The sequence below is a fragment of the Brassica napus genome, chromosome C1 (assembly GCF_020379485.1).
Source record: "Brassica napus cultivar Da-Ae chromosome C1, Da-Ae, whole genome shotgun sequence".
Lineage (NCBI taxonomy): Eukaryota > Viridiplantae > Streptophyta > Magnoliopsida > Brassicales > Brassicaceae > Brassica > Brassica napus.
Window position 1 is genome coordinate 26,611,013 of NC_063444.1, and position 72,089 is coordinate 26,683,101.

Sequence of the window (72,089 nt, forward strand, 5' to 3'; positions counted from 1 at the left end):
TTTTTTTTAAAAAACGTTAAACAGTCTAAATAGTAAAAGAATCCAAAAACAGTCTAAACACAAACAGTCCACAAAGATTTAAACCCTAAGAAAGCCCAAACCAATGATGGTTTACTTACTTGGCCAAGAATAAAGAAAAAAGGCAAGAAAATTTTAACTTTCGAAGAAGCTATAGGCTCGAACCTTGGAAATAAGGAGAGATCGAAGAAAAATAGATAGATGATAGATACAAATCTACGGAAAGATGAGAAAATGTACGACCTAAGTAGCATTTATATATACAAAGATCGAGACAGAAGAGAGGTAAATATTCATTCATGATTTCTTAGACTTTACACGCTCCAGATTCACATAGCTTTAGGGAACAGTTCTAGGTGGTCTTTAGTCTAGCGAACAAATTTTTCTGTCATGCTGTGTTGTTTTACTGCTCGTATCTGATTTACGAGACAAACGTTGTGAAACCAGTTCAATCTCTTAAAAACATTTTGTAAACTGAAATATGTTTGGCTTGATTCTCGAAAGCCATACGTAGGTAATTTATCAAAAGGTCCAATCCAAATTTTTTTTTTTTTTTAAACTCTTTTACATACTTTCTATCTTTTTTCGTTTTGTGTGTTTGTTGTGGTTATCATAAAAAATCTGGTTCTCTGAGAAGTTATATTTTCTTTTACAAATTTTAATTGTGCAAGTTTCAGCTTTCAATACATAACTTTTTGATATTTCTTAAGTACTCTTGGCTCGTCTCGTTATGTGATTATCATCTTGGGTGGAAAATGTATTAGCCTTACGCTCCCTTATTGATTATAATTTTTATTGGAAAACATGACTACAAGAATGGTTATATGGGTATCAGGCTACAGGTTTAATGTTGCATAGTTTCAAGGACGACATACAGATTGTGGTAATACTAAGAAGCCAAAGGGATAAATATAAACATGTTGCTGGGTATATGAGTTACGTAAGTACATCCATATCGGTTTATGGACTGTTAGGGTCTCTTCACTCCCAGTTGACTAGCTCTGTAGAGCTTATTAATAGGAATTTTTTTATGAAAGTATTGAGTTGGAATTGTAGAGGTGCGGGAAGTAATTGGACAATCAGTTACCTAAAGAAAATTTGGCATGAACACAAACCGGATTTTCTATTTTTGTCGGAAACAAAACAAGATTTGACTTTCATTCAAGGTTTTCAGGCCCATTTTGGCTATGGCAACTTAGTTACGGTGGACCCAATTGGTACAAGAGGAGGACTTGCTTTATTCTATAATAATGAATTCCAAGTAAATATTTTATATACTAGTAATAGGATGATTGATGTGGAAGCGATGGCTCTAGGGAAAAAAGTTTTTATGACTTTTGTATATGGAGAGCCGGTACAACAACTGAGAGATCACGTATGGGAACGTTTAACCAGGTACGGCCTGGCAAGATCAGAGCCGTGGTTTATAATAGGAGATTTGAATGAGATTACCGATAATCATGAAAAAGAAGGAGGCACACTAAGGAGCCCAGCATCTTTCTTATATTTTAATAATATGATTAGGGATACGAATTACTGGAATTCCCAGCCAGAGGAAATAGGATGTCCTCGCAAGGGAGAAGAAATAAAGGATTGGTTAAGTGTCGGTTGGACCGAGCATTGGCCAATGAAGATTGACATGCACTTTTTCCATGTTCTTTCACAGAATATTTAGGAATGGTGAGTTCTGACCATAGACCAGTGGTGGCTTACTTGGACAATAAAATACAGCGGCGACGAGGACAATTCCGTTTTGATAAAAGGTGGATTGGACAGGAGGGTTTATTGGATTCAATTGAGAGGGGTTGGGGAGAATCGGCAGCGGAGAATTCGGGGGTTTTCGTATCGAAAATTATTAATTGCCTACATGAGATTTCCACATGGCGTAAAAATAACCCACCATATGGGAAGGAAAAAATCAGTGAGCTGCAACAAGCGCTGGAAGAAGTTCAAAATGATAATAGTAGAACTCAAGAGGAAATCTTGGATGTTTCGAGGAAATTGCAGGAAGGGTATAAGGACGAGGAAAAGTATTGGCAACAGAAAAGTCGTAATATGTGGCATACTTCAGGAGATTTGAATACAAAGTTCTATCATGCACTGATAAAACAACGCCGGGCTCGCAATAGAATTGTTGGCCTATATGATACGAATGGTGAATGGATTATTGAGGAACAAGGTGTAGAGAATGTAGCAGTAGATTATTTTGGAGATTTGTTTCAGACAACCTCTCCTACAGAGTTTGATGGTTTTTTGGAAGAGATTATACCTACGATTACTCCTCAGATGAATCAGCGGTTAATCCGGCTTGCAACTGAGGAGGAAGTACGTCAAGTTTTGTTTATGATGCATCAGGAAAAAGCCCCAGGACCGGATGGGATGACGGCTCTTTTCTTTCAGCACTCTTGGCATATAATAAAAAAGGATCTACTGGAAATGGTTAATGATTTTTTGTCATCAGGGATCCTAGATACAATGTTAAATATGACGAATATTTGTTTAATCCCTAATGCGGAGAGACCTACGCGAATGACTGAACTCAGACCTATCAGTTTATGTAATGTAGGATATAAGATTATATCGAAGGTCTTATGTCAGAGGTTGAAGGTGTGCCTTCCTTCTCTTATCTCGGAAACACAATCGGCCTTTGTGCTGGGAAGGCTAATAATGCGTGTAAGGACAAATTTATGGCCATAAAAACTGATATGAGTAAAGCTTATGATAGAGTTGAATGGATTTTCATTCAACAACTTCTATCTAAAATGGGATTTGATCACCATTGGATACGACTGATGATGGAATGTATTTCCTCAGTACAATATATAGTGTTATTAAATGGGCAACCGAAAGAAAATATCATTCCACAGCGGGGGGCTTCGTCAGGGGGATCCTCTTTCTCCTTATCTATTTATTATGTGCACGGAAGCGCTGGTAGCGAATATTAAAAAGGCGGATAGGGAGAAACATCTGACGGGTATAAAAGTCGCTAGGGCTTGCCCTTCGATATCCCATTTACTCTTTGCAGATGATAGCATTTTCTTCTGTAAAGCAAAAAAGGAAGAATGCCATACTATTCTTCGAAATCTTAAGGAATATGAAGTGGTATCAGGTCAGCAGATAAATTTTGAAAAATCTTCAATTCAGTTTGGGCATAAGGTCGAGGAAGACTTAAGGCAGGATCTACGGGACATTTTGGGAATATAGAATCTAGGTGGAATGGGATCATACCTGGGAATACCTGAGAGTTTGGAAGGTTCAAAGATACAAGTCTTTGGTTTTGTTCAAGAGAGATTAAATAACAGGGTCAACGGATGGACTTTCAAGTTTTTCACTAAAGGGGGGTAAAGAGGTGATTATAAAATCAGTGGTAACAGCTCTGCCAAACCATGTAATGGGATGTTATCGTATTCCAAAAACGTGCTGAAAAAACTGACAAGCGCAGTGGCACGGTTTTGGTGGAGTCTAGGAAGTAATACTAGAGGGATGCATTGGAAATCTTGGGATAAAATCTGTGTGCCTAAGGATGAAGGAGGTTTGGGTTTTAAAGACCTTACAGATTTCAATACGGCAATGCTTGGGAAACAATTCTGGAGATTAATTGAGAAACCGAACACTTTATTTGCACGAGTGTCAAAGGAAGGTATTTTAGGAATGCTTCACCCCTGGAACCAATTAGATCTTACTCTTCATCTTATGGCTGGCGTAGTATTGTCTCAGCTAGATCTCTGGTTAGCAAATGACTAATCAAAAGGGTGGGATCAGGATCATCTATTTCAGTATGGAATGATCCTTGACTCCCATCCACCCACCCGAGACCAGCAAACAAAAATCAACACAACCTTTACCCGGATCTTACGGTGGATTCTCTTATTGATGAAACATCAAGAACAAGGAATTCACAGGTTATCAGGACATTGGTGGACCCGAACGATGTGCAGATAATTGAGAGTATACCTTTAAGCCGGTTTCGGACAGCGGATCAGGATGGATGGCATTTTACAAAGAATGGGAGATACACGGTTAAATCAGGCTATGAGGTGGAGCGAGTGTATCCAGATAAAGTTAGGACACTACCAGAGTATGGTCCATCAGTTTCGTTATTGAAAGCACACTGCTGGAAAGTGCGATGTCCACCTAAGTTAAAACATTTTCTTTGGACACTGGTCACAGGTTGCATAGCGGTAAAGAAAAATCTACGTTCACAAGGAATTCAAGGGGATACGATATGTGCACGATGTGGAGCACCTGAGGAATCCATAAATCATGGTTTTTTTGAATACTCTCCGGCAATTCAGGTCTGGGCACTTTCACGGATTCCATCTAACCCAGATATTTTTCCCCTTCATTCACTTTTTGCAAATATGGATCATTTATTTTGGAGAGTGTCTCCGGCAATGGAAGATCACCATTTTGCATGGATTCTATGGTATATATGGAAAGGAAGAAACAACAAGGTTTTTAGCAATTTGGATATTGACCCCCGCGATACTCTCAAGTTGGCGGAAGCAGAGTCGGTCCTATGGGCTGAGGCGGAAATTAATCATGCACAGAGATCTGATCAGGCCCGATCGGTAGTGAATGCGTCGGTCCCCACTACCCCAGGTAGATGGTGCTTTACGGATGGATCATGGAAAGAACATGATAAATATTCGGGACAAGGATGGTGTAGTACTTTGGAAGGATTTGATAGTTTGATGGGAGCAAGGAATACTAAAGTGTGTCAATCACCCCTTCATTCGGAGATAGAGGCGCTCATTTGGGCAATGGAATGTATGAGGAATTTAAGACAATATACTGTTACTTTTGCGACGGATTGTTCTCAGTTGGTGAAGATGGTTTCTGAATCTGAAGGATGGCCCGCATCTGTAAGTTATCTGAAAGATATCAAGATCCTGCAAAGAAGTTTCCACAGCTCAGAGCTCATCCATATACCAAGGACGTTAAATTCAAGGGCGGATAGTCCAGCACGCAGTGCAAGAAAGCAACCCTCGTTTGTAGTCCATATGGATGCGGAGCTACCAGTTTGGTTTACAGAATCTATATGAGTCTGTTTTTGTTGCTGATAAAAAAAAAAATACATAACAAATAAAAACAACAAAAAGTCTGTTGCAAACAAAAATTTAAAAATACTATGAAAAATTAAAATTTTAAAAATGTGATTAGAAAAAAAAATCTCAAAGACTTACGGAGAAAAAGAAAGAAGCAAAAGCTTCTAAAGGTTGAACCATTTGCACCCATGCACCCAACTATGGGCCTTGGGGCTGATTACGCCGTCTTCTCCTGTCTTCCATAGTTTGAAATATCCCAGTCTCTAACTATGCACGGAATCGCTCAGCTTCCTGATTTTCTCTCCACTGTATTTGTATGATTGGATACTGTAACTAGTTCCTTGATTTTTAGGTCCGAAAAAGGGAAAACTGAGTGGAGCTTTTGATTTCTGTTCATTGTCTGATCCATGTGTACTTCTTTTCTGATTTTGCCAAAAAAGAAAATCATCCGTAATGACTTTTTTCTTAAAATTTTGCATTTGTATCTTTGTCAGAGATTTTAACACAACAAATAAGGTTCTGCAATTGTAGATAACCGATATGTGACTATGTCTATGAACTATTTAACAATCTATCTATATCTATTAGAAAACATAAGGAATGTTATTGGTTAAGATTGGATCTATTTGGCAAATACTAACCCATTGACATTGTGATCTGCCTCCTTTATGTGTGTTTGGGATCATAGTATCCATTTGCTTCGTCTGAATTCGGTTGTTTCTTGTGGTTTGTGTAATTATCACTTGAATTTGGAGTAAGTATTCCTCGTGTCCTTTCCCTGAAACTTGCTCAAAATATTATTACTTTAGAAGTTTGTTAGGCAAATTTGGAGTAGCGATGTCTCTTTTCTAGATGTCCTTGTTCTGTATAATGGACCTTTCAAAACGCTATTCGTATGATCTCTTTACTTATACATATATATATTATAAAAGGGAAGGAATGATTGGATATATTTTGTACGTTATTAAACCACATCTTGTGAAAACATTGTGCTCTGCTTCCTTTGTAATTTTTGGAACCTGTTTTGTTTGTTTTTGTAGATGGTAACTTCTTGTAACTTGAGTATATGTCACTCATATTTTGGAGTAACTGTTCCATGTTAGTTTTCCCTGAAACTTTTTCTTGAGATTCAAATTTTCTTTGACTATACATAGTGGACAAGTTTGGTCTCTATATGATTCTCTGTTTCTTTATTTCCTGGTCCAAGCTAGCGTATGGCTTACAATCACTAACACTTGCAGGAGATGAAGGTTTCAAAAGCAGCTAGTTTAGATAAGATGAATGTTTTAAAAGAAGCGAACTCTGGTACTCAAAACACTCAATGTTCCACCGTGAAACAAGCTTGACCACTAGCAACTCGTCATGTACTGACTCTGCGAACGAAGAAGACTGTAGGCAACAAAACCCTTGTATTCATTCCGGACATCAAAGCCGACAAGAAGAAGTTTAAGGATGCAGTGGCACCAAGAGAGTCAACACTTTGATTAGACCCCCAGTGGCACCAAGAAGACACCAACTTTTTGGTTGTTTATTGCAAACAAGATTGTGTATAACAGAATTGGAATCATCTAAACAAGTTCATGTTTCCTCATTTTGTCATATACATACTACCAAGACACGACCTATTTGGTTTTAGACATCACATCTTGTCAGAATATTCTGATTCAGCTTACTGTTAATCAGTACAATTTAGTTTTTGTATAATATTCCATGAAATTTGCAGTCCAGTGACGATACTTAAGTACAACTGAAACTTAATAGATATATTCCTTAATCAAGCTTTTAGGATATTCAATTAATTCACTGCAACTGAAAATATATTATTCTTACAATAATCAACCAGAGTTCGAAGTAATAACACACAAATAATGAAATAAGACTAATTGACATGGACATCCATCTTTTTATCTTGTCACAGATCTTCTTCTTCCAACTCCTCCTCTTTAGGGTATTCTTCATCTATTTCAATTGCTCCTCCTTCGATGTCCTCATCAAATATTTCTTCTTCTTCTTCTTCTTCTTCTTCTTCTTCTTCTTCTTCCTCTTTGGTGTATTCGTTATTCCAAGTAAGAAACGGATGTTTCATCAAGCTATCAACATCCCACCTTTGGGAGGAGTCTTTCTGCAAACACTTTGACAGAAAATCTTTAGCTTCTTTAGACAAAGTCTCAGGGATATATGGAACCATATCGCTTACACCGATGAGAGTTATCCAATCTTCCCAAACAAGCTCTCCATGCTCACTCCAAACCCGTTCTCCTGTCAACATCTCAAGAACCGTACATCCAAAGGCCCAAACATCCGCACCATAGTCCAAAATATTGTCCCCTATAAGCTCTGGCGACATAAACCGTGTCGTACCTCTCCTATGACCCCATCCATCACCGTACTCACTCGACCCTTTCTCCATCGCTTTCCCAAAACCAGAGATCTTCGCTAAAAACCCATAAGGCCCTCTCAATCCTGTAACCTCTTCCGCGAGTAAGATGTTCTTTGGTTTTATGTCGCAGTGGATGATATTCTTTGCATGGGTATACCTGAGACCAATCAAGATGTCGAGAGCGAATCTCTTCGCATCTTCTTCTGGTAACCCGATACCTTTGTGGCGTTTGATTTTCTTAGCGAGGCATTGACCGGGACAGTACTCGAGAACCGTGTTGTATAACATCTTCTTACTCTTCTTGTCGAGTGTGATCTTTTTGCCGTAGTAGGATACAACGTATGGGTTATTTTCGAGACGGTTTAAGAATCTCTTCTCGTTCTCGAGTTGTGAAGCCTGTGAGAACGCGGACGTTTTGATTACCATCTCTTGAGGAAGAGACTCTTCTTCTCCCTTGGTGGTTCTCACGGCTAAGTGAACAGATCCGTACGAGCCTTTTCCTAAAAAGCGAGTCACCACCCACGAATCGCTTTCTGGAATATTATTGCTATTTAGGGTTAATTGATCCTTCAAAGGGCTCGTCTTGGTCGACGAATCAGCGTCGTCCTCTGTCACGCTCTCTGTTTTACGCTTCTTGTGAGCATGGTCCGAGTCGTAGTTGTCATCATCCCATTGACCTAATTGACTGCTGGTGTTACTGGAATAAGACATAGATCTCTTCATCTTTCTTTCTCACTCTCTTCAGATAGAATTTCTCGTGTTTTCGTTACTCTGAACAACGATGAGGCTCTCAGTATTTATAAGCCGCTTACTTGGGTTTCAAGTTTCTCTATTTCCTTTTTTCAATTAGGTTCGGGAAAAAGTCGAATCTTAGGTTTGGTGATAATCCAGCCGTTACAAGGTTCAGGTGATTGTTTCCATTTTTCACTGGAACATAGATTTGCCACGTTTAATATCTGATTTCTAAATTTTCTTTTTTCGATATGAATAGTGACTGTGAATATCTAATCTATTAATTTAAAATCATATTTTTTATTTACTGTTGTCATTTAAATTTTAAATGGCCTAACGCAAAATATGTAATCATAATTGTACATCTATTAATATTTTTTCTATTAATTTAATATTTTATTCATTCATATCTAACAACGAATTTTATTTTGAAAAGAATATATATTGTAATCCTCATATATAGGAATATAGATAGATCATTAATATTTTGCACCCTGCTCATTTTGGTCTAACCTATTATATACAACCAAATATTAATAATTTAATCCTATTATATCAACCAAAATCTATGTTCGATTAGAATTGGTCAACACACCCATCTAGATATACGTGCTGTGTTATGATTATTATTTTCTACATTACCTAGGTACAATATTCCTCTAATATACACTAAAGTCTTAAACGTGAGTCTCGAGGTATATATTTTTAATGTTTCGATGAACCACCATGGAAGATGTATTCATGCTTCTGTGAAATTTTTTTTTTGGTCGAATGTTTATGTGAGTTTTGAAGATTATATTTGCAACACTATGTTAGTCGTCATCATCTTGCAGTTTCCGCTTCATGTTTTTACAACACATAATAAGTGCCATGTGGTAGAATATGGCAATCATGTCTTATTGGTAAATTAGTCGTCGGGTCACGAGTCAGTCTATTTCAAAAACAATTCTTATCAGTCCAACTGAAAACGGGTTATATGCGATGGAGCCGAGGAAGACAAAGAAGGAGAAACGGAAAAGGAAAATCAGAAGAAAATCCTCACCGGCTATTAATGAAATCTTTCAAAAAATTTAATTTCAAAATTTAAGGAAATTTTAGATTTGATATAATCTAAAAACTTAACATAGCTATCTCTATGGAATTATCAATTTATTCTTTAGCGTATTTATTCACAAATATAAAAATTATAAAATGGTAATTGTACTAAAAAATATTAAACATATAAAATGAAACAATTTTGATCAAATCTTTCACTTAAATCCACACATAACTACACTACAAAATACTTTAAATCAATAACACCAGCTGCAATCAAGTTAATATATTTCAACTACATGTATTCCCCGTCGCTTTTGCTAAACAAAAGTATGATATATCATTTGACTCAAAAATTTGAGAGATATTAAATCTTTAATCAAAGATCTTTCCAAAAACATTTGTTTCGATTTTTCAGCTTAACCTTACAAAAACTTTGAATTAATGTGAAATTTTACAGAAATCAGATGCTCAAAATGAAAACTATTTTCAAAAAAAAAAATACTCACTAATAAACCTACAATATTTAGACACATCAAATGTTTACATAATCAAAATTGATAAAAGTACTTTAGAAAACTATCTGTTACAAAAATTATATATATTATGTTAACTTAAATTTTATTATTTAATATAAGTTTAAGAATATTAAAAATCATATAACTTTATATTATTAAATTAACCAAAAATCTGTTAAACAAATCTTAAATTTCACCAATTCAACAAATGTAACTATTATAAAGCACACACAAAATATAATATAAGAGAGTAGGCTTGGGCATTCGAATTTTTGGATCAAGTACGGATCGTTCTTTTCCGGTCCGTATTTTACGAGTCCATACATGTGGCCCTAACAAGGTATCTAATAACTTTTTGGTTTGGATTCAGGTAGGTTCGTTTATTTCAGGTCTGGATGGGTCCGGATCCATAATTCAGATACCTGTAATTTTTAGGTACGTAACATATCTGGATCGTTATTCGTTCAGGTATTGAGGACCCAAAAATACTAGAAGTACCAGAAAAATGCCAGAAACACGAAAATACTCAAAAACTCAAAACTACCTAAAATATTCAAATATCCAAAAAATCCAAAATTTAACATGACTAGAAAAACCAAAAATACCTAAAACTTTATCCACATACCCAAAATATATTTTTAAAATTTTTGAAATTTTATTCGAAACTCAAAACTATAACTGAAAATCTGAAACTGTAACTTAAAAATATCTGTTTACCAAAAACATATTCATAATATCCAAAAATACCTAATAACAAAATATTTTGGATACTTTGGTTACCCAATAGAGTCTTGGATATGACCCGTACTCAAACAAAGCCCCGCGGGTTCAAAGAAATACACTATAGGTACTTTTTCCTTGACCCAGACCCAAACCAAACCTGATTTCGGGTTGGTTTCGGATAAAATACCTAGATTTAATAGAGAATTACATAATAATGTACATACAAAATCTCAAATAAACTAATTCATAAATTATATATTTTTCAAAAAAAATATCTTCTTCTATATAATACGAATTTGTAACATAATAATGGAAACAAATTTAAAATACTAATTCATATAAAAAATTATGTACAATTTAAAAACCCGCACTTTTGAAGCGCGGAAAAGCGTGGGTCAAAATCTAGTCAATATTATTAAAAGAGAATGAGTCTTCAAAAATCTACATATGAAAGATTGTTGCACCTGCTTAATTAATTGTTGGGCTATATAATAAATTAACCTAACTATAAAATATCAATCAGTGCTTCATACCCTATATTTTCTCCGGTAGTCAACCGGAAATTATAACTAAGCAAATCAAATTAATTTTTATCATATGTCGATGGTTTCCACCTTGCTATATCCACTTTCTTCCATATTATTATACTTACCATATAAAAAAATTGGTCTACACACATTCTAAATATATACTGATTGTAACACTAAGAAATAGTAAAATACTCATGTGAACATGAATCTGAATAGTATTTAATTATAAAGTTATTCCATAAAACATTTCCTACGTATTTGATATATATATATATACCATGAAACATTAGTAATAGTTATGTTCATTGTTCAATGTTTATAAAACTATTATTGTCGATTGATTATAAGTTGCCCCTTTTTTTTTCTTTTTTGACAGCAAACGGCTATTCTATTATTCAAACTTGAGGTGGTCTGGGTAACCAGACCGGAATAGAACAACCAATAAAATATAGAGATCTATGAAAAGAATGTGCATTCATAGCTAACGAATCTGCAATCTCATTTTGCGTCCTTGGTACATTGCTGATCTTGAAGTCCGAAAAACACAACCGAAGAGTTTGAATGATTTCCAGCTCAGTTGAAAAGTTGGGCCACGCTTCTGGTTCTCGCATCATTGCAATCAGGTCTTTGCAATCCGTCTCAAAACTCTGACAGGTCGAGTGTTGTATCATACTCTCCATTGCCCATCTTAACGTTTCTAGCTCTGAGTGTAACGGTGTTTCGCGCCGTGTTAAGTTCCTTGATCCCATACGTTGAATTTTCCCCGTGCTATCCTTCCAGACCCATCCAATTCCACTAAACTGAGCTGTGGAGGTCCACGAACCATCCACCATGCAGATATTACCCAAGCTTAAGACATGTGTTTCTTCTTGGGGTTGTCCCTGTAGAGGAGCAGATATAGATTCCTTGGCATTATTCCAAGCTTGGCACTCACTCTCTGCATACCTGACTAGTTCCAATGGGTCTTTATCTATGCCTCTGAACAACTTATCATTCATGGCTTTTCAGATGTACCAAATTATCCAAAGGATAAGGATCCCTGTCATCTTCCGGCTTCATTATATTATTTTTCCTCCAGAACAGGTAATCCATGTTAGCATAAACGCTTGATACCGGAAAGGTTTGAGAACTCGATGGTGTAGATGATAGTTCCCATGCTTGTAAGGATGGTGGGCATTCAAAGATCGCATGAGTTACAGTTTCCTCTGGCTCTCCACATCTTGGGCAGTAGTTATCACATCGCATATTGCGTCGGTTTAGATTCCTTGTTACCGCTACATGTCCAGAGATTAATTGCCATATAAGATGACAAATTTTTTGTGGCGCATTCACTATCCAAGCAAAGGCTTGGAGTTTAGTTATACTGGGTTGTAGAACTTCTAAAGCCTCATATGTTCTCATCAGATTCATAGCAACCCAATATCCAGACTTAACCGTATATTGCCCATTTTTGGTGTAGCTCCAACAAAAAGTATCCCGTCGGTGAGTGGGGCTTATGGCCAGACTCTGAATCATCAAAATGTTTTCTTGATCCACATATTGTTCCAGTAATCGTGCATCCCAGTCCTTCAACTCGAAATCAATAAGATTGCTGAAGGTCATCTTGGGATGTACAACTGGGACTTTTGCTCGTGCTGGCCTCGCTGAGATCGAAGGAATTCAAGGGTCCTCCCATACATTAATTCCATATCCGGAATGCACCTTGCTCCTGATACCCAATAGTAGTAGCTTCCTCGCCGCTATAATACTCGTCCAAATATACGATGGGGTATCCACTGCTCCAGTTCGCAAGGGAGAACTTATACGGTAATATTTTCCCCGAAGAACTCTTGCCACTAATGAATCCGGAAATTGAACAAGTCGCCGGAGCTGTTTAGCTAGAAGAGGTAGATTGAATTCATGGATCATATGGAAACCAATTCCTCCCTCCTCTCTAGGCGCACACATTTTCTCCCATTTTGCCCAGTGAATTCCTCTCTTTGGTGGATTCGAACTGTGCAATGGCACTTGCTAGGTTTTCACATATCTCCAAGAGGAGCAGGAAACTGGACATGACGTAAGTCGGAAGAGCAAGCAATATAGATTTGATTAGGACCTCTTTTCCTCCCTTTGACAGCCATCTCCCAGTCCAACCATTCACTTTGTGTAGTAGCTTATCTTTTAAGAAAGCAAATAGCTTACACTTTGATCCACTAATATCCTCTGGGATTCCTAAGTAGGTTCCCATTCCTCCTTCCTTTTGAATTCCAAGTGTATCTTTGATCTGTTGTCGATCATTCGTTGGAATCCTTTTACCAAAGAGTAAAGAGGATTTATCAAAATTGATGCATTGACCTGATGCTTTCCCATATGTCCTGACTACTTTCATAACTTCTTCACATTCACGGGGCTCCGCCTTACAGAAGAAAATGCTATCATCAGCAAAGAGAAGGTGAGATACCGAGGGGCTAGCGCGAGCGACTCACATCCCCGTTATCTTCCCTTGATTCTCTGCGTGATTAAGAAGGCTAACGAGCGCTTCCGTGCAAAGAATAAATATGAAAGGAGACAAAGGATCTCCTTGGCGTAAACCTCTCCCAGGGACAATGTTTCCCTTCGGCTCACCATTCATGGCACTTTATACTTAACCGAAGTGATGCATCTCATAATCCAATCAATCCATATCTCCGAGAATCCCATCTTTCTCATGACCGCCTCAATGAATGACCATTCCATCCTATTGTATGCTTTGCTCATATCAGTCTTTATGGCCATTCTCTTAACTCTCCCCCCCCCCCCCGGTTTCTTTCGCAAAGCATGAAACATTTCCAGTGCTATCATGATATTATCTGTGATCTGTCTTCCAGCAACAAAGGCTGACTGGGTCTCAGATATCCTCTGTGGCATAACCTTCTTCAATCTTTGGCATAAGACCTTCGATATTATCTTATAGCTGACATTGCAAAGATTAATAGGCCTAAACTTTGTCATTTCATTCGGCTTTGTTGTCTTGGGGATCAAACAGATATTCGTATCATTCAGACCCTGTGCCATTGTCCCTTCAAAGAGAAACTGATTAACCATACGAGTTAAGTCCTCTTTGACAATATTCCAAAACTTCTGGTAGAAGAGGGCTGTCATTCCATCTGGTCCTGGGGCTTTCTCTGGATGCATAGCAAACAGAGCTAATTTGACCTCCCACTCAGTTACTGGGGCTGTAAGTGTATCGTTTACATCCCCAGTAATCGTTGGCGATACCTCTGCAAGCGCTTCAGCTATATCCTCTGGGTTAGAAGACTCAAATATTTGCCTAAAATAGCTAGTAGCAATGGCTACTAGTCCCTCTTCATCCTCCACCACATTCCATTTCCATCAATGAGCTGAGTTATCCTATTACGTGCTCTCCTTTGCTTTACTAGTGCATGATAGTATTTTGAGTTCCTGTCGCCTTCCCTTAACCGTAGGACCCTACTTTTCTATCTCCAAAACAACTCCTCTACCTTAAGAGCAGTAGATAGTTCCTTTAGAGCTTACGATATCTCCTCAGAAGTAGCATCATCATCCGCATAAAGGCCCTCTACCTTCTCCTTAAGCTCCTCCACTAACTTTTCTGAGTTCACATTGTTTTGCCTCCTCCATTGGGTCAAAGCTTTCCGACAGCTAGCAATATGTTCCATTATATTTGCTCCAAGAGGGAGATCCTCAAACTTCCATCCTTCCAGAATAACTTGCTTCAGCTCTTCATTGTCCAACCAACGCTTGTCAAATTTAAACTTCTTTTTCCTCCTTACTGGTTTCATGAGAACATGTGCTAGGACCGGACGATGATCCGAACCCCAGAGCCTGAGATACTTGACAGCTGAATGAGGGAAATTTTCATGTCAATCCTCATTTCCCACAGCTCTATTTAATCTGCATCTAATAGTTGCCCCTTTAACATTACTATATGGATGATATATATACCATGTATTTTAATAGTATTGATTATTACAAATGATAACAAAAATACAATTTACTTTTTATATGACTAATCAGATAGTTTATTCAATTTTATATACTATTATAAAGTATATGAGAAATTTAATCAATTTTTTTTAAAAATACTATAAATTTTTTCTTGGTTTTTAGCAAGTTAACCAGTGTCGGTTCACTGGTTAATAGTAGTTTTTGGGTTAATTAGTTTTTTAATTAATAAATTTTTACTAAATTCAAATTTTTTTGAAACATATTGATAGAATGTTACATGAAGAACATGAGCTATTCTGGATTATATACAGCCATCGGGTTTACCGGTCAGGTCTGAATCAGATTTGAAAGCCATTGCTTATATATTAATTTTTCTATAAACCACATATGTACCCTACTAAAAGGAGTTATCCTTTGTTTCTCCACGTGTGAAACTTCTGGCAAAGGTGGCAGCGAAACAAGGGGAGAAGGCCAAGAGAGGTCCTCCTAAGGCAAAGAATTCAGCAGCCTAAGGGGTCTTGCAGCTTTCTTTATTTCTGTTTTGAATAATGTTGGATTCATATATGAAATCCTTTAGAATTGAGTCTTGTCCTAGTGGCTTATTTTATCTGTCGTTTAGTTTTTCTGGGTTTGACTATCAGAGCTATGATGAGTTCTTGATGGATTGCAATTGGTTTGAAGGTCTTAATAAAAGTTATTGCCTTTGGTGTCAGTATGACTATGGTTTGGAATTGGATTATGGTTCCGTGCTGATTTTGTTCCCGATTCGTAGACGTTCCATTTTTCTTCTCTTTTCTCCAGCCAGGGTTTTCAATGAGGTTTTATATGTAGACATGTATCAGATGGTAATAATACTGTCTCTCCATATCAGGATGATGTGTTTATTGAGGTCCTGCTTTAGACTGACGAGTTACAGCTTGCTCCGGTACCCATGGTGCCTATTTGTTGGGAATTTATTTTATTTCTTGGAATCTTGTGACATGAGCGTCTTCAGCTTTTGGAATTATTTTGGTGGAAAGAACTAGGTTAAGGTTATTACGGGTTTGGTATACCCTTTTCGAATTTTAAAAGTTTGGCAATGGAGATCTAAGAAACGTTTGTACTATGGTAATGAAATTATTTGGTGTGGTTATCGGTTATTTGGTTTGGTGTGGTATATTCCTAGTGTTTTTTCTTGTGTTTCTTTTGGGGTTTGGAATTTATTTAAATGGTCTCGATGTCCCAATAATCAGATGGTTTTTTGGATACGGCATGCTACGAAGTTTAGACGGCCATGGAGATCTTCGAAACGTTGTTACGTCAGTGGAAAGATCTGGCTTGGTTATATGATTATACGGCTTGTTCCGAAGGGCTTATATGCTACGGATAACTATGAATTTGAGGTCCCTATGGTTTTTCAAGTCTTGCACACGGTGTGTGTACCAACTTTTGTCTGCATACATATGGTTTCTCTTTTTTATAATAGTGGTGATCGGTTACAGTACGACTCTATCCTTCAAGATATGAGTTACCCTGAACAGTTTTTTTAGTGTGAGATATGAAAATTTTGAGTTGGAACTGCCAGGGATTAGGTAGTAGTTGGACTTTCAGTTATCTAAGAGAAATTTGGTCCAAACATAAACCAGTTTTTCTTTTTTCTCTCAGAAACAAAGCAACAATTTGATTTTGTTCAATCGGTTCAGTTTCATTTCGGTTATAGTCATCTTCATACGGTAGATCCTAGAGGCAGAAGTGGTGGTCTAGCTCTCTTTTACGATTCTTCCTATAAGGTTAACATTATTTCATCAAGCAATCGAATTATTGATGTGGAGACAGAGTATGAAGGGAAACGGATTTTTATATCTTTTATATATGGGGAACCTAACCAAACTCTCCGGGACCACTAACCAAACTCTCCGGGACCACGTCTGGGAGAGAGTAACATGAGTCGGCATCGCTCGCGATGAACCATGGTTTATTATTGGTGATCTTAACGAGATTACGGGAAATCATGAGAAACAAGGTGGTGTTCTGTGTCATGCAGATACCTTTTTGTCCTTTAATAATATGATTGAAAATTGTGGTTTGCTAGAATTTCCAAGTTTAGGTAATACTTTGTCATGGAGTGGGAGGAGGAATAAGAAAGTAGTAAAATGCTGGTTAGATCGGGCACTTGGGAATACTGAGTGGCATAATTTGTTCCCATGCTCCCATGTAGAATATCTAGGGATGATTGGTTCAGATCACAGACCTATTGTGGCCTCTATTGATAACAAAGTACTTAAATTTCGTCAGCAATTTCGGTTTGATAAGCGATGGATAGGGGAAGATGGGCTTATGGAATCCATCACGAGAGGTTGGAACTCGAGGAGTGGACGGGGGGAAGTAGGGGTCGTTGACAAGATTCATAATTGTAGACATGAGATTTCGGTTTGGAAAAAGGCGAATCCGCCATATGGAAAGGAGAAAATAAATACACTACAAAAGGCACTGAAGGAAATTCAAAATGATTTCTCAAAGACAAATGATGAGGTTTTGGAGGTCTCTCGGAAATTACAGGAAGCATACCGGGACGAGGAACAATATTGGGAACAAAAGAGTAGGACGAAATGGCATACTTGCGGTGATCGGAACACAAAATTTTACCATGCCCTCACTAAACAAAGGCGGATTCAGAACAGAATTATTGGTCTATATAATGAAGAAGGTAACTGGGTTAATTCGGAATCTAAGGTAGAGGAGGTAGCAGTTAAGTATTTTACAGATTTGTTTCATACGTTTTCTCATGAAGAGTTTGATAGTTTCTTGGAGGAAGTTCCGAACTCGATAACGGAAGTTCAAAATCAAAAACTAATGGCTAAGGCCACGGAGGAAGAGGTGAAAACATCACTTTTTATGATGCACCCGGAGAAAGCCCCTGGTCCGGATGGAATGACTGCACTTTTTTATCAACAGTCGTGGTCAATCATTAAAAAAGATTCGGTGGATATGGTTAATAGTTTCCTACTCGGAACTCCACATCATCCGGGATATGGTAGAACGATCGCATGGTCGCGAGAAACTCGTCAGTACTCCTGCTCGGATCCTCTTTCTCGACCCCACGATGGATCAGAACCGGGAACGACTTCTCTTTGGGAGGAGTCATTGAACCATAATGAGCAACCCACCATGCCTCGTTCTCGGCGAGATGTACCGAGTGAGGCACGAACTCCATCTTCGGAACAATGAACTCTTCGTAAGCACTCGCGGATGAAGACCCTTTTTCGCAACCTTTTTCTTGCTCGACATCTTTATACTTCTCTTGAGAAAAATAGAGAAAAAGGGTGGGGAGAAAGGAAGAAAGTTTTTTCTTAAGAAAGATCTTAGAGAAAGACAAAGAAAGTGAAAAAATTATGAAACAAGTTACCTCCCTTCTTATAGGCATGAGGATTTACTATTCAAGCTCGGACTTTCGGATATTAATTCCATCCATCACGCCTAAGTTGCCAAACATGCCTAACCGCACGCTAGGATCCTACGATGCATGATCCTAATGGGCTGGGGGGCTAACTGTTGGGGTCAAAAACGGTTACGACGGAATTACCACCCGAAAATCTTCGGAGATCGTATCTCCGAAAGAGATAGTAAAAAGAAGGATACAACTTTCGTAAAATATAACCAATACGAAGTTTTTACGAAGAAGTATCCTTGAAGATTCAAACCAAACAAACCAGACTCGGTCGTTGCGTAATTACTGCGCATACACGCCGTCCGGTCGCTACGTAGCAACCAAGTCTGGGCCGATATCGGCCGCTGCATAGCGACCGAACGTCCGACCCACTCGGTCGCTATGTAGCGACCAAGCTCGAGCCAAAGCTCGGTCGCTACGTAGCGACCGAGATCGAGCCAAAGCTCGGTCGCTACGTAGCGACTTAGCACAGCTCGGTCGCTACGTAGCGACCGAGCGCTCGTCCCGCTCGGTCGCTATGTTGCGACCGAGCGTTCATCCCGCTCGGTCGCTACGTAGCAACCGAGCTCGAGCCAAAGATCGGTTGCTACGTAGCGACTGAGCGCTCTTCCCGCTCGGTCGCTACGTAGCTATCGGGCTCGAGCCAAAGATCGGTCGCTGTGTAGTGATTGAACCCTCCCGAACATCGATACGACACCAGTCCATGCATTCTCGCCAAACCTTCAAATGCTATCTCCCGAAGACCGTAGCAGGCTCAGTCCATGTTTTCCGCTATTATAACTCCTCGATCAAACTTTGCGGATTAGAAACCGCGGAAAATTCGTTCATTGTCAGAAGAAATCGTAGTAAACTTGTCGAGTCGGAAGACGGCCCAAAGGGACCTAAAACACGATTCGAGGCCCATTCTACGATTTCTTAACCAAAAGCCCGTAAACCACAGTACGGTTTACGCTTGGTTCACAAGGAAGGATAAATGTCAAGTTTCCGCGGATAAATATGGAAGTTTTGAAGATAATTGTGAAGATCGGGAAAAATGGAATATCTCCATTTTATGCTATGACGGCTTAAGGGCAGAAGAGTAAAAGCGTAAACCGACCTTGGAGCTAGTATATAAGAAGTCCTAGGCGAGGAGCATGGGAGAGAACTTTTTCAGAGCAAACTTAGCACTTAGAGCAATTTAGGCAATTTTCCGTTTTTGTTATTTCGAGCTGCGACTCAATTAGGTTTAGCCGTCTTAGGGTTGCCAGAACTAGGAATCTCGCCGACAGCTCTCGAGCCCAGGCTTATACCTTGTTGTAAACGCTCATACGCAAATTCGGAAATAAGATCTTCTTTGCTTCTCTTTTTCGATTTCTTATTTTTATCGTTGTTATTCTCGTGTTCTGATTGCTTGACGTGTGGTAATTAGCAGATATCCGGGTCCTCTGGGAAATTAGGGTTTTCCTAGTTTCCTTATTTAAACGGAAATCGACAGTGCGAATTTCGGTTCCCACAACGTGTGGGGCAGATGAGGAGTCCATAAATAATGTCCTTTTCGAATGTCCCCCAGCACTACAAACATGGGCACTTTCGAGGATCCCGTCCTCCCCGGCAATTTTTCCATCATCTTCGGTTTTCACCAGTATGGATTATCTATTTTGGAGACACCGAAGGAGGATGACTTTAGTTATTTCCCTTGGATACTATGGTATACATGGAAGACAAGAAATGATAAGATTTACTCGAACAGGAATGGAAACCCGTTGGAGATTCTTCGGCTGGCTGATGTGGAATGTACGGTTTGGATGGAGGCTCAATTATTAGTGAACCGACCTCTGGAAAATTCCCAGCGTGAGAACTTACAACAGACGGATTATACGTCTTTGGAAAATACTAGAGTTTGTTCTATTGATGGAGCCTGGAAAGAAGATGACATATTTATAGGACAAGGGTGGTTCTGCCGAAAGAGTGGCTCGACAGATGTTATGATAGGGGCGATGATTCTTCGTAGAAGCCTGTCACTCCTGCATGCTGAGTGTGAAGCACTAATTTGGGCAATGGAGTGCATGAAGACCCTACAATTTTTTTGATGTAGTTTTTGCGACGGATTTTTTTCAATTGGTGAAGATAGTGTCGACACCTGAAGAATGGCCAGCTTTCTCTACACACATGGAAGAATTCAGCCGCAATAAGACTTTCTTCCCTGTCTTTCGGATCAGACATATTCCAAGAGCACAAAACACCTTGGTGGACAAACTTGCACGTGGTGCGAGGAGTTCTCCTTCAGCTATGCTTTATGTGGATTCTATCCCACCGATTTGGCTTGCTGAATCGGTTGGATCAGCTTAGTAGTTCTAAATGTTGTTGTCAAAAAAAAAAATAATAATAATTTGTATACTTTCTTCACACCATTTAAATGTGATGCACTATTAGTCCTCGACATTTTGTTTCAATTCGAGTATTTTAGTTTTTGGTGTTTTGATTCTATAAATATAGAAACTGTTCAGGTATTTACAAAGTTTGGTTCGGTTCAGTAGTAAAGTTGGGAACCAGGTCAGTTTAAATTTCCAGGTCCATAAATATATGATCTACTTGGTTTATGAAATCCAATTCAGTTTTTTTTTCGGTTTGTTATGGTTCAGTTCGTGCTTTTGGATAAATTTGCTTAGACTTATACATTATCTTATATTGAAATTCGTTAAAATATATTTAATTTCAAAAACAAACTCGCGATTAAAAAAACGCGGGTCAAAATCTAGTTTATCATATTAAATAGCATTTAAATACATACGACTTTAACGAAATCTTCGGTAGATGATTATTGGAACTAACCAATGTTAACCAAATAAAACCTATCACAACCAACAATCCTTCTGCACGTCTAATAGAGCACGTACCGATATTAACTAACAAATGAAGATTACTATTATTTACAATATATAATACCAAATCATATAGTTTTTCTTATATAAATTTATATTTGCATCTTATATTATATATTAAAAAAGAAGTCACGACCTTGATTCATGTAAGATTTTTTTAAAAATGGACTTAATGAACATATTCTTAGAAAGTCATATTACATTTAATCTCTAATCTTATCATTTAAATTTTGGGCCTACCAAAATTTTTTATTGGGCTATCAATAATTGGATTTAAACTATAGATGATCCATTGGATTTATAGATTGTATAAATTAAATAGATATAATTTAATGTTGTAATACTATACCTCTGTATGTTAATTATTTAAATATTTGTCGATGTTAAATTTTAAAATTATGAAGATTTTTTTTAAATAACCGAAACCATATAATTTAACAATGATTAATCTCTACTACCTTAAACCAATGAAAACAAAATTTAAACTATAGTTTATTTTAAACAAAAACTAAATTTTTAATTATTTACTCGATAATATAAATCTGTGAAGGTAAGATTTTAATTTTTTAAAAACTTTCTAAATTTGTGAAATGTTACAATTTTTTGAATATGACAATAAAACAATATTTTACTAATCTTTATATATATAGTTACGATTTTAATAATGAAATAATAATCCGAAAATATATATATAAAAGAAGATACAAATACATGTGAAAGTTTGAAACAATCTATTCAATGAAAAAAATATACCGTAAACTTATTATGTTTTAAAAATTGATAGACAAATATATATTATAATATATTCAAATTTAGAATTGAAAACAAAATGTTTATATAAAAATAAATGAAAACAAAAATCCGCGCAGTTGCGGAGGTCGAGATCTAGTTCTTTTATTAAAACAAAATCCGCATATTCAAGCGGGCACTATTCTAATTAGTGCTTAACAAAAGAGATTATTTATTAAAAATAACTAATTCATGTTAAACGCCATTAGAATTGATGACTACGTAATAAAAAGGAAAGAAACACATCACCATTTACTTTTTTGTCCCTTAGTAGATTATATTGATTTTGAAACCAATAATTACAAACAAACCCGGCAAAATCAAATTTATAATTTTAACTAGAAAAAGACTTTATAATTTTATATATATATATATATATAATAGTAATTAATATAAACTAGTTTTTATATTTGAAGTTTAAAGGTGTTCTTATCCAAAAGTAAAACATCAAATCTAACTTCAAAATTATTTGTATTTTATACTATGATCTTTATATTTGTCATAATTAATTTAAATTCATATAAATTTTATAAATAACTAGCACATATATAAAAATATTATAGCAATATTAATTAATAAATTAAATATAAATTTATAAATAGAAATGCATAATTAAATATTAAAATAAAAGAAAAATACAACATTATACCATAAAATTATCTACGTAATGCTCCCATATATGATCAACTAGTGCATTTCGAAGTTAAAAATGACCCTTTATTTTTAATTTATAGATTATGAACCAAAAATTGTTGAAATAGGGTATCCTCATTTACCGTCATTTCAACAGTTGCCTTTTCCACTGATCTTGAATCATTTATCGGCGCATTGATATCACATTCACCCTTAATTGTCAAGTCATGTTCGGTGATAGTTTGATATCATCAAATGAACAAATCCTTGATTTTGTAATATATACATTTGTGTGATGATTATGTCTTCATGTACCTTTTAAATTTTTTTACTAAGTTTCTTTTGTAATATTTTTTTGTCTAAATATAGATTTAAACCATTTTAAATTTATTTTAAAGTTTTATTTAATTTTATGTGTAAACTGTAAATTTATTTTAAAAAATAGAAATATTTATGAAATATAAAATTTTTAGGGATTAAAAAGATAAATCGAGTAAATATTTAAGAATCATAAATGTTATGTGTAATTGTAAGGAAAAAAATATAAATAAAAATATGAAATATTTATGAGATATAAAAGTACTAAGGATTAAAACAATAAATCGAGTAAATATTAAAGAATCATAAATGTTATGTGTAATTGTAAGGAACAAAATATAAATATAAATATAAAATTTCAAATTTGAAGTTTTGAAATTACTTTTTGGAAGAGAAAAATTTAGATTTGAAATTATATAATCTCTTTTGGAGATGCTCTAAGCGCACTACAACAGTTGGAATCCAAAGTATATGAGGACGGACTCCTTGTCGGTTCAGAAAAGATTAGATCAAATCATTTCGTTATTCATTCACTCGTTGATTTATAGGGATCAAAGAAACACACACTCGATGTAATAAATGCTTTATATTGAATAAATTTGACATTTATTCGAAAAGAAAAATCTAGCAATTGCCTCATTTTGAAGACGGTTGAGATTAGTGTTGTGGGAAAGTGTTTGGGCATTTCCAATCCCACTGCATTTGTTACTCTAAAATAGAGTTAAATAGAATATGGAGTAAAAAATACTCTAACATTTTTTTTCCATAACGGAGCAGGTTTACTTCATAAATGGAGTAATATATTTTTTATTTTTTTATTACTCTGTTATTGAGTGACAAATAGAGTAGAGTAAAATCATTTTTTCTCAATATTCTATTTTATTCAATATTTGAAGGAACAAAATAAAGTTTTACATTGCAGATGCTCTTAAACGCTGTCAGAAACAGCTCTTCGAACCATTTTCTATTAAAGTAAGAATCTCTCCACCATACGACTATAATCCCTGGTATATTTTCGTTTGTATGTACCAATATCACGAGCCCAATGGTTGGACCTTCCTGCATCCATGTTGCGAGTTCAAACCTTGTTGGAAGGAACTACCTCACGATTGTCCCTGGACACCTCACACAGGTATGGGCCCTTGCTTTCACCTCATTTACAAACCCGGTGCGCTATCCAACCCGTGGGTCACGCGCCCCCATAAGATTAGTCTGGGCCTGTTTGGACCTGAGATTTACTCCTCAGTTATCAAAAAAAAAATCACGAACGAAACAGTTTTGAGTTGCATCTTTAAAGTAAATCCAAAAGTAACAATAAATTATGATCTACATTATATATATATACACTTAACAATATCATACAAGTACTGAGTTCTGAGTTTTGATAATATTCCACTCTCAACCTATTACCTATCTCATAACCCAATATAAAGAGAAACAGAGAGACTCTTGAAATTTCTGTGTATTGATAATGTGATATCAAGATCACATATATACAACTCGAACTGCAAGAGTTGTCATATATATGTGATAGGTTGAGAACTTCCCTATTGAGTTCTGTGTTTTTATATCAGGAGTATCTTAAGGAGGATACTAGGTAAGTTACGAATTTCCGTAGATTACAGAGGAAACTAGAACAAACTCAAAGAATATTCTATACACGGTTAACACGGTCCCCTAGGATGTGCTTGTGTTGTCATTGTACCCTTCTATTCTGTTGTGGTGTTCCCACACATGAAATTTCATGAACAATTTGACACCTTTGATAGAAATCGGTTAGACACAGAAACTCAGACCATTATCGCTTTTATTGTCTGTATTTTCGTTTGAAACTGTCTTTTCGGTGAGAGAGAAGAAGTTTTTCAGTTGAGTCGATGCTTCCCATTTCTTATTCAATAGATATAACCAAACTCCTCTTGATTAATCATCTACTATGTTTAAAAATATGTAGCACCAAAATGAGAAGGAGTCCGGTATGGCTCCCAAAGATCAACATGAATAAGCTAAAAATTCTTAGAAGTTTTATTTATACTGATAAGAGAACAATCTCTGGTTTTCTTTGCGCGGAGACATACATCACACGCTTTATTAAAAAATGACAAAGAAACAGAAGAAGAAACACCAGGCAGAAACTTCGCAACTTTCGCAGAAGGATAACCCATCCGACCTAAGCCACAGCTCGTACGATTTTTCTTCCTTCAATGTGACTGATGCTGCGATCTCCATGCTACGAAATTGAAATGTTCCTCTTACTTGCTTACCCGCTCCAATCACGATCCTCGAAATGTGGTCCTGAACAACAAGGAAGTTATCAGCCATCTGAACAACACATTTGTTTTCATCCATCAACTGTCCAACAGAAATCAAATCTGATATCAACTCTTCTACGTAATAGACAGATTTCATAACTAAGTCTACCCCTAGATACACTGTTCCTTCTTTCAAAGAGACCTGTTCTCTTCCATCTGCCATAACAATCAGAACTGGAGCCATATCTCTAATGTTTTTCAAGACATTAAATCTTCCAATAAGGCGATGTGATGCACTGGTATCCATAATCCAGGAAGTAAAAATAGCCTTACCAGACAATTTTTCGATAGTATCATTTCTTGCATTTCTATTGATGATGGTCTTGATTGACTACCATTGCTGTTCGGTCAGACCACCCACACCATCTCAGTCTTGATCAGTTAAGACGTAATTCACCTGAACATGCTTATGCGACTCGTGATCTGGAACATTAACGTAATTTGCATACACAGTTTGTCCCCGTCCTCGACCTTCACTTGAACCAGCTCATGATCCTCTACGGCCTATACCTTGGAGTGTTTGGCTCTTTGGTCTATCTCCCCACCATTCAGGGTATCCAGTCATGCCGTAACAGCTCTCAGAAGAGTGCCTGGTACGGTTGCAATGTTTGCGCAAGATGCCTCCTTCTCCAAGTAAACATGCCTTTGTTTGAACCGCAAAGGCTGCTACTTCTGGTCTCTCTTTTCCACTGGAACGGAGATCCTCTTCTTGTCTCACAATATTGTACACTTCCTCGGGTCTAGCAACAAGACTTGATCGCACTGTGCGAAACTGATCATATAAACCGAACAAGAACTGATGCCCCTTCTCCTCTTCTCGATCAGCTTCTTGTGATGTGCCAAGATCACAAACACAGTGAACACATTGGCGGATTCTTAAAGGCCGATAGGTTGCAAAACTATCCCAAATTTGATTCAGCTTTCCATAATACGATTTGATTGCAATTCCTCTCTGCTTGCAACACACGAGTTCAGCTTTAATTTGCTGAATTCCAGGACCATCAGCATTGAAAATGCTTCTTCAGATGATCCCACAAATTTTTTGCAACGTCTCTGTGAGACAGGTTCGAATGGAACACCGAGTCAATCGTCATCTTTATCCATGACAAAAGGAATGCCTGAATAGTCCACCAATCTTCTGGCTAAGGAGAGTCGTCCCCTGGTTTCGAAATCGTTCCATCAAGAAATCTGAATTCCTTTCGAGATGTTAAAGCCGTTTTCATACTACATGTCCACTCATCATAATTGGTTCCTTTCAAGAGCAGATGTGAGATCGCGGCACCTGGGTTGTCAGCTGAGGTCAGGTCGTAAGGCGAGATGGTCTGTGACAACCGGCCCCGTGGGAACTACCTGCCCTGTGGGCCCCAGGCTCACAGCGCTGCAGCGCACCGACCCCAACCCCTCCATTATGATTTCTCTCTAACTCCATAATTAGGTTGTTGGTGAGCCTCGAACCCAGGACCTCACCCTTTAACAGCATTCCCACTGGACAAGCTGTCACCAATTAACAGGTCAATTGGTGACAGCTTGTCCAGTGGGAATGTTGTTAAAGGGTGCGATCATACCAGCACTAATGCACCGGATCCCATCAGAATTCCGCAGGTAAGCGTGCTTGGGCGAGAGTAGTACTAGGATGGGTGACCTATCGGGAAGTGATTCGAGATAGCGTGCGAGTGAGGCCAAAGCATGGGAAAAGGTCGGGCGGTGATTGCAGGGTCAGTAAACAATGATTTCGAGCCTTGAAAAAATTAACGGACCGACCGTCAGATGGAATGGGGCCCACGGGCCGAGAGAGTGGGCGTGGGTGGCCCATTAGCCGTGGGCGGTCGGGGCGTTATATGGTCCTTCTCACCTCTGTTGCAGCTGCTACTCCAGCAACAGTAGTCGGGTTCGCCATTATCAAGTTTCAGAGTTTTTCAAAATTATTAATGTCAGGCTCTGATACCATAAAGAGGAACAGATAGACTCTGGAAATTTATGTGTATTGATAACATGATATCAAGGTCACATTTATACAACTCGAACTACAAAAAATCAGGAGTATCTACGCTAAACTTGACTCTGTTACGTAAGTTCCGATATTCCCTAGATTACAGAGGAAACTAGAACAAACTCAAAGAGTATTCTTATCTACACAGTTAGCATAAACCGAGAGATAACCTAACTGATAACCAAGCTCCAATACAGTAGTTGTCACAAGCAAAGACTGAAAGTCGTAGAGACCACAATGAGAAGTTGCTCATTCTCTATCTATACTCTTTCTCAAAAGAACTAGAGATCATGATTCAGATGTTGCTTCTTTTGAAGAGAATGAAATTTTACCTATTGATTTCTACAGCGAATACAAAAAAAAACTACAAAATATATACTATGTAGCCATTACAAAAAATATTCTAAAGGCATTTAAACTTGATATGGACACCAAATGCTCATATTAAAATTAAAGGTCCAATGGGCAAAAGCGGTTACAACCGTATAGAAACTCGACGACAAGCTGATAAGAAAAAACACCTAAGACATGACGAAGGATATATAGATGTTGCTAAGGAGAGAAGAGAACCATAGAGAAGCTCGACGACAAGCTGATAAACAAAAACCACTAAGACATGACGAAGGATAGATGTGGCTAAGGAAAGAAAAGACCATAGAGAAGCTTCACTTGTAATCCTAAAGCCCACATTAGAAAGCACGCTAAGAAGTCGAAAATAACGTTGAAGAACCCAACCAATGGGCTTTGAGAGTATGAAGTCCGAAAACCTCCGCAGAAGATAGCAGCTCCGGTGAGAGGGTCGTAAAACCAAATCTGTGAAGAACCGCCGATGCTTGAGACGGCGTAATGTGATGGAGATGCAGTGGTGATGTAGTATCGCGCTGATCTGGATAGTCCACACTCTTGCACAGTGGTTTCTGTGACGAGGAAAGGGGTAGGAGGACCGTAGGGCCGACTTTGTGAAGAACCGTCGATGCTTTAGACTGCGTAGTGTGATGGAGACGCAGCAGCGACGTAGTAACGAGTAAATCAGGCAAATCCACACTCTTGCACAGTAGATCCTATGAAGAGAAAAGGAGGTGTCAAGCTACGGCGAGAGACAAGCACAATAACCATGGAGACGTTGCGGCAGTTGACTAATACAATATCGAAACTGCGACAAATCTTTGAAGGGGTTGTCGCTTGAGACGAAAACTTCGCAATGGAAGATTCTGCGTACAAACCACAATCCAAAAGATGGTCAGAACCATGTAAAGTCTCGGTGGGGCATGAGAATAGTCGCGAACCAGACGCAAAAGATTCACCGGAGAATAACATTATACTCTTTTTTTTTGTCATCTTGATTCTCAATAACATTATACTCTATATTATCCAAAATAATGATTGATTGGATAAATTTAATTACACCTAAAGTGAAAATTTTATAAATATATAAATCTATAATAACATTATACTCTTTATTATCCAATCAACCATTATTAGAAAAGCTTTTAAAATAGCATTTAACTGATGCAAATGCTCTCTAAATATTTTTTGTCCAATGTTTTCATGTGAACCTTTTGGTAGAGCATTTGCATTTAGAATATATAAAAATTAAAAATCTTTTACTATAATTAATTTATTTTATTTAATAATATCACAAAATTATGTTGATATCCGTAAATTTAACTATTATTTTTAAAAATAAAAAAAATAAAAAAAATATTTTTCTTTTTAATAAGAATAATATTTTACATTTAAAAATAATGAATATATGTACAATTATATTTGATTTATTATGGTAAATAAAAGTATAAAAATTGATATATATATATATATTATTTAAAAATAAATAAATTATATATCATATACTAATTTTATATAATAACTTTATATATGAATCATTTACTGTTCTACCAAACATATTATTAAATATATTTACGAGAGCATACTAAGTCTACGGCATAAACATTCTACAATATATTAGAGAATTTATCTAAAATACCACAAATTAAGTACCACTTTTCAAAAAATACCCTCAATCAAAAATATACTAACAAATGGGTTTAGAGTTTAGTGATTATTGTTTAGGGTTTAGCATTAAAGGGTTGGGGTTGGATTTACAAATGTCTTATAAATATTTTGAAAACTTAGCATAGTGTTATTTTGTCACAAATTTATGGTATTTATGAAAATAGTCATTTATTAAAGATAAATTTGAAAAGTGGTATCAAACTTGTGGTAGAATTGAAATTTCAATTGTCTAAAATACCACAAGTTAAGTACCATTTTCAAAAATATTTCAATCAAAAATATACTAAAAGTTGGGTTTAGGATTTAATGATTATTGTTTAAAGTTTAGTATTAAAAGGTTGGGGTTGAGTTTACAAATGTTTTACAAATATTTTGAAAAATTAGCTTAGTGTTATTTTGTCACAAATTTATGGTATTTATGAAAATAATCATTCATGATAAATTTGAAAAGTGATATTAAACTCGTAGTAGAATTAAATTTCTCCAATATATTATCAGTTCTTAGTCATGAACTGTACCAATCAAGGCTTTAGTAATGCCCTAACGAGAGGAGAGCGAGTGGGGACTAAGAAACTTACTTGAGATTTGTATGGCTAATTGTTTTTTTATCTAGATATTAAAATTGTGGATGAAAAAGGAAATTACCAAGAACGTTCCGTTTCTTTCTTACTTAACGACTTGTTTCTTTTTTTCTTTTTTTGTTCGGGACCAAGACTTGTTTCTTCTTCTTTTTCGAGTCTTCTAAAGCGTTACGCGTGACGCAACTCGTGAGGCGATTTCCTTTCTCTTTCCACCACTTAATTACAAGAAACCCACTAGCTTACTTATGCTGCAAGTCACAATGGGTATTTCCTTCAATTAACATGTAAGTGCTCTGTGCTCACCCAATCTCGTTCTCCTATAAATACCAACCATCACTAGTCACACAACACACAAACGAAAACTCCTAACCTTAGAAAACAAACACACAAACGCCTAGAAAGTGAAGTCACTCGATTCAGTTTGGAACCATGGTTGCGAGAAGTGAGAATCGGAGTGTGAAAGATACGCCAGCGGAAAATGAGAATTTTGATCGGACCGTGGAAGATACGGCGACGAGTTGTCTGATGCTGTTACCTAGGGTAGGGAAATGCATCCGAGGAGAGAGTCGCATTTACCGATGCAAGACATGTATGAAAGAGTTCTCATCGTTCCAATCGTTGGGAGGCCATCGCGCAAGCCACAAGCCAATTAACAACTCCAGCGACGACTGTTCGTCATCAGGATCCGTTACAAAAAATACCAAAAAGCAGTCGTCACATACTTGTCCTATATGTGGCTTGGAATTTCCGATGGGACAAGCTCTCGGTGGTCACATGAGGAAGCATAGGAACGATAAAGAAAGCCTCGCGTTGGTTACACGCTCTTTTTTGCCCGAAGTGTTGACTACAACTTTGAAGAAATCGAGTAGTGGGAAGAGAGTGGCGTGTTTTGACTCGGAATTGGATTCGATGGAGGGTATAATCAATTTGAATTTGGAGTTGGGAATATCAATTTATTGATTTCGTTTTTCTTTACTATATTTTGAATATACTGCTGTAGTTCCTGTTTGTTGTAGTTTTGGTTTTATATATTAGCATATTCCATAGAGATATATAGTTTTAACTTCTCCATCGATGTGAACATATTTAGATTGTATCATCCAAGATTTGGTCATTTTATAATGGTGTAAAACTTTGAAAGTTTGAGCTATGAGCGGTTGCAGTTGGCTTATATATGTATAGTGTTGAAACTAGAATACAACTTAGTAATGTCAGTTTAGTAGTTATGGTCAGTGTCGGTCCGGAGTTCTACGGCGCCTAAAGCGCATTAAAAAAATTATGCTCTTTCTAATGAAAATAACTTCCTTACTTCTATAATGAAATTGAGTTTTAATAAGCTTAGCTTTTAAAACCAAAAAACAAAAATCATCAAAAACCCTAATATATTGATCTATCATCATATTTTTTTTGATAAAATGTGAAATTTATTGATCTGTGTAAAGAATGACCATTTACAAGAGACTACAAACCTCTAAAAGAAATCTTTACAAAATATAAACTTTTCCTGCCATGGTATTACTCTGTGATCGCAAACCATCTCTGCATCAGTCCAGCCAACTTATGCTCAGACTCCGAAGGGATGTGATTCTATTCCTCACTGCCTTGTCGACGATTCGAACCACTTGCTGCACTGTACGATATCCAGTCTGATGTCTCCTCTCATTTCTCTCCTTCCACACATGATAGATGCAGGTTTGAAAGACCATTTTTACGAGGATCTTGTCTAGCAGCTGAAGGTTGTTCTTGCTCACAAACTGCAAAGTATGCATCCACTCTGGATCAGTTCTGCTACCTGTAAGTCTGTTCGCAAGAGTATCCCATACCGTAAATGAGTAGGGACATGCGAAGAAGATATGGTCTCTAGTCTCATCCCTCTCACCACAAAGAACACATCCCTGCTGAATCCCCCAAGCTCTAATCCTGTCACCAGTAGATAATCTGTTTTTCACAGCCAACCAAACAATGAAGGAGAACCTTGGTACTCCTTGTGTGAACCAAACACTCTTACTCCAGAATACTACAGGCCTTCGGTCTCTAATTTGATCCCATGTTTTAGCTGATGAAAAACATGTCTTATAGTTGTCATCTGAATGCTTCCATAGCACTACATCTCGCCCTCGTTCTTCATCTGGTACCGGCTCAGCCAGTATACAGGCATGAAGCTCATGATAATGTCGGCTTCTCTGTCCCCTAACCCTCCAGTCTGATTGTCTAGCTGCATCACTGACCCGAGCATTGCGAGCTATACCCAGATAACAAGTTCCGACGTTACCCGTGATGTCTATAAGTCTTCCCATACGCAGCCAATCATCAAACCAGAAAAAAAGCAGTTCTTCCATCATTTACCTCAAACCTCATAAACTCATACACCAGGGGCCTCAGCTTCAAGAGTTTTGGCCACATCCAAGATCCTCTCATCTATCATCATATTAATAAAATAATGATTCTAAAACGTTCATATACAATTTAACATGTTACTTGAAAAAAATTTTGGTTTCGGATTACTCTAATTTACTAGCTGATTTCTTATTTTGTTGCCAGTACACTTTCTACAAACGCATTAGCAATAAGAACAACTTTTTCAAGATGAAGAGTGTCTCGTAATCGTAAATGGCAGCGATTTGGAAAAAAAAATTAATTCATTTACTCTATTTATATGACTATCTCATTTAATACAATATAAAGAAACTAAGATCATCAATAAAGGAATCATAATCAATTAATTTCTTTCAATTATTATCAAAAAGGGGATATATTGAAGAAGCCAGGTTTCGAACCTCTGCACATGTGATAAAAAGGAGTAGAATTCATGCCACTACACCTAAGAGAATTATCTAGTTTTGGTGCCCCTAAAATATATATAATGTGTGGCGTCTAAAGCCCAAGCTTTACGGGCTTTAGCCCAGGGCCGGGCCTGGTTATGGTTACTAGTAATTCAGTGGAAACATATTACTCAACCAAAGAATCAAAAGCATAGAAGCATAAAAATATGTTAACCACATATCATGAAACTTCCATCGATAGAGGTATGGTCAGCGCCCAGAGTCTTATGATCACTGCATTGAAGAAGCTAACATGATTTAATCACATGTTTATGTTCTCACCAGAATTACAATTATATCAAGTTGCTATTCCAATGGAAGGCCATCACTCAATCAAACAAATATACAGCTTAAATTGTTTGGTGAAATATAAAATATAATCAGTTAAAGATGATTATGGAACTTCAACAATCAAACCTCAATAGAAAATCATATAAATATCATGCCCATGTTTAGGTATAGGGATATAAATATGATCGATCAGATACAAATGTTGTGGAGAAGAAAAAATCTTGAAGAGGTAGTGCGTCAGTTTGGTGTGCTAAGAAGGAACCGCATGGAATTACTTCAAATGTCGCATCACACATTTTCTTTATTCCAGTTATTTCTTCTGTTTCTTCTGTTTTGCTTCCAAACGTTTCTCTCTCTTTTTTTCCAAACGTTTCTCGCTTGTTTCCATACAACCACCATTTTCAACAATTTTCTTTATTCCAGTTATTTCCATCATCAAATCTTGATCTTGATTATTGTCTCGGTCATTCTCAGATCGTAAAATACGATTCAGGTGAAGTCTACCAACGGAATCGCAGCCAAAGCCTAGATTACTCTTTAAAATCTATCGATATTCCATTGAAAAAAATCAAACCATAAAATTCATGGTGATATCCAAACCAAAACAAATTCTTAACAAATAATGGATTGGGTAACTTATCTATATCTGATCTAGAAATTCACATAAATTGAGATATATGATGTCCAAAAAAAAAAAATTATTAACAAATAATGGATAATTAGAGTTGACTTAATTCAGTTTTCATATATGTTTAGGAAAATTTAGTAATATTTGCAAGTGACACAAATTGTTAATGTCCTTAACACGGAATTAACAGAGGCTAGAGATAAATTTATAAATGATGTTTGTGAAAAGAGGATGTGCTTATGTGAATGATAGGCCTAGTGAATGATTGTTGTGGGGATTAATCCTCGTTGATTATTTTGATACTATAATCCCTGGCAGAACGTAGGAACCGGGCCGAAACCACAATAAACCCATAGAAATGACCAAAGGAATGCAGTATCAACATGGCCAGACATCTTACAATCTCTCCATCTCAAAGCCATAACTGATCAACATTTTGAGACAGATGGGCCCACATGTCAAGTGGCCTCTAAAAATGAAGCACCAAAAACATTTCAGAACCCGAACCGATGGTATGAATTCCACAATGACCATGGTCATAAAACCGAAACCATATCTCACTGAAGATTGAAGTCAACGAGTTACTAAAGAAAGGGTACATCCAGAAATTCGTTTTCGACAAAGCCAAGAATTTCTTCAACAAGGAGGAGAACATTCAACTGGCCATAATTATGCTTGCCTCACCACCTCCATATGATAGAGTAATCAATGTGATATCTGGTGGCGCCAAAGTAATCGACATCACACATGCATCTGCAAAGAAAAGTTCCAGAAATGCCAAAAACGATCAAGAAACTAAGAACCCAAAACGCCTGATGAAGCTACCTTGGAAGATCCTTTCACAAACAGCTACTTGTTTGCAGCGTAGTCATAACCTATTAACCTTATAGATGAATATTTGATCGCACCAGCCGAAGTATGGAAAATTCGGCTTATTCCTACGTCAACAGAATCCAACGGTCCCGATTAATACATACATATATGAACCATGCAAATACATAACTAACACTCAAATAATTCAAATTTTATAAATGAATTAAATTTTTTTTGACAACTATAAATGAATTAATAAATTTTGATTTTTAGATACATTAACCAATTATTCATTAGCCAAATGGATTGGAATCTGTCATGTCCATTACAATTTTCTTACATGTCCTTTACAAAGTCATACAAGGCTTTTATGTTTAAAATAATAAATAGTTAATAAAAACTGTTATTTTGAAATTAGCTGAGGAATGCATCAAACCTAGGTTTAAACATTAACTCATCTGAACCTCGGCCGTGTGCCAAGGACGCTTTACTGTTTGAAGTCTCGATATTTTATATTTATACACATAATAAATATTTCATTCTTCTATATTCTTCTTTCTTCATGTGTCTGATTTCATCAGCCAAACAAAACCCCAAATAGAAAAGACCATCAGAATCTCTCATACGATAGTTTCTGATTTTAGTAGAAGGAAACTCATAAATGTGGAGATAAATCAAATTTTATTTTATTATGTTGGAAACAATTTTTATAATATATTAATAAATGTAACGAGAATGATATATTCATTAATTTTTTAACACAGAGAAATGTTCATCAGGTTTATATAGGAAATCATAGAGGATACAATCACTAAATCGGCTTGGCATATATGGGTAGACTAATATTAAAGATTTTTTTTATTAATTATTTTTGATGAATTCAGATACGAGAAGAAATAAGAATATAGAAGAATAAAATATTTAGTTACCATTCATATGATGATAAGTTTTAACTTTTATTTATTAAATTAATATTATAAATGTCAAATTCAATTCAGAACACATTTGGTTTAAAACGCTAAGAAAATTTGTCAAACACACTTTACAGTAGTCTCCATCTTATAAGGTGTTGTTTAATTTTATTGATATTTTTGTTAGTTCTTTTTTATTAATTCTAAATAATTATATCATCTAATAATAAATATGTTTTTATCAATAATTTAACAGTATAAACTAATGATTCATATAAAAATTTGTCAATTTCAATTGTATAATATCATGTGATTATTTTGAAATATATTTAGCTAAAATAATTGTATATCTGAAATATAATTTAAAAAAAAAATCAGACTAAGGTATTACCAGGTTTTTTTTATTTTTTGGGTTTAACTTGATTTTTTGTTTTTCGGTTTTTTGTGTTTAAGTTAGGTATGGACATTTTACCTAGAACCAAAAATTTAACTTGAATCGACCTAAACATATACAAGTACCTAGTTCGGTCTAAAATTCCTCTATCCGGAAGAACTAGAACCGAAAAAACCGACTCGAATAGATATAAACACAAAAAGAACAGACCCGAATAGATCCGATCCGAAAAAAACCGATACAACCCCACCTAAAACATGAATATCCAGACCTATGACTCCATATGTTCAATTTCTCGATTTAATGTATAATTTTTAATTTAGTTGTAATGTCTTTTTGTTTGCAATCTTTATTATTATTTTATAATATTTCATGTAATATGAAACTTTTTGAGTTTAAAATGTTTAATTTTAATTATTAATATGTATTTTTGTTATTTTGCAAAATTTAGATAAATATAGCATATTTGGCTGAAATTTGATTGGTTCGAGTACTTTGAGTCTTTTCAAGTTTGCATATATTTTATAGGTATTTAAATTCTAAACCCAAACCGATCCGAACCTGAAAGGAACCAAACCAAATCCAAAAAAAAAATTTCGAAGTATACCTAACGAGACCCAAATGTCTAAGACCTAAAGCATCCGGACCCAAATGGAAAATGTCTGAACCCGACCCGAATTCCCAACTTAGCTTAAACTGAAACCAAATTGGAACCGTATGCGCTTCAGTTTTGTTTTTGATTTTATAAAAAAAACAGAAAATCATTCCAAACCGATTAGAAAAATTATCAGTTACTAAAATGGTTCAATACACCCAACCCAAATATATGTCACCATTCAAAAATGTATCATGCACTATTTATTATATATGTTACCATTCACATATTATTTCAAACCTCTTATTTCAAACGAATTGCACTTGTTCTGCACAACGCAATTCTCTTATATAAACCGTAGTTAAACCGTATCATAATATTCAATCCGCTTCTCCCGCAATACTTAGTCCGTTGTTAACATTCGAAGCGTAAATATAAATACCGAGCAGTTGAGGTTCAGGTGAGTTAATGCTAGAACCTATTTTTGATCAACTTAAAAATAATTCTTTTATTAATTATTTATTATTTTAAATGTAAAGCCACATATGGCTTTTTAATAGACATGTAAGCGAACGATAACAGATAGCTCAGATTTCTTTACTTTTGACTTACGGATAATTGGTCAACGTATATAAAAGCCATAATTTATCAAGACATGTATTAATATTAATTATTAGTTTCATTTTCTCTTGATGGCTAGCATCAAGAGTACAATCCAAAATCCCAAGAAAATATTTTGCGTTTTTATCCTTGTAATGATTTCTTACTTAATTCTTGAAGCAATCAAAAGAATTAATTCATTTTAAATATTATCACCAAGATAATAATGATGAATACTACCACATGTAATTCGATAAACATGTTCTTTTATAACACTATTAAATTCTTCTAACACCTCTATTAATCCTAAAAAAATGCCATTACTATTTCATATAAATTTTCATGTGTTCCACGAAATGCCAAATTATGCTTGGCAAGATATTTCACAACAGCAATAATTCTTATTAATACATTTTTTCCAATATTCTTTTTATTTCTTAAATTGTTCTTGAGAAAATCAACAGTTTCAGTTTTTTTTAATCTATGTCTAAATTCAATCTAAGCACTCATGTTAAGCATATGAGAAGTATATGAGACCAATCTGAAAAACTATCTTTTGCTAGCTGAGTTTTTAGTACCTTTCTTAAAACTTTTACAACAAAAACAAAAAACTTTATCTAATTCTTTGGAATAAACGAGCCATTTTCTATCACATGTTTCTCCATTAGGCAATTCTCTACTGTAGCAAGATGAAACAAATCTTCTATGAACCTTATTTTTAAGACCTTTTACAATAGACAAATCTCTTTTTGGTCCATTTACTGCTAATATTTCTATGATTTTTACATTAAGCATGTCCTAATTTCTTTGATCATAAATATATTGCAAGAAAACTAGCAGCACCAACATCTTCTTTTTCAAGGATTTTAGAAGTATTCAAATTTTTTGTATTATCTATGTTATTGATATTTTCATGAGAACTAGATTCAACAATAATTAACATTACAAGAATCACCAATATTAATATCATCATTTTTTTCTTTTTTCATGTGTTTCTTTCACAAAAAATTTATCCATAGATCATTTTTGTGATCTAATTAGGCCCGGCTCAGTCACTAATTTGACCCGGTGCTATCATCCAAAAAGGGCTCTAAATAATCCTTTTACTAATAAAAATCAGATACAAAAAGTTTACATCCATATTTTTGTCTAACTTCAAATAAAGAGAACAAATAAAACATAACTATTACAATTTAGAAAAACAAAAACAGAACAAGTATTTATTCTTGGAAACTTCTCTTGTAATCACTCAACCAAATAAAGTCATTCTATTTACATGCTCTGAAGCAAAATCATCATTCAAAGATTCAACATCTAATTCTTCCGAAAAATTGTTCTAAGTTGCTATTAAAGCTAATCCACTTATTCTTTCTTGTGACATAGATGCTCTTAGATATATATATGACTTTAAAAGCTTCAGTTTGGAGAAACTTCTTTTTGCAGAAGCAACGGTAATAGGAACAGTTAGTAAAATTCTATATGCAGATGTAGTATTAGGAAAACTATCAAATTGTGCAAGAAAATTTAAAACATCACATGCACCCATCTTTTTGTTTGGTAAAAGTTATTTATGAAACTTAAGTTCAAGAAAAAGTTCATCTCCATCTATATCTATCAAATCTTCAATTTTTAAACTATTTTCTAAAAAACTACAACAAGATTTTAAACTTTCATCATCATTCATTTTCAACTTAAAAGAATCAAATAAAAAACCAAATATTATTTCATATAGTTTGTATTGTTCAAATCTTTTATCAAGAGAACAATGGCATGATCTATATACAAAATATTGAATCCTAAAAGTTTCTTCTAGAGACAATATAGTTTTATTATCACTAGTTTCATCAAACTGTTTTTTTTCTACGAATAACGCGTTTTTGAATAAAAATCGGTTCAATACCAATTTCATCATAGCATCACCAAAACCAGTTTCTCTATACTTTCTAAAATAAGAAATCAGTCTACTAACCTTGGTCTTGGCAATGTCAATTTTCATATCTTTTAACACTTCAAAAAGTTTTAAACCTGTTGTGTCATCATCTACTTTTAAAAATTCTACAAAATACTCTTCTACCTTATAAAAATTTGACGATAAATGAACACACCTTAGAATTAGTTTCATTTTCTCTTGATGGCCAGCATCAAGAGTACAATCCAAAATCCCAGAAAAATATTTTGCCTTTCTATCCTTGTAATGATTTTTTACTTAATTCTTGAAGCAATCAAAAGAATTAATTCATTTTAAATATTATCACCAAAAAAATAATGATGAATACTACCACATGTAATTCGATAAACATGTTCTTTTATAACACTATTAAATTCTTCTAACACCTCTATTAATCCTAAAAAAATGTCATTACTATTTTCATATAAATTTTCATGTGTTCCACGAAATGCCAAATTATGCTTGGCAAGATATTTCACAACACCAATAATTCTTATTAATACATTTTTTCCAATATTCTTTTTCTTTCTTAAATTGTTCTTGAGCAACTTTATCAACAATTTCGGTTTTTTAATCTATGTCTTAATTCAATCCAAGCACTCATGTGAAGCATGTGTTACTTACTTTTTTCACGCTCCTTTAATCTAAGAGGTATATGAAACCAATCTGAAAAACCATCTTTTTCTAGCTGACTTTTTAGTACCTTTCTTAAAAATTTTACAACAAAAACAAAAAACTTTATCAAATTCTTTGGAATAAACTAGCCATTTTCTATCACTTGTTTCTCCATTAGGCAATTCTCTACTTTATCAAGATGAAACAAATCTTCTATGAACCTTATTTTTAGGACCTTTTACAATAGACAAATCACTTTTTGGTCCATTTACTGCTAATATTTCTATGGTTTTTACATTAAGCATGTCTCAATTTCTTGGATCATATATATATTTCAAGAAAACTAGCAGCACCTACATCTTCTTTTTCAAAGATTTTAGAAGTATTCAAAATTTTTGTATTATCTATGCTATTGATATTTTCATGAGAACTAGATTCACCAATATTAACATTACAAGAATCACCAATATTAATATCATCATTTTTTCCTTTTTCATGTGTTTCTTTCACAACAAATTTATCCATAGATCATTTTTGTGATCTAATAAGGCCCGGCTCAGTCAATAATTTGACCCAGTGCTATCATCCAAAAAAGGGCTCTAAATAATCCTTTTACTAATAAAAATCAAATACAAAAAGTTTACATCCATATTTTTGTCTAACTTCAAATAAAGAGAACAAATAAAACATAACTATTACAATTTAGAAAAAAAAAACAAAACAAGTATTTATTCTTCAAAACTTCTCTTATAATCACTCAACCAAATAAAGTCATTCTATTTACATGCTTTGAAGCCAAATCATCAATCAAAGATTCAACATCTAATTCTTCCGAAAAATTGTTCTCAGTTGCTATTAAAGCTAATCCACTTAATCTTTCTTGTGACATAGTTGCACTTAGATATATATATGACTTTAAAAGCTTCTGCAGGAGAAACTTCTTTCTGCAGGAGAAACTTCTTTCTGCAGAAGCAACAATTAGTAAAATTCTATATGCAGTTGTAGTATTAGGAAAACTATCAAATTGTACAAGAAAATTCAAAACATCACATGCACCCATCTTTTTGTTTGGTAAAAGTTCTTTAAGAAACTTAAGTTCAAGAAAAAGTTCATCTCCATCTATATCTATCAAATCTTCAATTTTTAAACTATTTTCTAAAAAACTACAACAAGATTTTAAACTTTCATCATCATACATTTTCAACTTAGAAGAATCAAATAAAAAACCAAATATATTTTCATATAGTTTGTATTGTTCAAATATTTTAAAATGAGAACAATGGCATGATCTATATACAAAATATTAAATAATAAAATTTTCTTCTAGAGACAATATATTTTCATTATCACTAGTTTCATCAAACTGTTTTTTTCTACGAATAACGCATTTTTGAATAAAAATCGGTTCAATACCAATTTCATCATAGCATCACCAAAACCAGTTTCTCTATACTTTCTAAAATAAGAAATCAGTCCACTAACCTAAGTCATGGCGATGTCAATTTTCATATCTTTTAACACTTCAAAAAGTTCTAAACCTGTTGTGTCATCTACTTTTAAAAATTCTACAAAATACTCTTCTACCTTATAAAAATTTGAAGAAAAATGAACACACCTTAGAATTAGTTTCATTTTCTCTTGATGGCTGGCATCAAGAGTACAATCCAAAATCCCAGAAAAATATTTTGCCGTTTTATCCTTGTAATGATTTTTTACTTAATTCTTGAAGCAATCAAAAGAATTAATTCATTTTAAATATTATCACCAAGATAATAATGATGAATACTACCACATGTAATTCGATAAACATGTTCTTTTATAACACTATTAAATTTTTCTAACACCTCTATTAATCCTAAAAAAATGCCATTACTATTTTCATATAAATTTTCATGTGTTCCACGAAATGCCAAATTATGCTTGGCAAGATATTTCACAACACCAATAATTCTTATTAATACATTTTTTCCAATATTCTTTTCTTTCTTAAATTGTTCCTGAGCAACTTTATCAACAGTTTCATTTTTTTTAATATATGTCTTAATTCAATCCAAGCACTCATGTTAAGCATGTGTTACTTACTTTTTTCACGCTCTTTTAATCTTAGAAGCATATGAGACCAATCTGAAAAACCATCTTTTGCTAGCTGATTTTTTAGTACCTTTCTTAAAAAATTTACAACAAAAACAAAAAACTTTATCTAATTCCTTGGAATAAACTAGCCATTTTCTATCACTTGTTTCTCCATTAGGCAATTCTCTACTGTTGCAAGATGAAACAAATCTTTTATGAACCTTATTTTTAGGACCTTTTACAATAGACAAATCTCTTTTTGGTCCATTTCCTGCTAATATTTCTATGATTTTTACATTAAGCATGTCCCAATTTCTTGGATCATATATATATTTCAAGAAAACTAGCAGCACCAACATCTTCTTTTTCAAGGATTTTAGAAGTATTCAATTTTTTTTATTATCTATGTTATTGATATTTTCATGAGAAATAGATTCAACAATATTAACATTACAAGAATCACCAATATTAATATCACCATTTTTTTTTCTTTTTCATGTGTTTCTTTCACAACAAATTTATCGATAGATCATTTTTGTGATCTAATTAGGCCCGGCTCAGTCACTAATTTAACCCGGTGCTATCATCCAAAAAGGGCCCTAAATAATCCTTTTACTAATAAAAATCAGATACAAAACGTTTATACCCATATTTTTGTCCTACTTCAAATCAAGAGAACAAATAAAACATAATTATTACAATTTAGAAAAACAAACAAAACAAGGATTTATTCTTGAAAACTTCTCTTGTAATCACTCAACCAAATAAAGTCATTCTATTTACATGCTTTTAAGCAAAATCATCAATCAAAGATTCAACATCTAATTCTTCCGAAAAAATTGTTCTCAGTTGCTATTAAAGCTAACCCACTTAATCTTTCTTGTGACATAGATGCTCTTAGATATATATATGACTTTAAAAACTTCAGTTTGAAAAAACTTCTTTCTGTAGAAGCAACAGTAATAGGAATAGTTAATAAAATTCTATATGCAGTTGTAGTACTACAAAAACTATCAAATTGTACAAGAAAATTCAAAACATCACATGCACCCATCTTTTTGTTTGGTAAAAGTTCTTTACAAAACTTAAGTTCAAGAAAAAGTTCATCTCCATCTATATCTATCAAATCTTCAATTTTTTAACTATTTTCTAAAAAACTACAACAAGATTTTAAACTTTCATCATCATATATTTTCAACTTAGAAAATCAAATAAAAAAACAAAATATATTTTCATATAGTTTGTATTGTTCAAATCTCTTATCAAGAGAACAATAGCATGATCTATATACAAAATATTGAATCCTAAAAGTCTATTCTAGAGACAATATAGTTTCATTATCACTAGTTTCATCAAACTGTTTTTTTTCTACGAATAACGCGTTTTTGAATAAAAATCGGTGCAATACCAATTTCATCATAGCATCACCAAAACCAGTTTCTCTATACTTTCAAAAATAAGAAATCAGTCCACTAACCTAAGTCATGGCAATGTCAATTTTCATATCTTTTAACACTTCAAAAAGTTCTAAACTTGTTGTGTCATCATCTACTTTTAAAAATTCTACAAAATACTCTTCTACCTTATAAATACTTGAGGAAAAATGAACACACCTTAGAATTAGTTTCATTTTCTCTTGATGGCTAGCATCAAGAGTGCAATCCAAAATCCCAGAAAAATATTTTGTCTTTTTATCCTTGTAATGATTTTTTACTTAATTCTTGAAGCAATCGAAATAATTAATTCATTTTAAATATTATCACCAAGATAATAATGATGAATCCTACCACATGTAATTCGATATACATGTTCTTTTATAACACTATTAAACTCTTCTAACACATCTATTAATCCTAAAAAAATGCCATTACTATTTTCATATAAATTTTCATGTGTTCCACGAAATGCCAAACTATGCTTGGCAAGATATTTCACAACAGCAATAATTCTTATTAATACATTTTTCCAATATCCTTTTTCTTTCTTAAATTGTTCTTGAGCAACTTTATCAATAGTTTCAGTTTTTTTAATCTATGTCTTAATTCAATCCAATCACTCATGTTAAGCATGTGTTACTTACTTTTTCACGCTCTTTGAATCTTAGAAGTATATGAGACCAATCTGAAAAACCATCTTTTGCTAGCTGACTTTTTAGTACCTTTCTTAAAAAATTTACAACAAAAACAAAAAACTTTATCTAATTCCTTGGAATAAACTAGCCATTTTCTATCACTTGTTTCTCCATTACGCAATTCTCTACTGTAGCAAGATGAAACAAATCTTCTATGAACCTTATTTTTAGGACTTTTTACAATAGACAAATCTCTTTTTGGTCCATTTCCTGCTAATATTTCTATGATTTTTACATTAAGCATGTCCCAATTTCTTGGATCATATACATATTCCAAGAAAACTAGCAGCACCAACATCTTCTTTTTCAAGGATTTTTGAAGTATACAAAATTTTTGTATTATCTATGTTATTGATATTTTCTTGAGAACTAGATTCACAAATATTTATATTACAAGAATCACCAATATTAATATCACCATTTTTTTTTCTTTTTCATCTGTTTCTTTCACAACAAATTTATCCATAGATCATTTTTGTGATCTAATTAGGCCCGGCTCAGTCACTAATTTGACCCTGTGCTATCATCCAAAAAGGGCCCTAAATAATCTTTTTACTAATAAAAATCAGATACAAAAAATTTACATCCATATTTTTGTCTAATTTCAAATAAAGAGAAGAAATAAAACATAACTATTACAATTTAGAAAAACAAACAAAACAAGTATTTATTCTTGGAAACTTTTCTTGTAATCACTCAACCAAATAAAGTCATTCTATTTACATGCTTTGAAGCAAAATCATCAATCAAATATTCAACATCTAATTCTTCCGAAAAATTATTCTCAGTTGCTATCAAAGCTAATCCACTTAATTTTTCTTGTGACATAGATGCTCTTAGATATATATATGACTTTCAAAGCTTCAGTTTGGAGAAACTTCTTTCTGCAGAAACAACAATAATAGGAACAGTTAGTAAAATTCTTTATGCAGTTGTAGTATTAGGAAAACTATCAAATTGTACAAGAACATTCAAAACATCACATGCACCTATCTTTTTGTTTGGTAAAAGTTATTTAAGAAACTTAGTTCAAGAAAAAGTTCATCTCCATCTATATCTATCAAATCTTCAATTTTTAAACTATTTTCTAAAAAACTATAACAAGATTTTAAACTTTCATCATCATACATTTTCAACTTAGAAGAATCAAAGAAAAAAACCAAATATATTTTCATATAGTTTGTATTGTTCAAATCTCTTATCAAGAGAACAATGGCATGATCTATATACAAAATATTGAATCCTAAAAGTTTCTTCTAGAAAAAATATAGTTTTATTATCACTAGTTTCATCAAACTGTTTTTTTCCTACGAATAACGCGTTTTTGAATAAAAACTGGTTCAATACCAATTTCATCATAGCATCACCAAAACAAGTTTCTCTATACTTTATACAATAAGAAATCAGTCCACTAACCTAAGTCATGGCAACGTCAATTTTAATATTGGAAAAAGTTCTAAACCTGTTGTGTCATCTACTTTTAAAAATTCTACAAAATACTCTTCTACCTTATAAAAATTTGAGGAAAAATGAACGCACCTTAGAATTAGTATCATTTGATCTTGATGGCTAGTATCATTTGATCTTGATGGCTAGCATCAAGAGTACAATCCAAAATCACTGGAAAAATATTTTTCCTTCTTTATCCTTGTAATGATTTCTTACTTAATTCTTGAAGCAATCAAAAGAATTAATTCATTTAAAATATTATGACCAAGATAATGATGATGAATACTACCACATGTAATTCGCTAAACATATTCTTTTATAACACTATTAAATTCTTTTAACACCTCTATTAATCCTAAGAAAATACAATTACTATTTTCTTATAAATTTTCATGTGTTCCACGAAATGCCAAATTATGCTTGGCAAGATATTTCACAACAGCAATAATTCTTATTAATACATTTTTTCCAATATTCTTTTTCTTTCTTAAATTTTTCTTGAGCAACATTATCAACAGTTTCAGTTTTTTTTTAATCTATGTCTTAATTCAACCCAATCACTCATGTTGAGCATATGTTACTTACTTTTTGCATGCTCTTTAATCTAAGAAGTATATGAGACCAATCTGAAAAACCATCTTTTGCTAGCTGACTTTTTAGTACCTTTCTTATAAAATTTACAACAAAAACAAAAAACTTTATCTAATTATTTGGAATAAACTAGCCATTGTATATCACTTTTTTCTCTATTAGGCAATTCTCTTTTGTAGCAAGATGAAATAAATCTTTTATGAACCTTATTTTTTGGACCTTTTACAATAGACAAATCTCTTTTTGGTCCATTTACTACTAATATTTCTATGATTTTTACATTAAGCATGTCCCAATTTCTTGTATCATATATATATTTCAAGAAAACTAGCAACACCAATATTAATATCATCATTTTTTTTCTTTTTCATGTGTTTCTTTCACAACAAATTTATCCATAGATCATTTTTGTGATCTAATCAGGTCTGGCTCAGTCACTAATTTGACCCGGTGTTATCATCCAAAAAGGGCCCTAAATAATCCTTTTACTAATAAAAATCAGATGCAAAAAGTTTACATCCATATTTTTGTCTAACTTCAAATACAGAGAAAAAATAAAACATAACTATTACAATTTAGAAAAACAAACAAAACATGTCTTTATTCTTGGAAACTTCTCTTGTAATCACTCAACCAAATAAAGTCATTCTATTTACATTCTTTGAAGCAAAATCATCAATCAAAGATTCAACATCTAATTCTTCCAAAAACGTGTTCTCAATTCCAAAAACGTGTTCTCAATTGCTATTAAAGCTAATCCACTTAATCTTTCTTGTGACATAGATGCTCTTAGATATATATATATATATATATATATATATATATATATATATGACTTTAAAAACTTCAGTTTGGAGAAACTTTTTTCTGCAGAAGCAACAATAATAGGAACAGTTAGTAAAATTCTATATGCAGTTGTAGTATTAAGAAAACTATCAAATTGTACAAGAAAATTCAAAACATCACATGCACCCATCTTTTTGTTTGGTAAAAGTTCTTTAATAAACTTAAGTTCAAGAAAAAGTTCATCTCCATCTATATCTATCAAATATTCAAATTTTAAACTATTTTCTAAAAAACTACAACAAGATTTTAAACTTTCATCATCATACATTTTCAACTTAGAAGAATCAAATGAAAAACCAAATATATTTTCATATAGTTGTATTGTTCAAATCTCTTATCAAGAGAACAATGGCATGATCTATATACAAAATATTGAATCCAAAAAGTTTCTTCTAGATACAATATAGTTTTATTATCACTAGTTTCATCAAACTTTTTTTTTTCTACGAATAACGCGTTTTTGAATAAAAACCGGTTCAATACCAATTTCATTAGCAATTACTTTTGCTTTCATCATAGCATCAACAAAACCAGTTTCTCTATACTTTCTAAAATAAGAAATCTGTCCACTTACCTAAGTCATGGCCATATTCACCACATGCAATTTAAGACCAAATAACACTAGATAATATAAATTCAAAACTAATAAATTTGTTTATTGCTAAAGACTTTAATTTACTTTGAATCAAAGGATCATTATCATTTTCACTCACTTCAATTAAAGCTTCTCTTATATTTCTATTATTTGAAATCTTATGGCTTTAATACTGTCAATACGATTTTCCCATCGGTTTGTTGATAATTTCTCAAGATTTTTTTTTTTTACATTTGCTTTCAAAATATCCCACAATTTTATAGAATTAGCCAAAAAAGAATACAAATGTTGCACCACACCAAAAAAATCTTTTGACTTTCACAGAATTATTTGCAATATCACACAAGACCAAATCTAGATTATGAAAAGCACATGGTGTATAAAAATCACAAGGATTTATGTCCAAAATATTTTTTTGTACACCTAGTTTATGTCCTTTCATATTTCATTCATTGTCATAACCTTGACCTCTCACATTATCTAAATCAAGATATAAAGACTTTAATACATCTTTTAACACTTCAAAAAATCATAAACTGTCGTGTCATCTACTTTTAAAATTTCTACAAAATACTCTTCTACCTTATAAAAATTTTAGGAAAAATAAACACACCTTAGAATTAGTGTCATTTGCTCTTGATGGCTGGCATCAAGAGTACAATCCAAAATCACAGAAAAATATTTTGCCATTTTTTATCCTTGTAATGATTTTTGACTTGATTATTGAAGTAATAATAAAAAAATAATTCATTTTGAATACTATGACCAAGATAATGATGATGAATACTACCACTAGTAATTCGATAAACTTGTTCTTTTATAACACTATCAAATTCTGCTAACATCTCTATTAATCCAAAAAAATTACAATTATTATTTTCATATAACTTTTCATGTGTTCCACGAAATGCCAAATTATGCTTGGTAAGATATTTCACAATAGCAATAATTCTTATTAATACATTTTTCCAATATTCTTTTTCTTTCTTAAATTGTTCTTGAGAATCTTTATCAATAGTTTCAGTTTTTTTTTAATCTATGTCTTAATTCAATGCAAGTACACATGTTAAGCATATATTCCTTACTTTTTTTCATGCTCCTTTAATCTAAGAATTATATGAGACCAATCCAAAAGACCTTCTTTTGCTAGCTGACTTTTTTAGTACCGTTCGTAAAACAATTTACAACAAAAAAAAAACTTTTTATCTAATTCTTTGGAATACCATTTTCTATCATTTGTTTCTCCATTAGGCAATTCTCTAGTGTAGTAAGATGAAACAAATCTTTTATGAACCTTGTTTTTAGGACCTTTTATAATAGACAAATCTCTTTTTTGGTCCATTTACTGCTAATATTTCTATCATTTTTACATTAAGCATGTCCCAGTTTCTTGGATCATATATATCAAGTAAACTAGCATCACCAATATCTTCTTTTTCAAGGATTTTAGAAGTATTCAAAACTTGTGTAATCTATGTTATTGATATTTTCATGAGAACTAGATTCACCAATATTAATATTATAAGAATCACCAATATTAATATCATCATTTTTTTTCTTTCTCATGTGTCTCTTTCACAACAAATTTATCCATAGATCTTTTTGTGATCTAATGAAATTTTCTATATGTTCTTTTTTTTTTGTCTTTTAGCATGACCAGATGGACCCATATTTAAATTAACAATTCTAAGAATCTAATATTTATTAATTAAATAATAAAACAATAGACCTGGATTGGTACGAAGATGGACTGATGGAGGAAATACGAAAATGATGACAACTGCAATCTTCTAAATGCTCTGAATTATATTTTGTCGAAGTATAGAGAAGCTTGAAACAGAATGAGAGAAAAATAGAAGGAGAATAAGTGAGATTGATATAATTAAAAAAATTCTCTATTTATAAAATTAAAATAAGTAATCTCAAACGGCTAAGTCAAATTAGGATAAAAGGTAAAAACTTTGTTCAATGGATTTTTAGACTTTCAGATCTTGACTCTTGAGAGATGAAATTCTTCATCTTTGTGCCTGAGATGTCAAGAAGAGAAACTTCAGAAGAGTTTTTTTTCAAATATATAATTGTGTTGTGTTACTGGTTAGGTCACGTGCTCTTACTTAGCAAACATTGACCATACAATTGGGCCTTTTTAATTTATTATAACTACTTATATTGAAGATTAATGGATCATGTAACCAGATAAAGGACCCTTAAAAAGTGTGGACCCTATGCTACTGCACCTTCAGCACTCGTAAATAGCCAGCACTGAATGTTACTATATGTATTCGCACAGTTCATGTGTGCACATAGTAGTTAGTCTATTTAAAAAAGAAATCTTGTGAAAAGTCTAAAGATGAATGTGAGAAAAATCAAAAAATGACAAGCCAAAAAGTTATATCAGCAAAGGAATAGCCGGTTAACAGCACTGGAAAATCAACCATATGCTAGACATAAAATAGATTGATAGAGACGACTGAGCAGGGGAAACATATTTTTTTATTCCAAAAGGTCTTCACACACCAATTAGTCAACATGCAAACGTGAAACAAACAAAAAATGATGATATGGTAAAAATTTATATCCGTAGGGAAAAAACTGGCTAACGACAGTGGAAAAGAAAACATAGACGAGACAATAAATAGATTTATAGGGACAACTGAGTTGGTGAAAAAAAACATATTTTTTCTTCCACAAGGTCCTCACACACCATCAATTAACGTGCAGACTTGAAATAAATCGGCAAAAATATGGCAAAAAGTTATATTCGCAACGGAACCGCCGGCGAGACACTTAAAATATTTATAGGGACGACTGAGCTAGTGAAAAAAAATTATATTTCTTTACAAAAGGTCCTCACACACGATTAGTCAACTGGTAAAATTGAAACAAATCAAAAATTTAAAATATTCATAAGTAATATTATAAATTCTATAAATGATTATATATAAATTGTTTACGATTTTTAAAAATTTAATATAGAATGTGTTATTACAAATATAAAGTCATTACTCAGTTGTAATTAAAAAACAATGGTCTATATATTATAATATGTGACTGATAAAAAGATATTGATGAAAGATTATATATACCTTGCATAGTTTTTATAATTAGTTACTATAAATTATATTGTGTTGGGTATTTTCCAACTGATATTAATTGGTTTTTAGATTTTTTTTTTCTTTTGATTAAAACAAATAAAAGTAAAATTCATCATCTAATTAAATTAGGGTTAGCTGCCGTAAACATCATGTAAACATATGAATCCTATCTAATCCCACCCATACTACTTATCTTCTCACCAAACCACTTGAGGATATAACTTCTGTTCAGAGTCATCCAAACTCTATGAAATCTCGTTTTTCTCAGTTGGCAACTCACCCTCAAAGTCAGCTACTGATTTCTCACTCTCAAACTCATTTCAACTTAGAGTATCCTCATCTTCATCCATTTTACCTCTTTCGGATTTCAGATTTCATGTTTTTCTCGTTCATGCTCAATCTCATAACTTGCTTCTAAATCTCTCTTCTCTGTTTCAACAGTTTCAGTTTCATTTCTTTCATCCATGTCAAACAAAATCAATTCATCCTTAAATCTATACATAGCCAAATGAGAAATAAGAGTTAAACAATTTGTTTCACTAAGGTTGAAGATTCTCCATACTAACAATGAGAGTTGTGTTAATATTTTCCAAATTGTTGGACTTCTTTTGCTCTCTGAAATCCGCCATACTTTCTACTTCATCTCTATGCATCTTTGTTTCTTCTTTGTATATCTACATCTATGTTTCTTATATGTTTCATTTTCATTACTTTCTTTCTCTATCGTTCACTCTTGCTTCATCTCTCTCCCCAATTTCTGTCATCTCTATCTCATAAATAAGAGAAACATAAAACCTAATTAAAATTTTCTCCAAATCAATTTGAGTTTGGTATATGCTGAGTCGAGTCATGTTGAATCAAATTTTTTAGATGGGAAATCACTATTCACAAAATGCGATTTAGACCCCTTTAGTTTTGGTTTTGAATTTGGATTACATAGGAGGATATAGGTATGATTAAAAAGATTGGAGAGCAATGCGAAGAGAAGTTATATACTCATGTAGTCCGGTGAGGAGATAAGTAATATGAGTGTGATTAGATAGGGTTTGGATGTTTCTAGGGGGTTTTAGTCAGCCAACCCATCAAATTAAGACAATTTTTCTATAACTTTATTTACGAGTGACACATGACCAAAAGTTACTTAAATGACTTAGATTTTAATACATACTAGGTGATAATCTGCGCCCTGCACAAAGTAAAGAGACTTAAATAGATTATAACTTTGAATCTATAGGTATTAGAAAGGGAAAAGTCACAAACACAAATATTATCTATATATATAAAGTAGACTTTTCTCTCTTCTTATGACATGTGTCCTTTTTTGTCTTTTTACATTTTAGATCCTTCTTCTTTTAGACTATTGCAATTTGGATTAGTATTTTCTAATTATGCACTATCTAATCCTTCTCACACTAACTATCATCATTTGAAGTTTGATAATCTATTTTATTGTTCAAAAAATTGCAAAACGAATAAAGAAAGAAGTAAAAATATATAAATGTATTTTAATATTTAATTTATTCATTGCTAAAAATAACATAAATTTTCGCTATTTTATTATTTTTTACTATTTTCTATTATTTCATTTACAACTATATATTTATCTTAATATTAACCAAATTAAAGCAAAACACATAATCTAAACATAAAACCTCCATAATCATAGAGAAAAAAATACCAAAGTAACACTAACTCAATAAAGGTCCAGAGCTCAAAGGCGATCAAGAACGAAAATTAACTTACCCCACTTTATCATTGAGTGTTTTGGCCAGAACAATCAAAAGTCAGAAAAATGTAGAAAGATAATCTTGAGATAAAGCAATCGCTCGAACACAAAGAAGCGTGATGAAAGACCAATGCAAAGAACCAAGAAAGCGGGTTAGAAGAAAAATAATCAACAGAAGGCTAAAATCACCACGAAGCAGAAAGAGACATACATAACGAACGATAAGGACAACCACCAGCTAAGAGGTAAGAATAACCTTACAAACTAAACAAGCACAAACAAGACGTCTATGCAAGTGAAGAACCACAAAACTCTGGATAAAAGGGACCAAAGCTCCAAGAGACTAATACCACACACTTATACTAAGGGAAGCAAGGGAAGAAGAGAACAACCTGAGTGAGGGAGAACGGAAGCCAACCCCTGAGAAACCAGAGCCCAGACTTGAGACAAGAAACAATCTTCCAAATCTACAGAGCATATTCGGAGGAGAACACTATCCTAATCTAGAGTGGCAAACATGGCGAAAGGGAGAGTCACAGAGACGCAAGCAGCCATGAAAGTTGCAACGAGATGAGGGAACATAGATGGAAGGATAGACAAAACGAAATCATTCAATCGCGGAGCCGTCCTCGAGCTATAGAAGTCAGATCACCAAAAACCATATCTTGAAAACTAAGACGAGAAGGGACTATCGATGGTAAGCCAACGACTAGAAAAACAACTTCAAAGACGACTAAACTCTAACCCAACCCAAAGAGATGCAGTTCCTAACATGAGCCGAAATCTAAGGAAAAAGAGGAGAAAAATGTGAGGGAAAACAAGAGCACATATGTGAGTATTTTTCGGTGATGGCGAGAATCACAGCATAACGGAAAGGTAAACGAAATGCATAGATGGTGACGGCTCAATGTAAAAATATAGGGACAGAGCACAAAACATCTTTAAAAAGTAATGTTCAAATAATTAGAAAACATATTAATTTTTACCCTGAAACTATTAGCCTTAAATTCAACAAATGCCTAAATGTAAAATTATTGAAATTCAATATGCATTACATCACAAACTCACTCCACCACTAATAAGGTACTATTATACCCACACCAACACACTATTAAAAAAACAAATACATAATATGTTAGCATATCACCTATTACTACATAACATAATAAAAATAACAAATAATGTTCTTAGCAAATAAAGACGATCACATAATTAGCTAGCTATATCATCCGAAAAATAATAATTAACAACAATAAAACAATATTCCACGCGAAGCGCGGACATGCCCCTAGTATGTTATATAATAAAGGATTCAAAGAAGTTGTGTATGTCTATATAAAGTAAGCTTCAACTTTTTTAAGAACTAGTGTTATTTGTTTTGTTTAATTGAAGTATAGTTCGTGGAAGTGAATCTATAAGAGTAAGCAAAAACTTATGTAAAATTAATTATGAATTAAAGATAAAACGAAACATATGGAATAGAATTATTGCTTTCATAAAATAAATTATTAATATAAGATAAAATGAAACATAGTCAATAGAATGATAAAATATAAAAGGATACACAAAAGCAATTTACAGGGCCCTAAATTCCTCAACCCCAACCATATTGGGATTGAGCTGGACGTTAGAGAAATTGTATGCGTTCAACACAGAACGATCCTCTACATATTATTATTCAAGTAAGGTTAAAGACAACATTATGTAGAACAATAATATTGAGTGATATATAATAACCAAACCAGACATATTGCTTCAATGTACCTTTCAAAACCTTAATCTTCCAAAACCTCAGCACAAAGATCACACGCTTCTCTGAACGTAATTGTATAGAGTTCGTGACATCAGTAGCAATCTTTCCCCACAATACCATTGGAAGACGGACATCCCTAAAATGCCATAAAACAATGTAGATGCTAGTAATTTTTAAATAAGCTTGGGGGTAATACAAATCGGTAATAACCACCAATTAAAGGCAACTTTCAAAAGCTGTGAAAGGAAATTTACTCTAGATCACGTAGCTCAAGTGAAATCTTTTGGGTTTCTTTTCCATTCATTGAAATAGAAATATGTCCGATCACATCTGTATAATATTTATATATCAATTTTGATATAGAAATAAGGAATTTAATCACAGAAGCTATATAAAACGTATAAATGTTTTCAGTAATTACGGTTTGCAGGCACGGGTTATACGTAATGATAAGGGTCTAGGCTTAATCTGATGAAAGAAAATCGCTATAATTATATAAAATATTCACTAATTAATATTCCATAACTTACGCTCCAATGCATAGCTAAAACTTGTCTTAACACTCAAATGCTAATAAATGAACGCATATCAAATTTGGATCCATAATCTAACTTTCTTTTTATACGATCCTGATTGACGAAAATTAATTGATGGTTTAAAAAAAAATCCATAAATAAAGATTATGAATAGATTCAAAATTTGATTTCAAAATTTTAGCTATGCCTTGAGTTAAATGTTCTATTCACGCTTTGGAATATAAGGAAATCAAGATTGTGAATTGATTCCAAAATTCAATCAATCAATAATCAATAATTCAATAATAAAGATTATACGAAACAATATTGTAAAAACTTTGACTCCAAAAAAACAATCAAAAAGATTATAACGAAACATACTAAGACGGTTATTTCAAAACAATTTGATGGCATGCCTAGGACAATTGTGGGTAGAATATGGCTGACCGCTAATTCATATACGCCATAGCTATACAATTAGGATTATTCTATTTATTAGTATCACATAATTAAAAGATAATTTTGTGAAAATCGCCATTCTCATTTGAGATTTTTCAACACAATGATACACTTAGATAACCGGTTTCGTTCTCTAATAATTAAACTTTTGATATTGATATAGATTAATTTATATATGTGAGGTTGATATACAAAGTTATGGTGCAAATGAGTATGGCGATATTGAAATAGAAAGGTTGGTATAGGAACTTTTGATATTAGATAACCGGTTTCATTCTCTAATAATTAACCCGGTTTCGTTATCTAATACTTCCTCCATTTCAAAGTATCTGATGTTTTAGAAGGTTTATGTTGTTTGGAAATATTATATGTTTTTGAATTTTTAAGGTTAACTTTAACTTTATTGGAAATGTTCAACCAATTAGATTTTACATTCATTTTTATTATTGGCTGAATAATTTTAAAATTTTATTTTTAAAAATGCTTTTTAGAAAAAGTATGTTTCTTAGTCTGTATGCATGCCCTAACTCAAAACATAATATATTATGAAATGGAGGGGGTAAGTAGGAAGCATATAATATATTATGTTAGGGATTTTTGCAAAAGTGACTCAAAACTTGGAGTCAAACAGAAAACTAACATTTTCTTTTGACTCTTTTTTTTTTGAGATTTTAACCCCACACCTGCATTTTATCTACGAAAATGCCATTAACATTTTTTTTTTTTCGAAAATGGCTTCTTTACTGTCTCAACCTCATCTTCTTCAAGTATTTACAATATTGCCACTGCAATGAATAGTGACAACAACCTTGTACGAACTGTTTGGAGCTTTTAATGCCCTTTAATGCACGTAAATCTCTTTACACTCTCTCTGTTTCAATTGTTATGAACTAAAAACAACATTTCTTTCACTTTCTCTCTATATTCATCCAAAAAACTCAAGCTTTTGATTCAAAATATGGGCTATGGTTGACAGAGCCATATTTCTTTCGTTTTGACTTACGGTTGCTTTCGTTTGAGGTTCTGGGTGGTTGGAGAAGACCCTGTGTGCAAACGAAGTCATCTCACCTAGTTTAAGGTACGAATTTGAATTTTTTTTCAAGATCTGTTCGCGTAGAAGACTTACTAGTAAGTCATCTGTATGTAGAAAACTTACTGATGAGTCTTCTGGTCAAACGGACGACTTAAATTAAGTCGTCCAGCTTTGTTTGTTAAAAAAAAACACTCCAGACGACTTATATATAAGTCGTCTACGAGAAACGGGCTAGTTTTGCATTTGACCGAATCGTGTCAGATCTTTGACTATTTCTGGACGACTTATAATTCAGTCGTCTCTGGGAAAGTTAAAATTTCAATATTTTATGAAAACTTGACGACTTACGTGTAAGTCGTCCTAGGTTAGTTTTGTAATTGAAAAATAAAACTTCATAATTTAACTTTAACCAGACGACTTAATATAAAGTCGTCCCTCCAGAAGACTTAATTTAAAGTCGTCCATGGAAAGCAAAGTCGTCCAGAATTTTTCCCAATTTTCTGGTCAAACCTTGCTTATCCCGGACGACCTTAAATTAAGTCGTTTAGCTGGACGACTTTCATCTAAGTCGTCTGGAGAAAGTTAAATTTCAAGTTTTATTTTTCAATTACAAAACTAACCTAGGACGACTTACACGTAAGTCGTCAAGTTTTCATAAAATATTGAAATTTTAACTTTCCCAGAGACGACTGAATTATAAGTCGTCCAGAAATAGTCAAAGATCTGACACGATTCGGTCAAATGCAAAACTAGCCCGTTTCTCGTAGACGACTTATATATAAGTCGTCTGAAGTTTTTTTTTTAACAAACAAAGCCGGACGACTTAGAATTAAGTCGTCCCTTTTAATTTTCAATTGCAAAAGTGACCTCTTTAGACGACTTACCTTTAAGTCTTCTGGACGACTTAATGCTAAGTCGTCTGCGGCAATGTTTATTGAACTTCTTCATTTTCTCTATATTTACTAATGTGTTTTATTTTGAATATTTGCAGATGATTTTTCAGTTACATGCAGTGTATGGAGAATGGTTGTTGAGAGATTTCCGTTGGGATTTTGTGGTTGATGATCTCAAAGGAGCAAGATTGTTTTTATTGAATGAAGATTCAACACATGCTGAACTTGTTGCAATGGCTCAAGAAGATTATAACCTGGACATGAGAACAGTGAGTGTGGAGATTAGCTACTCATTACCAGCAGAAATGATGATGGCTCCAGGCAGTCTTCCCATTCATGTTACAAGTGATAGACAAGTTCGAAACTTGCTGGAGATACTCAAAACCCATAGAGTATGTCTTTGTGTATCAAGCCGCAGCAAGGTCGAAACGGTTTCAGAGAAAAGGGATATTGATGAAGCTGGTGAATGGGAAAAAGATGTTGGAAAACTGTCCAGTCTTGATGAAGCTTTGTGTATTAAGTCGTCCAGTCTTGATTACCCGTCCAGACGACTAAATTTTTAGTCGTCCAGTGTATTTTATTTTTAGACGACCTTCTACTAAGTCGTCCAGTGTATTTTATTTTTAGAAGTCCAGTGTAAGTCGTCCAGTTGGAAAACCTTCCAGACGACTTATAATAAGTCGTCCAAACCTTCTAGACGACTTATTTGTAAGTCGTCCAGTTGGAAAACCTTCTAGACGACTTATAATAAGTCGTCCAAACCTTCTAGACGACTTATTTGTAAGTCGTCCAGTTGGAAAACCTTCCAGACGACTTATAATAAGTCGTCCAAACCTTCTAGACGACTTATTTGTAAGTCGTCCAGTTGGAAAACCTTCCAGACGACTTATTTCTTCCAGACAACTTATATATTTACAAATCTATACAAAGACAAGCTGAAATACAAATACTTCGCTCGTTAAAAAATCATGTTCAAATACAAAGACAAGTTCAAATACAAACACAAATCTAATCATACATGCCCACGAACTTATCACCATCCACATTTTCTTTCAAATGCTGATCAACAAGCTCCTTCCATATATCCACCGCCATATTATCCCTCATTTTCTTCGCGTTGCACCTAGCAAAGTCTTTAGGGTCAAAGGAGACCCCAAGAGCATGACATTCAATGTACTTTACAGCGTACACGCCACAATCACCATTGTTGGCCGTGGGTACACCTTTCAGCGGTCTCTCATATGTGTATGGCTCCAACCCGTATTTGACCCGTATTTCGTCGGTGGCTGCGCACTCAACAAGCAGATAAGGGACCATCTGGAGTAAAGGCTCCATTATCGCATCCCATGCGTCTGGTACACTAGATGAAGGTATGCTGTCCCAGACGACTATGTGCCTCTTAGGGATCGATATCCAAATAGCAACCCAATGCTTGTCGTTCAAGTTCACTGGCGCATAGATATCATCAATGTCCTCCCCCCACTTCTTGTTTGATTGGCAAAATGAAGGTATTGATCCGTCATAAAAATTCGACGCCCCACCAGGTAGAACTCTTCCTAAACCTTTGTGATCAGGTTCCGATGTTTTGAAGAGCTGATACTGCTCTCTCCAAGACTGGGAAAAGTTGTGATCCAGGAAGCACATTCGCTCGCTCCTGAAAGCTTGTGGGTTCTCCTGATACCTCTGCCTTAGCACATTAATCCAAGCATCTATATGCTGCATATTAAATATAACAAGTTAGAAGTTACCAGACGACTTAAATATAAGTCGTCTACGTGGTCGTCCAAGTAGACGACTTTCCAGACGATTTATCTTTAAGTCGTCTGGAAAGTAGTCTACTTGGACGACTTTGTAGACGACTTAAATCGTGTGCAGAAGACTTACGCAGTCTTCCAGCCATTCTCTGGCTGTCCGGAGGAAGTGGTACCACCTTGTTGGTGATGTACGTGGTTTGTCCTCGGTCTTAGTTGAATAATGACTGCAAACAAAAAAGCAATCAGTTTTGGACGACTAAATCAAGCTATTATGGGTAAAGCAATCACTTACGGATCAGTTTTCAACCAATCAACGAGTTCCTTCAACTTATCTTTGTTTACTGGCGGAAATGGATTATAGGCTGCCACTTTATCTTTTTTTTTCTCTGCCGTATAAGGAGATCTCACAGTGGGAGCAAGTTTCTTCGCTCGTTTACTCTTTGCACGCTTGTCCAATACAACCAGGCTCGGTTCTGAAACTGGATCGCTTGGCTCGGTGGAAGCGAGGCTCGGTTGTTGATCGGTGGAAGCGAGGCTCGGTTGTTGATCGGTGGAAGCGAGGCTCGGTTGGTGATCGGTGGAAGTGACAGCAACAATCTCTTTGGAGGTGACACCATCTGCTTTATCCTCCGGCAAGATCTTATATACCGAGTTCGCCTCGGTTGCTGTATCCTCCGGCAACCATCTCTGTAATAAAAGTTGCACACAAGTTAACCCTGGACGACTTAAATAAAAGTTGTCTGGACGACTAGTTGACCCTGGACGACTTAAATATAAATCGTCTGGACGACTAGTTGACCCTGGATGACTTAAAATTAAGTCTTCCGTGGTCAACTAGTCGTCCAGACAACTTACGTTTAAGTCGTCCAGGGTCAACTAGTCGTCCAGACAACTTTTACAGTCGTCTGGACAACTAGTTAACCCTGGATTTGATACTAACCTCTTTGATTTGAGGAGACTGTTTCTTTTGAGGAGGAGGCTGTTTCTTTTGAGGAGGAGGAGGAGGCTGTTTCTTTTGAGGAGGAGGAGGCTGCTGTTTGGTTTGATGAGGAGGAGGCTGGTTACTAACCACGGTTTCATTGGCATGAGGGGTAGCCTGTTTGTTACTACCCCCGGTTTCTTTGGCAAGAGGGGTAGGCTGTTTATCTTGAGGGGTAGCCTGATTGGTTAGAGGTGGAGGGGTAGCCTGAAACTGAGCATGTAGTGAACCAGCCTTGAATCCCAACCAAATCCCTGCTCCTTGAACTTGATGAAAACTCCCAAACTCGACTCCTTGAACTCTTCAAATTCGTCATCAGTAAGAGCTTCCCTAAGAGCAGTATGCAACTTGCTGTTATCCGTATGATACGAAATGCTATTGTGGGCTTCTGGCTCTTCCCCTGATGTGTATAACCTACGGGGGAGTTCTGGAATATCCATCCTTTTTGTCTCCAAAATAATCAAAGACAACAATATAAGTCCAGACGACTTAGTAGACGACTTATAATTAAGTCGTCTGGAAAGTCGTCCAACTGGACGACTTTCCAGACGACTTAAATTTAAGTCGTCTGGAAAGTCTTCCAAATGGACGACTTATATTTAAGTCATCTACTAAGTCGTCCAGTTGGAAGACTTTCCAGACGACTTAAATTACTTACAAGTCTTCCAGTACAAAGCGGACCTGATTAGTCGCAGAAGGAGTTGGAGTACTCGTCATTGCGGTTATAGATCTTAAAAAATAAACGTGAAACGGTGAGAATGAGTAAATTGATAGAGACAACGTTTTATGTTCATCTTTTCCTTGAGATTGATGACTTACCGGCGTTAGGGTTTACAGAGAAACGGCGCTAAGGTTTACAGAGAAGAAGCGGCGGCGCTAGGGTTTAGAAGAAGCGGCGGCGCTAGTGTTTAGAGGAAGCGGCGGTGAGAACGTTGGTGACCACGGTGGCGAGGGCGACGGTTTGTTCGGAAATAGTGGAAGCGGCGGCGCTAGGGTTTAGAGGAATCGGCGGCGCTAGGGTTTAGAGGAATCGGCGGCGCTAGGGTTAGAAGAAGCTGCGGCGACAACGGTGAGAATGAAGTGAGATAGATAGCCGACGTTGAGAACGATGGTTTGTTCGGAAATCGTGGGAATTCGAAATCGCCTTTGAGAGAGAACTGTTAGGGTTTCTGAATTTCGCGAAAAATGAAAAAAAAAAAAATCACCTTATATATTGGGTAAATAATCCGGTTAGCTTTAAAAGTACATTGGTAAACTTTAAGGTTTGGTCCGGTTTAGACGACTTATTCTGGCTGATAATGTACAACAGACGACTTAATATTTAGTCGTCTGTTTTCAGACGAGAAAATATTAAGTCGTCCTAGACCCTAAAATGAACCCCTAAACTAAAATGACTAGATTAACTAACTAACCACGTTATAAAATCAAATTATACTTAAATAGTGTTTACTATACACAGAAATGAACACGCATAAGTAATTTTAAAAATTTTCAAAAACGGTTTTAATGCTTTCCAAAATCTAACCCTAAGAACACATACAATACTACAACATATGTTAATGAAACATAAACTAAAGAATATCATGACTCACTACTTTCACTCATCTATGCTGAAAACAATTGAAATTTGTTATATCTTAATTTATACCTCCTAAGACATATGTTAATTACATAATTCCCATTTTTCACTTATCAAAATATTTTTTACAAAATTTTTAAATTATGTTTAAGACTAACTGTCCAGACGACTTTCAGTTAAGTCATCTGGACGACTTATTTTCAAGTCGTCTAAACAGACGACTTGCGAGGGGTAGAAACGTAAAAAAAATTCCGTTTTTTTGTTTGGTCACAAGGGGATAGTTGTAATTTCAATAGCCTTTTAGGTTACTTTTGCCTTTGACCCAAGTTGGGGTATTGTTTTGGGTTTGACTCCAAGTTTTGAGTCACACTTGGCAATTCTCCCATTATGTTAAGCTACAATTTAATGAGCAATGGAAGTATATGTAATTAGTCTAGTAAGAAGAGGGCTTTTAATTATAGGATGTGAGAATGATTACGGTGTTGCCACGTAAGAAATGACAATTATGGTGTTTCTACTCAATCACTTTTTGCAAACATGGATTATTTATTTTGGAGGATTTCTCTGGAATTGGAAGATCATCAATTTGCATGGATCTCATGGTATATATGGAAGGGAAGAAATAACAAGGTCTTTAGTAATTGGGAAGTTTACTCAAACATTATACATTTTAGGACATATTACAAGAACCATATAAAACTTCTTTTTATTACTACATTTTTTTGATACACAGCGTGCTCTTTTATTACGTTGTGAGAAAAAAACATATTTACAAGAATGCCATTACTTTTTAATGCCACGTAAGCAAAAAATTGGCGCAATGTAGGAATGCGCTGACATGTATTAATGAACTCAGCCGTAAAGCGCTACAAACTTCATTACTGTTGAGTTATGGTTATTTTGCAGCTGAGTTAAACAACACGGCTGGCTTATGAGAAATTGGCTGACTTACGAACATAAGTCAGCCGTTTGTGATGGCTGATTTACATATTTCAGGTTGATTTATGGGTTAACGGCTCATTTACGAACACAAGTTACAGCTGACTTATATATCGGCGGGCTGATTTCTCGAAAATTCGGCTGAGTTATAGTTAAGACATGGCTGATTTATGTTTCGCCAGCTGATTTAATGATCATCGCCTAGCTGAGTTACTAGATTTAAGGCTGACTTATGGAAGGTTGTTACGGCTGAGTTATATTTGACCAGCCGTAACTGGCTGGATTAACAGTAAACTCGGCTTAATTATGGCTGACTTATTAGCGAAAGATTAATTACTATAATATCATTCATTTGACGGCTGATTTATTTGACGATACAGCTGACTTATGATTTTTCATCCTAATTACGGCTGATTTTTTAGCAAAAGATTAATTACTGAAATAATATTCTTGTTTCAGCTGGCTTAAGTTATACTTGATGGCTGATTTATTTAGGCTGAGTTATGTATTCGTTTGGTGGCTACCTTACCGATCATCCATGTCATCATTCATGTCATCAGATCTTATTTGCCATGTCATTACTAATGTTACAACAGTAAAATAAGGGTCTATGCTATTCTTCATTCTTCATCTTCTTTATCTATCTTCTCCATCTTATTCTTCATTCTCTGAGATCTTATGGATCTAGTAACTATTGTTTCCGCAACTAGGTCTAAAAGAACATAGATTTAAAAAAATTGAAAATCTGAGACAGATCTACAGCAGTCGTCGTCGTTTTCGATGATGATCGGTTAAAGAACAAGCTTCCTCTCCTCCAATGTCATGTGTGGTGGTCCTACATCCTGATGCTCCCTCTCTCATTGGATTTGTCGTCTTGCAGAAGAAGAAAGACTCAATGAGAGAGAAATGAAGAAGCTAAATCCTGTAAGTGTAAGAAAAGGAGAGAGTTGAACAAAAAAGTAAGAAAAGGAGAGAAGACGAATAAGATGATGAATTTGAAAGCTGATTTTATATGTTTGATGACTCAGATAGTGTGTCATCTGAATATGATAACTTTAGTTCATACAATGAGTCTTCAACACATATGTTATGGTTGAATTATGCATACATTACGGCTGAGTTATGCATACGTTACGGCTGACTTATATCATTCAGATAAGTTACGGCTGAGTTATGCATACTTTACAGCTGAGTTATACATACGTTACGGCTGAGTTATAATCAAATTATGGTTGAGTTATGCATATGCAATGGCTGAGTTATGATTACTATATAGTTTAGGTGTTTGAGGTTCAAATTTAAGAAAAGATTAAAGTTTTAATATCGTGTTCAGAGTTGAAAGAATGGTTTTGTTCCCGCCCAAAATACAAAACGTCGCGAAACAAATTACACTTGACGACTGACTTATAGGAACATTACAGCTGACTTATACCTTTCAGATACGTTACGGCTGAGTTAGGTATACTTTACGGCTGAGTTATGCATACGTTATGGCCGAGTTATAATCAAATTATTGTTGAGTTATGCATACGGTATGACTAAGTTATGGTTACTCTATAGTTTAGGGTTTGAGGTTCAAATTTAAGAAAAGATTAAAGTTTTAATATTGTGTTCAGAGTTGAAGGAATGATTTTTTTTTCCGCCCAAAATACGAAACGTCGCGAAACAAATTACACTTGGCGGCTGACTTATAGGAACGTTACAGCTGAGTTATGACTACGTTACTACTGATTTATTATCAAATTATGGTTGAGTTATGCATATGTTATGACTGAGTTATGGTTACTCTATAATTTAGGGTTTGAGGTTGAAATTTAAGAAAATATTAAAGTTTTAATATTGTGTTCAGAGTTGAAAGAAAGATTTTGTTCTCGCCCAAAATACGAAACGTCACGAAAAATTACACTTGACGGTTGACTTATAGGAACGTTACAGCTGACTTATGCATACTACGGCTAAGTTACGCATACTTTACGGCTGAGTTATTATCAAATTATGGTTGAGTTATGCATATGTTTTGGCTGAGTTATGGTTACTCTATAGTTTAGGGTTTGAGGTTCAAATTTAAGAAAAAAAATTAAAGTTTTAATATTGTGTTCAGAGTTGAAAGAATAGTTTTGTTCCCGCCCAAAATACGAAACGTCGCGAAACAATTACACATGACGTCTGACTTATAGGAATGTTACGGATGACTTATACCATTCAGATACGTTACGACTGAGTTGTGCATACTTTACGGCTGAGTTATGCATAAGTTACGGCTGAGTTATAATCAAATTATGGTTGAGTTATGCATACATTATGGTAGAGTTAGTTTAGGGTTTGAGGTTCAAATTTAAGAAAAGATTAAAGTTTTAATATTGTGTTCAGAGTTGATGGAAATATTTTGTTTCCGCCCAAAATACGAAACGTCGCGAAACAAATTACACTTGACGGTTGATTTAAAGGAACGTTACGGCTGACTTATGCATACTTTACGGCTGAGTTATGCATACGTTACGGCTGAGTTATAATCAAATTAGGGTTGAATTTTGCATATGTTATGGCTGAGTTGTGGTTACAATATGGCTTTGTTATAATCAAATGCTGAGTTATGGTTACAATACGGCTTTGTTGTAACCAAATCCACCAAAAAAGCTTATAGAAGGCTCAAGATTCATCATCCAAACTTAAATTGAATTTAGAAACCAAAAGAGAAACTAAAAAAATGAGTCTATAGATTAGGAATCAAAAGACAAATCAGTCGCATAAACAACATAGATCTAAAAATTCAAAAATCTGAGACAGATCTATTGCTGTGGTTGTCGTCTTCGATCGTGGTCGGTTAGAGAAGAAGCTTTCTCTCCTCCAGTCTCAGGTATGGTGATCTAACATCTTGCTGCTCCCTCTCTCATCGGATTCATCGTTTTGCAGAAGAAGAAAGAGTTAAAGAGACAGAGATGAAGATACTAAGTCTCGTCAATTGTAAGAAAATGAGAGAATGATTTTTGGCCTTTAGATTTCATTTAATCAATGACCATAAATTGTGGTCCTTGGAAAAGAAAAATTAACCAATAAGAAAAAAAGGTGAGGATAGACAAAAGTATAATTTTGAACCCTTAGATTAAAATCAATCAATGGTCATGAAAAAACAATATAAATTGTAATTTATTTATTTTCAATTTGTTTTAAAAATTGCTTAAATTTAAAGAATATAATTACGGGTTTAAATCAAAATTTAAAATGGAATTTAAAAACTAACGATTAATTTTTTTTTAAATGATTAAAGTTTTAGTTTAACTCTAAACTATAAACCTAAGCTTCAAACATAAACCTTAAACTTTAAATAATAATAAAATCAGATTTAATATTCAAAGATAAACTTTATAGTTTTTATAACTTTATAATTCTATAGTTTAGGATTAGAGGTTTAGATTTAAGAAAAAAAAAATTAAGTTAGAGTTTTGTAAGTAAGAATTGTATAATTGATTGTAAGAGAACATATATCTCAAGATCAAGTTAAAGTCTCAACTTGAAAATTCAAGAAACTATACACATTCAGTTGATTTATATTCACTTGATATTGGTAAGATGATCTTCAATATATTTTTTTAAAGTACTTGAATTCAAGTTTCCGATTTTAGGGTATGTTTGAGGTATGGCTGAGTTATATAAACGATACGGCTGAGTTATCTAAACGACACAGCTGAGTTATATAAACATTTTCTGATTTTAGGGTATGTTTGAGGTATGGCTGAGTTATATAAACGACACGGCTGAGATATATAAACGACGTGGCTGAGTTGTGTAAATATGGCATAAGTCAAATACAAAATACATGGGTGAGTTATATTTCTTAAATAGAAAACCAAAAATACAGGTTTTCTGCACCATTTCGGTGATAACTCCTCTATGTCTCCAAGCTTCATTGAATTTCTCTGTGTCGTCTTTGCTGAATCTGTCACTTCTTTCTGTCTCCTCCATTCTCTTCTTGTTCAATCTTCTCTTTCACTTAGATCTGGAAAAAAAAAATTAGATTATCCAAATATGGGTATCAAATCACAAACAAACTTAAATGAATACATCCCAAAATTGCTAATTTGGGTGTTTCTTAGCATGTATTTTCCTTTTCTCCTCAGAATGCACATTTCTTATAACTAGGTTTTCGGAGATTGGCGGGAAGTAACTCAGCCACGACTGCATATATAAACCAGCCGTACAAGAAAAGTAACTCAGCCACAACATAAATTAAAACTCAGCCACCAACTCGAAAAACTTAGCAGAGAAGATGATTTCGGGCAATTGCAACGAAGAAGATTTCGTAGAACGTTTGCGGAGAAGACGATTTCGGTGAAGACGTTATTCGAGAAGAAAGTTTGATAATTTCGAACGACAAACAACAATATCAACTCAAAAGATTAGGGTTTAAGCGACGAACGATGAAACTTGTGATTTTTTTTTCAACACATGAAGTTTAGTTACAAAGAGGATTCATTGTCTTTCTTTTCTTTTGATCAAAATAATTACAGTTATTAATGACGTGGATATAATAATTATGGATTTGTAGTTTAAAAATAGTCTCAATTAAAAAAAAAACTAACCAAAGGCCTTAGTTGTAATTTACTAGGGGTATACAAACATTCTAATAATTTTTAAAAGTTGTATTACTAGGGGTGTATGAAAAGATTCTAATAATTTTTAAAAGATGTATGTTATTCTAGTCATATCCCAACTTTTCCATAACATTCTAGTAATTTTCTCTTAGTAATTTGGACATGGATCCTAGAGATACTCTCAAATTGGCAGAAACAGAGTCTTTACTTTGGGCGGAGGCGCATATCTCACTAACACGAGGAATCGAGCAAACTCGATTACCAGTACAAGCGATAGTACCGTATATCCCAGGCCGATAGTGTTTTACGGATGGATCATGGAAAATCAAAATTTACATTCGGGACAAGGGTGGTATAGTACACTGAAAGGTTTTGATGGTTTAATGGGAGCGAGGAATACAAGAGCGAGTCAGCCGCCACTTCATTCAGAGATAGAAGCGCTTATTTGGGCAATAGAGTGTATGAGAAATCTAAGATAGTTTACTATTACATTTGCAACAGATTGTTCTCAGTTGGTAAAGATAGTTTCGGAACCAAAAGAATGGTCAGCCTTTGCAAGTTATTTAGAAGATATAAAGGTTTTGAAGAGAAGTTTTCATAGCTCAGAGATCATTCATGTACCACGGACGCATAATTTAAAGGCGAACAGTCTTGCACGCAGTGCACGAAAGCAATCGTCTATTGTTGTCCATATGAATACGAAACTAACAGTTTAGTTTGCAAAATCTACATGATTCTGTTTATATTGCTGACAAAAAAAAATACACATGAAATCAAAGTTAGTTTATAATAATGCTCCTAAAAGAATAATAAGGGGATAATAAAATCTTATGAAACTTTACCTATGTGCGACACAAACAGTTTTTTATAATAAACATTTTGTACTCTCATTATTTTATTTTTTCATTTTAAGTTTTTTTACACAGATTAAAAAATTATTAAATTTATTATTTTATCAGTTGCATGGAAACTCGGTTGAAGGTCCGTTTCACGTTTCGGAAACGTTTCGGAATCGGAATCTCTCGGAAACTCGCGGAAAAGCATTGGAAACTTTTTTCTTAAAAATTTCAATTTGGAAACTTAGTAGACACTTACGTTTCTATTTTGGAAACTTGTGTTTATGTTCTGGAAACGCTAGAACTTTCCAATTGGTTATGACTTAGTGTTATGATTTTTATTTTGGTTAAACTATTTAATATTTAAATATTGGGTTTTTGTTATTTTGAAAATTTTATATGATTTTGATGTTTAATGATGACTTATTATATTTTCGTATGATTAAACATAATTAATATTTGTTTATTTGTATTCTAAGATATACTAAACATAATAAAAATAAATGCAAATATTAATCAGTTACAAATATATATACATATATATATATATATATATATATTTTTATTTATAGACGTTTCTAAAACGTTTCCACAACAACAAAAAAATCAAAATCACGTTTCCACGTTTCCACGTTTTTCGTTTCCGCGTATCCGTTTCCGTTTCCATGCAACCTAGGAACTAATAAACTACAAGAAAATAAGTAAAATTAAAAAAAAAATCAAACAAGTGCTTGAAATACAAACGGACATTTAGAATTTTGTAACTCTAAAACGATAACTAATATAAAAAGAAAAGAATACTAGTTATGGTTTGTAAAGATAAGTAGACAACTCCTAAAGTTAAGAGATTAAATAAAAGAGCCAAGCAAGATAATAGATGACTAACATAACAATGTATGAATAAAAGAAGAATACAAGTTTCAATTAAACCTTCATACAAAGAGAAAGGCAATTAAGAAACCAGGAATGTTGGAACAGAAATAAAAATTACACAAGCACCTCACGAAATCTTAAGTTTCCACTTCAATTTCAAAACTTTATTAACTTCCACAACATGCAGACTTCTGGGTGGCTTGCCCGGCTCCAGATGCCTGGTCCGTTTGGCTTATCTTGATCGTGGCAGGCTGCAATTGACGAAACAAAACATGAAACAATGCGTTTGAATGACGATAAGTAACAACGCAAGCAGAGATGTGACAAACCTCAGCCCTGGAGTCAGTGTCAGAAAGCCTCTGTTTTATGTCCTTGCCAATGGAGAAGAAAACTTCTTCCACGTTTAGGTTTGTCTTGGCACTCTGCAACAAGACGCATATAGATACAGCTACGTAAACAAGCTAGTTTACGGAAGCTGCGTTATCTAAGATTGAGAGAATTGTTTAGGCTTACAGTTTCGAAGAACTTAATTCCGTACTCATCAGCAAGCGCCTGACCTTTGGCTGTAGGTACAGCCTGAAAGTAGCAAGAAAGTATGTTATTATTTAGGACCAGCCGTGAATCATGAAGTGGGATAAGAGATCATACCCTCTTGCTTTCGTCCATGTCAGCCTTGTTTCCTACCAAGATTTTGTTAACATTATCTGAAGCGTGCTGTTCGATATTCCGAATCCAGTTCCTTATGTCTGCAAACACGTCGAGATATGACCCTTTTGACTTAAGGATTTTATTTATAAAAAGAAGCCGCAAGCGAAAGGCTTTAAAGGAGGAGGGGGTTTTACTGTTGAAGGAGGACTCGTCTGTGACATCATACACTAGTAAAATGCCCATTGCCCCACGGTAATAAGCTATCAAAATGCAAAAAAAAAAAAAAGGACAAGTAGATATGGTCAGAAATGAAGTGGCGAAATAGAACAGAACACACATCAAATATACAAGACCTAGCAAACTAATCAGCCAAACAAAGCAAAATCAGTGATCATAGTACCTGTAAGTATCTATTTAGGTGCTCATCTCCTCAAGAGTCTACCGAATTTGATCAGACTCTAAGTAAACAAATTTATATTTAGAAAAAAAAAAAAAAAAGGAACTGACCAGTGGTGATGGTGCGGAAACGTTCTTGACCAGCAGTGTCCCAAATCTGGAGCTTGATACGTTTGCCATCAAGCTCAATGGTTCTTATCTTAAAGTCAATGCTACATCAAAAAGGCACAAGAAGAAGAAGACTCCATGAGATTAAAGATAGAGATGGAAGGGTTTAGAATCTCGGAAGACAAACCCAATGGTGGTAATGAAGCTAGTGGTGAATGAGCCATCCGAGAAACGTAGGAGGAGGCAACTTTTACCGACACCTGCAACCAACCAAAGTAAACGTGAGATCACGCATCAACATCTATGATCGATTTCATCAGATGAATAAAACTCAGAAACATCATCATCACATTAAATAGATCGGTTCAGTAGAAGATGAATCGGTTCAGGACCATGTGCGAGGAACCCGAGAAACAAAAAAAAACATGGAGGAAACTGAGAGCTGACGTACCGCTATCTCCAATCAAAAGAAGCTTTATGAGATAGTCGTAATCGGCTCTGGCCCTAGCCGGTGGAGCAGCCATCGATTCTAAACGAGAAAAAAAGCTTAGAGATCAAACCATATACATCTTTTTTTCATCGTAAACGAATAGATCAAAAAACAACAACAAAAAAATCTGCCTAGAAAGAAGAAGAAAACATTTACCGGAAGAAGAGAAGAGACCGATTTGTAATCGGAGAGGATAAGCGACACCGAAGGATATGGCGGACTGCTATAATGCGCCACTCCCGATTTAGCTTCTCTGCGTCTTCTTCTTCTCTACTTTTGTCTCTGCTTCGCGTGCACGATAGAATACCACGCGCACGTTGCCACTGTAACCGAATAGGAGTGCACAGAAAGAGAGAAGGATTCCTTCTTTCTTTTGGAAGGCCTTTAAAGGCACGAAGCCTCATGGGCCCTTTATTAATTACTTTAATCAAAATCAGATAGCTGGACCAACATGTCTTCATCTCAAGTGCATCCCGACCCCGTCTCCCAAATTAGTGATACGTAATAAATTGTCAAATTTTACTCTAACCTTAGCTTTTTATCGAATACTACGTTAACTTTCTGTATTATGTAATAAATATATATTGAATAATTAGAAGTTAGTAACTATTACATATACAATTAAACTGGTGCAAACATATAAATCAATTTTATTAATCCAAACAATAATTTTTTTCTATTTGATAGGATATAAAAATAAATTTAAATGATATTAACATACATAGTATATTTTTAATATTAATATGTACTAAATGATTATTGCTACTCATTTTTTTCATCATTTGTATCTTTTATAGCAAAAATTTTAAATTACTAACAAAATTTTCATTGTGGGATTAATAGTTTTAGTAATTTATAATTTTTAAAAAATTAAGTTTTCAATGTTTGTTCAAAGCTTTTATCAAAAATAATTGTTCAAATTAAGTAAATTTAAAAATTAAAATATTTATTTATTTTATATGGTATATATTTTAATTTAAAATGATATATATATATATATATCTTCTAATCTTAATAATTAATTAAATTAAATTTTTTACTTATATGATCTTGTAATCATTTTCATTTTATCATAACAAAATTTTAAACCATGGATTACAAAATTTGAATGTGAAAACTTTAACAATTTTAGTATTTTATAGTCGTTTTTAAAAATTCAAAATATAGTATATACATGAAAATCTAAATTTTTATTATATGGTTAATGTGATTGTTTAATTTATTTTAATAGTTTAAAATTAAACAAATATGATAGAAGATACACTAATTTTTATCAAATCTTTATTATTCAAAATCATTAATTGACATATATATTTTAGCAACATTAGGCAAATCCGTAACTTTTATTTAATGAAATAATAAAGAACATTAATAATAAATTTATAGTTAGTTTAATAAAAAGCTTATTATATAATTAGATGGATCAACATATTTCTCTAATGAATCTAAGAATCATTTTAATGATGACACGTGGGTACAAAAAGAAGATAATATTTTTCGATTAATATATATGAGATTTTATTTACAAAATAACAACGTTTTAATAGTCAATTTGATAATACTTTTTTGCAGTTTATATATTTAAAACCCCAATAAAAATGTAAATGTTTTTTTAATTAGATTTATGATTTTCGAGTGTGTTAAAAAGTGTTGTAGAAAAGTATGGAGAAATGCGAAGATATTTGGAGAGTTAATATCAACAATTAGATCGCATTAATCTTCCCATTCGTTGAAGTAATTACCTTGTAAAAAAGGTGTTTTCAAATATAACTCAAAATTTGAAGTCAAATATAAAAATGATTCATGCTTTTTTTAATTGCCATATTCACCATATAAGTTCGAGTTATTCAAGAAAATGTTATTATCTTTTTTTCTTTTTTTCAAAAATGAGTGTTTTTACTCATTCATCATCATCTTCTTCATTTATTTATAATATTGTCATTGTCATCACACTACAAGAAAACACATGCTTAACGAGGAAAGTTAACGAGGAAAAACAATCCTCGTAAATTTACGTCGATTTTACGAAAAACTTACGTGGAAAAACAATGTCATCGTTATTTTCTCGTAAAGTAACGACAAAAGCGTTTTGTCGTAAAGTCGATGTAATTTGACGTGTCTTTTACGAGGAAATAATTTACGTGTATTTAGCGAGAAAATTTTGAATCCACCAACTTTGTAGGTGTTACACGTTTTTTTTGCCACCTAATTAATTTTCGTCGTAAATTCATAGGAAAATTACAACTACCAGATTCGAAATTTCCTATAA

The 72,089-nt window shown here is 33.9% G+C and overlaps 3 protein-coding genes and 1 pseudogene across 4 annotated transcripts; 2 read left to right on the forward strand and 2 right to left on the reverse strand.

Moving 5' to 3' along the window:
- Positions 1 to 5,865: 5,865 nt before the first annotated feature.
- LOC106373455 (mitogen-activated protein kinase kinase kinase 20) lies at positions 5,866 to 9,484 on the reverse strand. Its single transcript, XM_013813626.3, has one exon. The coding sequence runs from the start codon at positions 8,167 to 8,169 to the stop codon at positions 6,979 to 6,981; it is 1,191 nt and encodes a 396-aa protein (XP_013669080.1). The 5' UTR covers positions 8,170 to 9,484; the 3' UTR covers positions 5,866 to 6,978.
- A 17,333-nt stretch (positions 9,485 to 26,817) lies between these two features.
- On the forward strand, positions 26,818 to 26,938 carry LOC125580989 (annotated as a pseudogene).
- Positions 26,939 to 29,141: 2,203 nt separating this feature from the next.
- Positions 29,142 to 31,000, forward strand: LOC106374633 (zinc finger protein ZAT8-like). Its single transcript, XM_048745736.1, has one exon. The coding sequence runs from the start codon at positions 30,280 to 30,282 to the stop codon at positions 30,808 to 30,810; it is 531 nt and encodes a 176-aa protein (XP_048601693.1). The 5' UTR covers positions 29,142 to 30,279; the 3' UTR covers positions 30,811 to 31,000.
- A 37,158-nt stretch (positions 31,001 to 68,158) lies between these two features.
- LOC106376434 (ras-related protein RABE1c) lies at positions 68,159 to 70,221 on the reverse strand. Of its 2 annotated transcripts, XM_013816516.3 has the most exons (9): positions 69,977 to 70,220; positions 69,782 to 69,859; positions 69,518 to 69,590; positions 69,334 to 69,434; positions 69,021 to 69,086; positions 68,827 to 68,924; positions 68,692 to 68,754; positions 68,508 to 68,600; positions 68,159 to 68,429 (listed from the first exon to the last, which is right to left on the reverse strand). In XM_013816516.3, the coding sequence occupies exons 2-9, from the start codon at positions 69,852 to 69,854 to the stop codon at positions 68,346 to 68,348; spliced, it is 651 nt and encodes a 216-aa protein (XP_013671970.1). In that variant the 5' UTR covers positions 69,855 to 69,859; positions 69,977 to 70,220; the 3' UTR covers positions 68,159 to 68,345. The 2 variants fall into 2 exon arrangements, with proteins under 2 accessions (XP_013671970.1, XP_013671969.1); XM_013816515.3 differs by having other exon boundaries at positions 68,827 to 69,086; positions 69,977 to 70,221.
- Between the last annotated feature and the right edge of the window lie 1,868 nt (positions 70,222 to 72,089).

Excerpts from the sequence above, each read along its gene's own strand:
- LOC106373455 (XM_013813626.3), bottom strand. The coding sequence starts at position 8,169 with ATGAAGAGATCTATGTCTTATTCCAGTAACACCAGCAGTCAATTAGGT.
- LOC106374633 (XM_048745736.1), top strand. The coding sequence starts at position 30,280 with ATGGTTGCGAGAAGTGAGAATCGGAGTGTGAAAGATACGCCAGCGGAA.
- LOC106376434 (XM_013816515.3), bottom strand. The coding sequence starts at position 69,854 with ATGGCTGCTCCACCGGCTAGGGCCAGAGCCGATTACGACTATCTCATA. Across the intron at positions 69,591-69,781 it reads TCTTTTGATTGGAGATAGCG|GTGTCGGTAAAAGTTGCCTC; the intron begins GTACGTCAGCTC and ends GGTTGGTTGCAG. Across the intron at positions 68,755-68,826 it reads ACATGGACGAAAGCAAGAGG|GCTGTACCTACAGCCAAAGG; the intron begins GTATGATCTCTT and ends TGCTACTTTCAG.